The sequence below is a fragment of the Moschus berezovskii genome, chromosome 6 (assembly GCF_049115385.1).
Source record: "Moschus berezovskii isolate FMDL1 chromosome 6, NW_MosBer_1.0, whole genome shotgun sequence".
NCBI classification, from domain to species: domain Eukaryota; kingdom Metazoa; phylum Chordata; class Mammalia; order Artiodactyla; family Moschidae; genus Moschus; species Moschus berezovskii.
Genome location: NC_142465.1, coordinates 64,219,213 through 64,291,301, shown reverse-complemented (window position 1 = coordinate 64,291,301; position 72,089 = coordinate 64,219,213). Strand labels below are relative to the sequence as shown.

General features: G+C 38.7%; 2 protein-coding genes and 1 pseudogene across 2 annotated transcripts; all 3 read left to right on the top strand.

Annotated features, from left to right (window-relative positions):
* Positions 1-12,890: 12,890 nt before the first annotated feature.
* On the top strand, positions 12,891-13,937 carry LOC129536843 (olfactory receptor 9K2-like). The gene has a single exon (XM_055395984.2). It carries the CDS (start codon positions 12,996-12,998, stop codon positions 13,935-13,937), a length of 942 nt encoding a protein of 313 aa, XP_055251959.1. The 5' UTR covers positions 12,891-12,995.
* A 17,735-nt stretch (positions 13,938-31,672) lies between these two features.
* LOC129536079 (olfactory receptor 9K2-like) lies at positions 31,673-32,932 on the top strand (annotated as a pseudogene).
* Positions 32,933-56,891: 23,959 nt separating this feature from the next.
* LOC129536078 (olfactory receptor 9K2) lies at positions 56,892-57,891 on the top strand. The gene has a single exon (XM_055394828.2). The coding sequence runs from the start codon at positions 56,950-56,952 to the stop codon at positions 57,889-57,891; it is 942 nt and encodes a 313-aa protein (XP_055250803.2). The 5' UTR covers positions 56,892-56,949.
* Positions 57,892-72,089: the final 14,198 nt, after the last annotated feature.

Below are 72,089 nucleotides of genomic sequence, written 5' to 3'. Positions count from 1 at the left end.
TACAACTACTAAATGGTAGAGTTTCATTGGTAACTTACTATATTATGATCTTTTGATATTTCTTCCAATAATTCTCAAAATGTTCGTTTTTTTGTTTGCTTGGGGTAAAGTTTCTTAGTCTTGGTGTATCTCAGAATATTTTTATGGAATCATTTCATTTAAATTAAAACATTTTTAAGTCCTAAGTTCTTGACTCAATTCCCTCAGTACAGCCTTTAAAAAGTCAGATGGCAATATCAATCTTTTCCCCTTAAGGTCATCTATTCTTTCTTTCTAAGAGGCTTTAGAAATTCTTAAATATTCAGTTCAGTCAGTTCAGTTCAGTTGCTAAGTCGCGTCCGACTCTTTGTGACCCCATGAATCACAGCACGCCAGGCCTCCCTGTCCATCACCAACTCCTGGAGTTCACTCAAACTCATGTCCATCGAGTCAGCGATGCCATCCAGACATTTCATTCTGTGTCGTACCCTTCTCCTCCTGCCCCCAATCCCTCCCAGCATCAGAGTCTTTTCCAGTGAGTCAACTCTTCGCATCAGGTGGCCAAAGTATTGGCGCTTCAGCTTTAGCATCAGTCCTTCCAATGAACACCCAGGACTGATCTCCTTTAGAATGGACTGGTTGGATCTCCTTGCAGTCCAAGGGACTCTCAAGAGTCTTCTCCAACACCACAGTTCAAAATTACTGTATTCTAAATAGCATGTGTGCATGCTAAGTCACTTCAGTCATGTCGGACTCTTTGTGACCCTATGGACTATAGCCCTCCAGGCTCCTCTGTCCATGGGATTCTCCAGGCAAGAATACTGGAGTGGGTTGCCATGTCCTCCTCCAGGGGATCTTCCTGACCCAGGATCTTCCTGATCAAATCTGCATCTCTTACACCTCCTGCATTAGCAGATGAGTTCTTTACCACTAGCACCACCTGGGAAGCCCTCTAAATAGCATAGATACTCTTGTTTTATCATACTATGTATCTGTGTTTTCCTCCTTAAATGTTATGTTTAGTCTTCTATGAGTATTTTCTATTTGAAATTTTACACACACACACACACACACACACACATACACACATGAAATTCAGATAAATTCTTAATATAACTGTTCTTAAACATTTTCCACCCATGTCTAGCCTGGAGCAAAATAATAATGAGATGGCTGTGGTGTTCTCTAAGTTCAAAAGAAATGTCTATTTATTTAAAGATTGTGATTCTTTTTATCTCCCAATTGTTTAGTGGAAAAGAAACCATGAAAAAGTTATTGTCAGACAGAAAAGTCTTTCTTAAAAAGTGTTTCCTAAATCATGGTCTTTGATTCTTTACTTCTACTTTTACAATGACAATTAAGAAATCATAATTATAAAAACAACAAATATTACCAAAACTTGACTAGGCCTGCAAGGCACCATGCCAAATGAAGCAGAAAAAAATTAATCAGAAATTCATTAAATTTAAATCTATTGCAAACTATTCTCTGTCTGAAAACAACTTGTGTATAATAAATCCCAGTGGGGAGATTCCAGAGTCTGTTTGGTAGGATGGTAATGAAGGAAGTTTTTGCACAATGTAGTTACTTACAAACATTAAAACTTCAAGAAGAGAAGCTGTAAATTTACTGGTGATTGGGAGACATGTTTCTTCTGTATATGTGGTTTCAACTCAAATACCGCAAATGATTTATCATATGTTATCAAGTGATTTTTTCTGTCCTAATTCATCTCTTCTAACTTCTGAAACTGAAAAAACTCCTAGACAATCTCTATTAGTACCAAAATTACTTAATGAATATATTACACAATTGTTTATTTTAGTCACCTATTCTGATATTATTTCTAAAAAATTTATTCAATGTGGATCATAGATCCCAGATTCAAGGAGTAGAATTATTTATTCTTCATAAATAGAAAAAATATCAGTTCCTAAGCTAATCTCTGAATTTTGCTCTTTTTAATTTTAAAAAGGTGGATTAAATGGAGTTGACTCTTAATTTCTTTTTTTAATTTTTAAATTGAAGTATAATTTATTTAATTTTATTTTTAAAATGAAACATGGTTGTATTTAATTTCTGCTATACAGCCAAGCTCTTCTGTTTATTCTTGCCACCTCTTCTTAATAGATTCTGCTTCTGTTAGGTCCATACCATTTCTGTCCTTTATTATGAAGAACTATACAAAAAAGATCTTCATGACCCAGATAACCATGATGGTGTGATCACTGACCTAGAGCCAGACATCCTGGAATGTGAAATCAAGTGGGCTCTTAGGAAGCACTACTATGCAGAAAGCTAGTGGAGGTGATGGCATTACAGTTGAGCTATTTCAAATTCTAAAAGAGGATGCTGTGAAAGTGCTGCACTCAATATGTCAGCAAACTTGGAAAACACAGCAGTGGCCACAGGACTGGAAAAGGTCAGTTTTCATTCCAATCCCAAAGAAGGGCAGTGCCAAAAATGCTCAAACTACTGCATAGTTGCACTCATCTCACACGCTAGCAAAGTAATGCTCAAAATTCTCCAAGCCAGGCTTCAGCAGTACGTGAACCATGAACTTCCAGATGTTCAAGCTGGACTTAGAAAAGGCAGAGGAACCAGAGATCAAATTTCCAACATCCGTTGGATCATTGAAAAAGCAAGCGAGTTCCAGAAAAACATCTACTTCTGTTTTATTGAGTACACCAAAGCATTTGACTGTGTGGATCACAGCAAACTCTGGAAAATTCTTAAAGAGATGGGAGTACCAGACCACCTTACTTGCCTCCTGAGAAATCTGTATGTAGGTCAAGAACCAACAGTTGGAGACAGATATGGAACAACAGACTGGTTCCAAATAGGGAAAGGAGTATATCAAGGCTGTATATCATCACCCTGCTTATTTTACTTGTGTGCAGAGTATATCACGCAAAATGCTGGGCTGGATGAAACACAGGCTTGAATCAAGATTGTTGAGAGAAATATCAATAACCTCAGATATGCAGATGACACCACCCTTATGGCAGAAAGCGAAGAACTAAAGTTCCTCTTGATGAAAGTGAAAGAGGAGAGTGAAAAAGTTGGCTTAAAACTCAATATTCAGAAAACTAAGATCATGGCATCTGGTCCCATCACTTCATGGCAAATAGATCGGGAAAAAATGGAAACAGTATGCTGAGACTATTTTCTTGGGCTCCAAAATCACTGCAGATGTTGACTGCAGCCATGAAATTAAAAGATGCTTGTTTCTTGGAAGAAAAGTTATGACCAGTCTCAGTTCAGTTCAGTTCAGTTGCTCCGTCGTTTCTGACTCTTTGTGACCTCAAGAACCACAGTATGCCACGCCTCCCTGTCCATCACCAACTCCCGGAATTTACCCAAACTCATGTCCATTGAGTCGGTGATGCCATCCAACAATCTCATCCTCTGTCGTCCCCTTCTCCACCTGCCCTCAATCTTTCCCAGCATCAGGATCTTTTCCAATGAGTCAACTCTTCGCATGAGGTGGCCAAAGTATTGGAGTTTCAGCTTCAACATCAGTCCTTCCAATGAACACCCAAGACTGATCTCCTGTAGGATGGACTAGTTGGATCTCCTTGCAGTCCAAGGGACTCTCAAGAGTCTTATCCAACACCACAGTTCGAAAGCATCAATTCTTCAGCGCTCAGCTTTCTTTATAGTCCAACTCTCACATCCATACATGACTACTGGAAAAATGATAGCCTTGACTAGATGGACATTTGTTGACAAAGTAATGTCTCTGCTTTTTAATGTGCTGTCTAGGTTGGTCATAACTTTCTTTCCAAGGAGTAAGCGTCTTTTAATTTCATGGCTGCAGTCACAATCTGCAGTGATTTGGAGCCCAAAATAATAAAGTCAGCCACTGCTTCCCCATCTATTTGCCATGAAATGACGGACTGGATGCCATGATCTTAGTTTTCTGAATGTTGAGTTTTAAGCCAACTTTTTCACTCTCCTGTTTCACTTTCATCAAGAGGCTCTTTATTTCTTCAACTTTCTGCCGTAAGGGTGGTGTCATCTGCATATCTGAGGTTATTGATATTTCTCCCGGCAGTCTTGATTCCAGTTGTGCTTCATCCAGCTCAGCGTTTCTCATGATGTACTCTACATATAAGTTAAATAAGCAGGATGACAATATACAGTCTACACATACTTCTTTTCCTATTTGGAACCAGTCTGTTGTTCCATGTCCAGTTCTAACTGTTGCTTCCTGACCTGCATACTGTTTTTTCAAGAGGAAGGTCAGGTGGCCTGATATTCCCATCTCTTTCAGAATTTTTCACATTTTATTGTGATCCATACAGTCAAAGGCTTTGGCATAGTCAATAAAGCAGAAATAGATATTTTTAAGGAACTCTCTTGCTTTTTCAATGATCCAGTTGGTGTTAGCAATTTGATCTCTCGTTCCTCTGCCTTTTGTAAAACCAGCTTGAACATCTGGAATATCATGGTTCACATGTTACTTAAGCCTGGCTTGGAGAATTTTGAGCATTACTTTACTAACATGTGAGATGAATGCAATTGTGCAGTAGTTTGAGCATTCTTTGACATTGCCATTCTTTGGGATTGGAATGAAAACTGACCTTTTCCAGTCCTGTGGCCACTGCTGGGTGTTCCAAGTTTGCTGACATATTGAGTGCAGCACTTTCACAGCATCATCTTCCAGGATTTGAAATAGCTCAACTGGAATTCCATCACCTCCTCTAGCTTTGTTTGTAGTGATGCTTCCTAAGGCCCACTTGACTTCACATTACAGGATGTCTGGCTGTAGGTGATTGATCACACCATCATGATTATCTGGGTTATGAAGATCTTTTTTGTACAGTTCTGTGTATTCTTGCCACCACTTCTTAATATCTTCTGCTTCCGTTAGGTCCATACCATTTCTGTCCTTTATTGAGCCCATCTTTGCATGAAATGTTTCCTTGGTATCTCTAATTTTCTTGAGGAGATCTCTAGTCTTTCCCATTCTATTGTTTTCTTCTATTTCTTTGTATTGATAGCTTTCTTATCTCTCCTTGCCATTCTTTGGAACTCTGTATTCAAATGGGTATATCTTTTTTTTCCCCCTTTACTTTTAGTTTCTCTTCTTTTCACAGCTAATTGTAAGGCCTCCTCATACAGTCATTTTGCTTTTTTGCATTTTTTTTTTCCTTGGGGATGGTCTGATCCCAGTCTCCTGTACAATGTCAGGAATGTCCATCCATAGTTCATCAGGCACTCTGTCTATCAGATCTAGTCCCTTAATTCTATTTCTCATTTCCACTGTATAATCATAAGGGAGTTGATTTAGGTCATACCTGAATGGTTTCGTTGTTTCCCCCACTTTCTTCAATTTAAGTCTGAATTCGGAAATAAGGAGTTCATGATCTGAGCCACAGTCAGCTCCCGGTCTTTATTTTGCTGACTGTATAGAGCTTCTCCATCTTTGGCTGCAAAGAATATAATCAATCTGATTTTGGTGTTGGCCAAATGGTGATGCCCATGTGTAGAGTCTTCTCTTCTGTTGTTGGAAGAGGGTGTTTGCTATGATCAGTGCGTTCTCTTGGCAAAACACTATTAGCCTTTGTCCTGCTTCATTCTGTACTCCGAGGCCAAATTTGCCTGTTACTCCAGGTGTTTCTTGACTTCCTACTTTTGCATATTTCAGTCCCCTATAATGAAAAGGACACCTTTTTGGGGTGTTAGTTCTAAAAGGTCCTGTAGGTCTTCACAGAACCATTCAACTTCAGCTTCTTCAGCGTTACTGGTTGGGGCATAGACTTGGATTACTGTGATATTGAATGGTTTGAGGGTAGAGTAAGCAACTAGTAAAAATTTAAAGTAATTATCCTTACCAAGGGAAAGTCAAGGAACTGGAAACATTCTTGAAAAACTTATAAAAACTCTTAGTGAAATAGTCACTTTTTCCAAGATTTACTTGGTATGTCCCAGGTGGCTCAAGTCCATGTCCACGTCCCAGTGGGTAAAGAATCTACCTGCAATGCAAGAGACACAGGAGATGTGGGTTTGATCCCTGGGTTTGGAAGATCCCCTGGAGGAGGAAATGAAAATCCACTCCAGTATTCTTGCCTGGAAATTGCATGGAAATAGCCTGGCAGGCTACAGTTAATAGGGTTGCAAAGAGTCAGACACGACTGAGTGACTAGGCAAGCAAGTAACCTGGCATGTGAGCAGTTAGGTAGCTCATAACAGCCCTTACAAGGTTGGTCTAAGTCTACAACTTTCATAAGCTTTTTACACAATTAGTACAATTTTAATTGTAATACTATTAAATGAATAGTATCCATCAAGTAAGAATTTTGTTTTTTCCCCTTCCTGCCCTCTTATTATGAAATGTTATGAAACATACACAAGATGGGAGAGAAGAGTTCTGAGACAAAGAGAAATTAAGGCTTGGTTCTATTCTACTACTGCAGGAGTCTTCTCTTCAGCAAACTCTCTCTATATATGTGCTGTGTTATAAATTATGAGAATGGTATTCACCTACTCTTTTGTGAACTTTACCTCATGGTCTAATATACATTGATTTGTGGTGTTCATCATGTGTGTACTTCCAGCTAAAATACCCATGACACTAGCGTCGTATAACATTCCTTTACTTTCATCCACAGATGTACATTTACCTATAGGTATTGCAAGGAGATCCAACCAGTCCATTCTAAAGGAGATCAATCCTGAGTGTTCATTGGAAGGACTGATGCTAAAGCTGAAACTGCAATACTCTGGCCACCTCATGCGACGAGTTGACTCACTGGAAAAGACTCTGATGCTGGGAAAGGTTGGGGGCAGGAGGAGAAGGGGACGACAGAGAATGAGATGGCTGGATGGCATCACCGACTCTATGGACATGAGTTTGTATGAACTCCTGGAGTTGGTGATGGACAGGGAGGCCTGGTGTGCTGTGATTCATGGGGTCGCAAAGAGTCGGACACGACTGAGCGACTGAACTGAACTGAACTGAACTGAACTGAACTGAATATCATGGGAGGTCTTCCAAGGCAGGTCTAAGTTTATGACTTTTTTGAAATTTTAAAATGATTGCTACTTTTAACTGTAACGCTATTAAATAAATAGCACCTTGGGTCAAAGCCATTCCTATTCAAAACATAAAGCACATATAAAAATAGGCTTATTTCCCAGAGATATCTACTGTAACATTAATATTTCTGTATATATCTACATAAACACTATTCTTTACTATTTAAGGGTAAAACCTACAGCATAGGTTTTTAATTCAACTTTGAATATTTATTAATTTTATTTATTGGTTACATTATTTTTATCATTTGTTTTCTTTTACTTTTTTTTGCATCAGATGTGGTACAAGCTGCATAAGCTCAACATATTTAGGGGGGTCTTTAATTACATAAATATTTGATGAATGTCTATGTGCCAGAAATAGTGTTCATGCCATTTCAAAGTCTCCATTTTGTTATTCTATATTAATTCAGGGTTTTGTTTTGTTCTGTTTTTTGGTCACATCAGATTTCAGTCTTAAATATATAAAACAGAACTATTTTTCTTTTAAATTTAAATTAATTTCATCCTTCCTGTTATCTGGAGATTTTTTTTTTTTTTTGGGTACCTAACATATTCAAGTTGGTGATAGACAGGGAGGCCTGGCATGCTGTGATTCATGGGGTCGCAAAGAGTGGGACACGACTGAGTGACTGAACTGAACTGAACATATTCAAGTAGGCATTTAGGAATGTGTGCTGCTTAGAAAAGTAGACATACTTGAAGAAAAGAATCGTAATGCCCAGTAGTAGGAGAACAGTATGGAGATGCCTTAAAACACTATGAATAAAACTACCATATGACCCTAATTTTTAAAGGGATCTCCATACTGTTCTCTATAGTGGTTGTATTAATTTACATCCCCACCAATAGTGCAGGAGGCTTCCCTTTTCTCTACACCCTCTCCAGCATTTATTATTTGTAGATTTTTTGATGACGTCCATTTTGATTGGTGTGAGGTGATACCTCATTGTAGTTTTAATTTGAATTTCTCTAATAATGAGTGTTGTTGAGCATCTTTTTGTATGTTTCTTAGCCATCTCTATGTATTCTTTGGAGAAATGTCTGTTTAGGTCTTTTGCCCACATTTTGATTTGGTTGCTCTCCTGGTAATGAGCTGCATGATCTGCATGTATATTTTGGAGATTAACCCTTTGTTGGTGGTTTCATTTGCAATTATTTCCTCCCATTCTGAGGGTTGTCTTTTCATCTTGTTTATAGTTTACTTTCCTGTGCAAAAGTTTGTAAGTTTAATTAGGTCTCATTTGTTTATTGTTTTTATTTCCATTACTCTATGATAGCTCTACAATGATAAAAATAGTACACAAGAGGTTGAAGTTAGTAGGTAAAAATGTTTTGAAGTTCAAAATATGCAGTTTATATGAAAGTGCTTAGAAAAATGCTTGACATAATTTGAGTTTTCACTAAATTTAATAAATTATTTGTCACAGCTGTTTCAAGTTACTCCAAAAATAATTTTTAGAATAAAAAATACACGAATTCAATAAATTAAAAACAAAAGCTTTTTTGTCTATAAGATTCAGTTCAGTTCAGTTCAGTTCAGTTGCTCAGTCGTGTCCGACTTCTTGCGATCCCATGAATCACAGCACGCCAGGCCTCCCTGTCCATCACCAACTCCTGGAGTTCACTCAAACTCATGTCCATCAAGTCGGTGATACCATCCAGACATCCCATCCTCTGTCGTCCCTTTCTCCTCCTGCCCCCAATCCCTCCCAGCATCAGGGTCTTTCTCAATGAGTCAACTCTTTGCATCAGGTGGCCAAAGTATTGGAGTTTCAGCTTTAGCATCAGTCCTTCCAATGAACACCCAGGACTGATCTCCTTTAGAATGGACTGACTGGATCTCCTTGCAGTCCAAGGGACTCTCAAGAGTCTTCTCCGACACCACAGTTCAAAAGCATCAATTCTTTGGCGATCAGCTTTCTTCACAGTCCAGCTCTCATATCCATACATGACCACGGGAAAAACCATAGCCTTGACTAGACGGACCTTGGTTGGCAAAGTAATGTCTCTACTTTTTAATATGCTATCTAGGTTGGTCATAACTTTCCTTCCAAGGAGTAAGCGTCTTTTAATTTCATGGCTGCAATCAGCATCTGCAGTGATTTTGGAGCCCCCCCAAAATAAAGTCTGACACTGTTTCCACTGTTTCCCTATCTATTTCCCTTGAAGTGATGGGACCAGATGCCATGATCTTAGTTTTCTGAATGTTGATCTTCAAGCCAACTTTTTCACTCCCCTCTTTCACTTTCATCAAGAGGCTTTTTAGTTCCTCTTTACTTTCTGACTTAAGGATGGTGTCACCTGCATATCTGAGGTTATTGATATTTCTCCCAGCAATCTTGATTCCAGCTTGTGCTTCTTCCAGCCCAGAGTTTCTCATGATGTACTCTGCATTGAAGTTAAATAAGCAGGGTGACAATATACAGCCTTGAAATATGCAATGCAACTTTCAGTTATATGCCTTAAAAGAAGTATAAATCACAAGTAATTAGGCAGTTATATTTCAAGGTGGTAGATTATATCTAGCCTGATATCAAATATTGGCAATAGGATTTTTGCAAGGGAAACTAACAAGGTATTATAAAACCAATTCACTTGCTGCTGAAAGGAGATCCTAATTGAAAATAAGGATATTGCATTCTGAGATGAGAAGAGTATGTGACAATAATGCATTTGTCTTTTTACATTTTAAACGGATGCCATTTAGAAGGTCAAACAATGATACTGAGTATTGATTCAGGAGCAGAATTTTGGATAGAAGCTCTGATAGTCAAGTAGAACTTTGCTACAGAGAAGCAAACTTTAAAGAAAAAACTTTCTAATAAGGAGTCTTGTCCAAAAAGCTTAGTCCCAAGAGTATTCTATAAGTGAAGAAATCACTCTGAGTGTTCCTTGTGTAGTCCTCATGGGATGGTTCTGGAGTTTGCCCTTGTTACAAAATTATAATTGACTTATTTTTCAGTCCCCTCTCAGAGGGACTTCTTTCTCCAAAATTCTGAAAAACTTTCTGCTGCAATTCTCTGAAATAGTTTCATGGGACTGGAAAACACTTTGACTACCATGGATTCTGGCTGCTACTATTTGTGTAGCTCATCAGGGACCAGGGAGTCTAGTTGCTTGTTTTAAATTTCCATTTTGCTCCCATATTCACTCTAAGACCTGTGAAGCATGTCAGCATGGAGACAAGAGATTTTCATGCAGTTTGATTTCACAGATTCATTGTCACCTATTTAAATTTTGGTAGAAAAATATCCATTATTATCTAAGAGAACTAAAGAGATTCCTAGTCCATCATCTTCACTCAGTGTTCATGAAGACAGATACAACAGGTTTTCAAACCAGATTGTATTAAAGAAAGAACAAACTTTAATAATAGGTAATGGAAAATTATGGACTTACAGGCAATACCGCTAATGAAGAACATGGTCATGCCATGCTTAAGAGGGTTGTTATTTTATTGGGGAGTAAACAATATTTGAGATTAACTTTGATATTGTCTTTGAGAGTTTTTATTTTTCAACTACATCTTTTTCCTAGACTGAAATAAAAAGAATTTGGATCTCTGCAGTTTTACATGAAAAAGTTCACAAGATAGAAATATACATTCAGGTAAGAATAATTATAGAAAAAGCATGCCTATTTTAGCCACATAATAAGGCAGCCAAGAACATTTTCCATATGATTAAAATATATTTTTCTTGAATTTCAAAATGTGCCATGAGTGAAAATTATCAAGATGAAAGTGAACCTTGATAATTCATATTCCAATGCTTGAAGGAAGATCATGGTTAAATCAGACTGGTGATATGATAACTAATATTTAAAATATATTACTAATGATGTATATTCTATGATCTTTTTATCTCTTGTTGCATTTCTTAGAATTCAAAATTATAAAAATCCTCTATTTTCTCTAATTTGATTATTTCTTGCCTATTATGAACTCTTTACAATTGTTCTATAAATAGAGGTGAATCTTTTCATAGTCCATATCCTATAATTTTGTACAAAGGCAATATATATAATATTACTCTACTATATTATCCTAGGTTAGGTTATCCTTGAAATATTAATATATTACTTTTATTGATATAGCATCAAAAATGTAACATTTGACTTGGCCTAAGAACAAAATTTCTTCTCCTTCTCCATCTTCTACTCCTTCTTCTTCCTCTTTGCCTCCTTTTTAAACAGGAGCAAAGTGCAAGGTTTATTAATCATGTGACTCTTTGCCGAGAGAAGTTACATGTAAAATAACTTTAGCATGTTTCAAAGGTAATTTCTTTTCTGAGTCTTTTTTTGACTGCAAACCAAACCTATGCTTGAAAATGTTCCATTCAGCTTTATGCCTAAAAAGAGTGATTCTATTAGTTCTAGAATAAAATATAACTGTCTTCATGGATGTTAACCTGTAAACTTTTTAATTTATTCTGTCACATTCTATTAAAACCAAATTACAATTATTTGAATGGGTTTCACACATGTAGTTTAGCAGTAGAGTGAGGCTAGTGACTGAGAATAGTATTATTTTGTTCAGCCATTTACCCATGAATTAATTTCATGGCTTTTTTTTTTTTTTTTTTTGGGTCGTGCACTGTGTGGTTTGTAGGATCTTAGTTCTCCAAACAGGGATCAAATTTGGGCCCTTGGCAGTGAAAGCATGGAGTATTAACCACTCCATGGGAATTCCCTTTTTTTTTTGAGAAAATTATTGGGAAAAGCAACAAACGAAAGAAGCAGAGAACGTCCTGAAGGTTTCAGGATTCAGGGGATTTTTTGTGGACCATAAAAAACACAAAAGCTCTTACAATTGAGGAAATCTTGAGATTCAAAATGAAACAGCATATTTTCTAAGGTTTTGATTGTTAGTATACATTCATTTTAATTTTGGTAAAAATATTTTGTGGATCATTTGCTGGCTTTTATTATTCATACCAGTCTTTGAAAGGGTAAATGACAGTTGGTTTAGGTATCATCAAGAAGAAAAGATGTATGAGGTTATCCTTAATTGCTAGACAATTTAATTGACAATGAGTGCATTATTTCATAGAAAAATAATAGAAATATTTAAAAATAACAAAAATTGTCTTGATTGTTTAACAGGTCGCCCAAATTCAAATAAGTTAATTTGAATGCTTCCAGGATGTCAATACTTTCTTTCTCAAAACTACTGAGCTCTAACCATCATATTATGAGTTCAGTAAAATTTGCTCTTTAATATATTCTTTTACACAATTAATATTTTTGATTGGTTCTTTCTCTCATTTGGAAAAGTTTGAGATGAAGTGAATGTCTTGACAGATCTATATAGAGAAAACCAGTATCAGTAAACTTCACAGGATAAAAAATATAAAGGTATCACTCACATTTTACTTTCCCACTTAAATACAATTAGACTAGTTCCAGAAGTTGAAGATTGATTTTATTTTAAAAGATCTCAAAGTAAGGCAATTTAGTTCTTTAGTAATGTACTTGCAATTGTAAGAGCTCTTTTGTGTAGAAAGTTCATTTTATCTTGGAACGTATTTTTAGCTTCTTTTCCTTCATTTATCTTTTATTACTGAGTTGAAGCAAAGTATTACATATAAAAGTGAATATTTAATGATAAAATTTATGGAAGTGTCTTTTTCTTAGTACAAGCTTATAGATTTTAGTATTTTGAAATCACAGATGACATCTCACAAAATATCTACCTTGATAAACTCTGTTGTGTTGAAATTAACTCTAGACTTGATTTCAAAATATTTCATCTTGAGTCTAAATTCCATTTTTAACCAGCTGTGTTACCTCAGGCAACTCAAACTCTCTCTCATATTTCTTTTGCATATGTATAAGCTTAATAGAATAATGGATATGGAAATATTATGTCAATTATAAAGTATTTTTAGATGCAAAGTGTTATTTGTGATACTAGCTAAAGAGCAGAAATTTTGCTGACTTTCTCTTATGCCTTTAAGCAGAAGTTTGCCATGGGTGACAAGGGAGGAGACAACCATTCAGAAGTGACTGACTTCATTCTTGTAGGCATCAGGGTCCGTCCAGAGCTCCACAGTCTCCTTTTTCTACTTTTCCTGATTGTTTATTGGATGGTCCTTCTGGGGAACCTTAGCATGATTGGCATCATTGTGACTGATCCCCGGCTGAACACACCAATGTATTTCTTCCTAGGCAATCTCTCCATCATTGACCTCTCCTACTCCACTGTTATTGTACCCAAAGCCATGATCAACATCCTGTCTCAGAAAAAGACCATATCCTTTGCAGGTTGTGTGGCTCAGCTGTTTCTTTATGCACTTTTCATGGTAACAGAGGCCTTTGTCTTAGCAGCCATGGCTTATGACCGCTTCATTGCCATCTGCAACCCACTTCTCTATACTGTCCGCATGTCAAGAAGTCTCTGTATCCAGCTGGTGGCTGGTTCTTATCTCTGTGGCTGGGTCAGTTCCATCCTTCAAATCAGTGTAACATTTTCAATGTCTTTCTGTGCCTCTCGAGTCATCGATCACTTCTACTGTGATTCAAACCCAATTGAGAAGATCTCCTGTTCCAATGTCTTTATGAATAAGATGGTGTCACTTAGTTTGGCTATTCTTATTATTTTGCCCACGATAGTTGTTATTGTAGTATCTTACATGTATATTGTGTCCACAGTTTTAAAGATCCGCTCCAGTGAAGGAAGGAAGAAAGCCTTCTCCACTTGCAGCTCTCATCTAGGGGTTGTAAGTTTGCTTTATGGGACTGTCTCCTTTGTGTATCTCACACCACCAAATAACCCAGAACTTCGTAAAGTGGCTTCAGTATGTTACATTTTATTCACACCTATGCTGAACCCTTTAATCTACTCTCTAAGAAATAAGGATGTTAAAGATGCCATGAGAAAAGTTGTTTGGAAGAAAAAAGTTTTACTCTAAATATGCTTCCACTTTTATTTTTTCTTGCATCCTTTGATTTTGTTCTCCAAATCATCTAGACTTCTGCATTTAAAGCTCAAGTTGTTTCTCAAACCAAAGCAAAACCAAAACCTTAACAGTTTTATTCAACAGCATTAATAATATTCTATAAAAATTCTACAAATTCACTTTTCACTATTTACTTTTCACTTTTCCACAAGGCAACATTAAATCTGAAAGTTTTGGACAGCCATGAAAATTTATTGTATTTCTACAAAGAGATATATTTTTCACTCTCCAGGCAATAATATATATGTAAATGGAGAAGGATAAAATATTATTGTTTCTCTTCCAAGTATACCTAAGTAAAATTTAGAAAATATCTAAGTATAAGGATTCATTTGGAAACTGTGTGACCCAACTGGTTTATATGCAAACAGTATAAATGCTAGTGTTGTGTTTTGTTTTAAACATCATGCCAAGATGTGAGGACAAATGTATATGATGAAAGGAAAAAGGAAAGTTTACATAAACAGTGACTTTCGTTGAATTAAAAAGGGGCCAAATAAAAATGAACATGGGAAGACTGCATTCATTTTGTTTAAATTATGACATTTATTTGGTTTTCCTTGAATGGCATGGTCATCCTACTTTCCTCCCATATGATGAGAACTTTTTATGATATTTATGATGTTTTACAGTTCATGTCCTCTATCTTTTGGGTAATACAAATTATTGGTAGTGAATATGCTATTAACTAGGGGCTTCCCAGGTGGTGCTAGTAGTGAAGAATCCACCTGCCAATGCAGGAGATGCAAGAGATGCATGTTTGATCCCTGGGTCAGGAAGACCCCCTGGAGGAGGAAATGACAACCCATTCCAGTATTCTCGCCTGGAAAATCTTATGGACAGAGGAACTTGGCAGATTACAGTCCATGGAGCCGCAAAGAGTCAGACATGACTGAGTGACTGCACACACACAGACACACACACGCACGCACGCGAGAGTAATGAAAACACTCATTTGAAATAAAGTCAGTTTGAAAATCTCAGTTAAAAATATCTTAGGCTTTATAATAAGCTCTACAGATAGTTGGGTTATATGTAAATGTACATACTTGTTTGTGTGCACACATGTGTGTATTTGTCTGTGTATGAATATGTTTGGGTTATTTGAATATGAGGTAATTTTAAAATGTGATTAGTTCTAAATATCAGATGTCAATTGAGAAGGGAAGGCGGGTTAAAGCAGCATCCCATAGGTCTGATAGGTATTAAACTTAGGAAGCCAAGTTCTAGAGAAAGTTGTGCCAGAGTTACCATTTTTACAGTTGATGTAAGTAATGCTTTAGCTAAAAAATTACAATGCTTAAGTCAGGGCAACATTAAATTCTAGGGAAGAACTAATCCTAAGAAATAAAATATAATTATGAGTTTTGTCCTTACACTTGACATTGAGAAAACCTAAAATATGGGTCTTTGATAAAGTCTTCTGTTTTTCTGCTTTTAAGATAGCAAAACCTCCTTTGATGAATGCACAATGGCAAACATCTTCATGGGTTAATGTTGATTAGGGTAAGAGATTTGAGAAATGAATATTCTTATTGAATAGACAAAGTGAGAAGCTAAGTGACTTAATAAATCAAAGTTATATTTATTCTCCCTAAACTGGTGAATCTACCATTTTTCTTGATGCTCAGATGCTGCCATTTTCCTTGATATTCAGAAAAATATCATTTAAGAGGGAAATGTGAATTCAAATCAGTTTGGGAAACTGATCTTTGGCATTGATTATTATAAGTCTGGAAAATACCCTTTTTAGGTTTCAGTTTTACTTATTTCCATTGCATATCTGATACTCTCAGAATGTCACTCTTTGATGTATCTAACAAGTGTGAGTTATTAAAGACTATTTGGAAAAGGCAACAAAATACTGACTAATAATAAGGCCTAGATTCATTTGTTTTAGATTTTAGTCTGGTGGATTATATTTTCTGTTTGGCAGCTATAACATATTACAGTATTCCAATGTATAACCTTCAAAGTGGCATTGCTTAAACCATGCCAGATGTTGGAAGAAACCTGGGAAAGTTGAAAATCAAGGCAGAATGCTTTCAAAGGTGTTAAGTTAAGCTCTCTCACTTTCTTCTAATTGTCATAAACATTATTCTCGGTATATTTTTTTTTCTGGTTTCACAGGCCTTATATGAAAAGTAGTGCCTAATTTATATCTGCCTCGTTATGTGTGCCATCAAGATTCCATCAGAACCACCCGATGTCTTATCAACCTTTTGTTGGCTTTTATTGATGAAGTGTTTCCTTTTTCAATGTTGCATGGATTGCTTATGAAACACCGTCACATTCCAAGGGGGTCTGAAAATTGTATTCTCCATCATGTACATCATAAGTCGTTACTTTGAGGGAACTTTAAATCTGTATTCACATGGAGAAGTCTCTCAATAGTGATATGATCTTGAGAGGCAGAAGATTGCATTAGATGTCTCAAACACTCTCCTTCACAATGCACTGTCTCCTCTTCCCTGGTTACGAGTTCTGGGACATGCACATATATTGATTGTCCTATAATTCTATGTCTTACATTTTGTCTTTAAATTTTTTGGATTGTTAATGTTTACCTAATGTTTAGTGCATTGAACTTTGGTGAGGACATTTAGAATAATATTTTCTATTACCAGAGTGCTAAGATTATCCGACTCAGATAATTTCAAATGATAATTCAAATATTCATAAATATAGGTTAAAATTACTAAATTAAACATCTGTTGGACAAGCACCGAAAGCATGCTCCATTTGTTTTCCTTAGGATAGTTTTAACTCTTTTTACGAGGTTTAAATTGTTGTAGTAATTGGAGTAGTTGAACTGATTAGATATTGCAAAAATATTGAAATTTGAATTGATATTGGACTGTTACTCTTGTGAATTGAGTATATGTCACTTTACCCCATCCCATAATACCAGTATAAGTCATAAAATCAATAAAACTTTTTGAGTGTGTGTACGCTGTTTGGGGCCTTTAATGGACTGCAACCTGGTGGTCTGGAGTCAACAATAAGAAAGGGAAAGAGAGAGAGAGAGAGAAAGAAAGAAGGAAAGAAAGAGAGAGAGACACAGGGACCCGACCTCTGATGGAGCAAAAGTGCTTTAATGATCTTTCTGTGAGTATATATAGGCTGTTGTACAAGAAATTTCTTTCGACAATGATATAGATCAGAAAACCAAATGTATAGCAACAGTTACCAAGAGAACAAGGGATTAATAATGGTCACAAGTCAGGAGACAATCCATAACTCAAGAAAGAGGATTGAGACTAAGCAGTTTTGATGTAAGGAGAATGTTTACCGAAGGAGATTTAAGCCTGTCTCATCCTATGACCTCAGTCCTGGGAGCGGCATGCCATTCCACTGGTTTCTGGCAACAGAAACTGATAAGGAACAGAGGATTTCTGAGAAACAGCACATAAGAATCCTCCTGTTAAACATTCCCTGACAGTACGCTATTATATAATTGAGGACAAAGCTTCTTACTGTTAAGGGCTGGGCAGAGAGGGAAGGGAAGAAGAGGGAAAGGATGGGATAAGAAAGAAACAAGTTATCCTGGAGCTTAAAAAGGAATCCATTTCAATCATTTTTCTTTTTAACTTGAAGTACAGATTTTATTTTCTTTTTAAAAATATTCTTTTTCAAATTATTTTCCCATTTAGGTTGCTACATAATATTGAACACAGTTCCCTGTGCCAAACAAGTAGGTCCTTGTTGGTTATCTGTTTTAAATGTAGCAGTGTGTCCATCCCAAACTCCCAATCTATCCCTCCCACTCTCTTTCCCCAACCTTTCCCCTCTTGTAACAATAAGTTCTTTCTCTAAGTCTGTGAGTCTGTTTCAGTTTTGTAAATAAGTTCATTTGCAACCTATTATTTTTTAAGATTCCGCATATAAATGATAGCTCATGTGGCTTAGTATCATCAAAACAAACAGCCCAATCAAAAAATGGGCAGAAGCATATGTACCCCTATGGCTGATTCATGTTGATCTTTGACAGAAAACAACAAAATTCTATAAAGTAATTATCCTTCAATTAAAAATCAAATAAAATTTTAAACAATGGACAGAAAACCTATACAGACATTTCTCCAAAGACGACATACTGAATGTCAACATCATTTCTTAACTATTATAATACTGTAAAAAATAAAAAGACAACTTCCCCCAAAAAATTTTAATCAAAGACTAAATTTGACTTAAAACTCAACATTCAGAAAACTAGATCATTGCATCTGGCCCCATCACTTCATGGCAAATAGTTGGGGAAACAATGGAAACAGTGACAGACTTGATTTTTTGGGCTCCAAAAATCACTGAAGATCGTGATTGCAGCCATGAAATTAAAAGATGCTTGCTTCTTGGAAGAAAAGTTATGACCAACCTAGACAGCATATTAAAAAGCAGAGACATTACTTTGCCAACAAAGATTCATCTAGTGAAAGCTATGGTTTTTTCAGTAGTCATGTATGGATGGAAGAGTTGTATCATAAAGAAGGCTGAGCACCGAAGAATTGATGCTTTTGAACTGTGGTGTTGGAGAAGACTCTTGAGAGTCCCCTGGACAGCAAGGAGATACAACCAGTTAATCCTAAAGGAAATCAGTTCCGAATATTCACTGGAAGAACCGATGCTGAAGCTGAAACTCCAATACTTTAGCCACCTGATGAGAAGAACTGACTCATTGGAAAAGACCCTGATGCTAGGAAAGATTGAAGGCAAAAGGAGAAGGGGATGACAGAAGAATGAGATGGCTGGATGGCATCACCGACTCAATGGACATGAGTTTGAGTAAGTGCTGGGAGTTGGTGATGGACAGGGAAGCCTGGTGTGCTGCAGTCCGTGGGATCTAAGTGACTGAACTGAACTGAATTTTCATAGTTCTTACTTTTACTGAATATGACTTCTAGATTTTGGAAATAGTTTTTTTTTTCCTTATCAGTGTGTAAACATTTATTCACATTGTTTGGCATTGTGAATAGTTGGGTGTCTTTAGTGGCAACCTACATAAATGAACTTTGGATAATTTGAGCAAAAGATAAATATCTTTTGCTTAAATAATTAGACACATACTTTTTTTTTTTCTCCAGCTGCACATACACAATGAGAGGGATGGAGAGGGTGAGTCCCTTGGCAGCGTTCTAGGAAGTTAGAATGTGAAAAATAGGCAAGAGTCTTCAAGTAGGATTCAAACTTGTCAAATGTCACACTATTAGAAACTTTTACTTCAAGAAATTTCAAGCTCTTTGTCCCTCTGATGGATAGTTCTGAGACAGGATCTAATAAATAGCTCTGTTGTTGCTGCTGTTATTGTTGTTTAGTCATTAAGTCATGTTTGACTCTTTTGTGATCCCATGGACTGTAGTCCTTCTGGCTCCTCTGTCCATAGGATTTTCCAGGCAAAAATACTAGACTGGGTTGCCATTTCCTTCTCCAAGGGATCTTCCTGACTCAGGGATGGAAACCATGTCTCCAGCATTAGCAGGTGGATTCTTTACCACTTAGACACCAAGGAAGCCCAATAAATATCTCTATAATTCCACGAAATGTTTGGAGTGTTCTCCAAACATTTTCTTCAGTGTTCAATCATTTGAAAGTTAGTCACCAAAATATTTGGAAGGGTTTGGAAGGATTTCAGTTCACATCTTATTCAAGAGTGAATTCAGTGATTTCAGTTCACGTCTTATTCACATCTTCATTCCACTGACTCTCTGTGACTCAATTCAGGTCTAAGAATTGGGAGATGGCATTATCTGAATCATGGTAGCTCAAGTCAACTTTTGATCTTATCTAATGCCTCTCTCTTTTTGTCTCTCTGTCTTTTGCTCTCTCTCTAAAGAGGGTCCACTTATTTATTCCTAGATAACTTATGATTAGCTAACCCTAGGTGGAGATTACTATACCACATTCATTTTTGAACTAATAAGTTGCTACTATCATGTTAACCAAATCTTCCTTTACTCTCTCAGTCAGAAGCCATAATCTGAACACTCTCACTCCTCGATTCTCACTGATATTAGAAAGGCCACTTTAACCTTAATGTCCGCCACCAACATCCTTAGAGAGAAGTATCACAACTGCTTTGAAAATTTCTGGCTGTTTGCTTTGTCATTGGTGAAGGAACACCTCAGGGGCACCTAACCAGGATATATGAGAACAGAATATCTATGGCTAATCCTCCTCAGCACCACTGTCTCCTAAAGATATTAAATTTCCTTTTCTATACTTTCCCCAAAGTGTTTCTAGTGTTTTAATTTCATTTAATAACCAGTATTAGTTAATAAATTACACTTGTCATCTCAACCAAACATTAGACTTCAACTTATTTACATTAGCTAACACACTAATTGTGAACTCCAGGAGTTGGTGATGGACAGGGAGGCCTGGCGTGCTGTGATTCATGGGGTCGCGGAGAGTCGGACACGACTGAGCGACTGAACTGAACTGAACTGAACTGAACACACTAATTGTCAAATTTTGGTAATTAAGAATTCTGTCAAATATCTCCCTCCCACTCAAGTAAAAGAGCCCTAAAATTCATTCACATCAAAGCACTTTTGCCAATATGTATCCAAAAAATATTCAAAATTTTAAGCCAGTCTTCTATAAATTCTCCATCTGCCTTGGGACAGTATTCATGTTCTTGCACTAGTGAGCTCATAGAATGAAAATGAGGAGTGGAAAGGGGAACTATAGCTTCTTCCTTCAAGGTAACTTCTTCAGGTAAAGGAGTAGCAGCATCTTAAAATGAGCAGGGAATAACTGTTAGGGAGGTAGGTCTGCTTCCTTCTGCAAAGGTGATTGAGGTAGTTTCCAAAATGTCAGAATTTTCAAATGTTTTAAGTAATGTTACAAACCAGGACTCTTGCCTGGAAAATCCTATGGACAGAGGAGCATGATAGGCTACAGTCCATGGGGTCACAAAGAGTCGGATGTGACTGAGTGACTTCACTTTCGCAAAGCAGGAATCCTCAGTTAATTGTATGAGAAATTGAAGGAATGAATCAACATGTTTTGTCTTCAGCAAGCCAAAAATTCATAATCTGAGTTTCAGTCAGTTCAGTTCAGTTCAGTCGCTCAGTCGTGTCCAACTCTTTGCAACCCCATGAAACACAGCACGCCAGGCCTTAGCTTTCAGCAATTTCATTTCTGCAGCTGTTAACTATAGGAGATTATCTTGTTACTGTGACAAATTCCCTATAGAAACAGAACTTAAAGATCTGAGCTCAATTTTTGCTTTAATTTAGAAGTACTAACAGCATGTTGCAGTCTTTGAATTACCCAAGCCATAATTACAATTCAGATGGTGACTCTGTTGGTCCATCAGATTCTTGCTTTCAGTAGGTATATGATTCAATTTAACTGTATGGTAGGTCAGTTCAGTTGCTCAGTCATCAGTTGCATTGACTCATTGCAACCCCATGGACTTCAGCATGCCAGGCTTCCCTGTCCATCACCAACTCCTGGAGCTTACTAAAACTCATGTCCATCGAGTCAGTGGTGTCATCCAACCATCCCACTCTCCGTCGTCCCCTTTTCCACCTTCAATATTTCCCAGCATCAGGGGCTTTTCAAAAGAGTCAATTCTTCACATCAGGTGGTCAAAGTATTGGAGTTTCAGCTTCAGTATAATTCCTTCCAATGAATATTCAGGACTGATTTACTTTAGGATTGACTGGTTAGATCTCCTTGCTGTCCAAGGGACTCTCAAGAGTCCCTTCTTCAATACCACAGTTCAAAAGCATCAATTCTTCAGCACTCAGCTTTCTTTATAGTCCAACTCTCACATCCATACATGATTACTGGATAAACCATAACTTTGTAGATGGACCTTAATTGGCAAAGTAATGTCTTTGCTTTTTAATATGCTGTCTAGGTTGGTCATAACTTTTCTTCCAAGGAGCAATCATCTTTTAATTTCATGGCTGCAGTCACCATCTGCAGTGATTTTGAAGACCAAAAAGATAAAGTCTGTCACTGTTTCCATTGTTTCCCCAACTATTTGCCATGAAATGATGGGACCAGATGCCATGATCTTCATTTTCTGAATGTCAAGTTTTAAGTCAAAATTTTCACTCTCTTCTTTCACTTTCATCAAGAGGCTCTTTAGTTCTTCTTCACTTTCTGCCATAAGGGTGCTGTTATCTGCATATCTGCAATTATTGATATTTCTCCCTGCAATCTTGATTCAAGTTTGTGTTTCATCCAGCCCAGCATTTCTCATGATGTACTCTGCATATAAGCTAAATAAGCAAGGTGACAATATACAGCCTTGACGTACTCATTTCCTGATTTGGAACCTGCCTGTTGTTCCAAGTCTGGTTCTAACTGTTGGTTCTTGACCTGTTATACTGATTTCTCAGGAGGCAGATAAGGTAGTCTGATATTCCCATCTCTTTAAGAATTTTCCAGTTTGTTGTGATCCACACCTTCAAAGGCTTTGGTGTATTCAATAAAGCAGAAGTAGATGTTTTTTGGGCTTTCTCTCACTTTTTCAATGATCCAGCAGATGTTGGGAATTGGGTCTCTGGGTCCTCTGCCTTTTCTAATTCCAGCTTGAACATTTGGAAGTTCACGGTTCACATACTGTTGAGGCGTGACTTCAAGAATTTTGAGCATTACTTTGCTAGGATGTGAGATGAGTGCATATGTGCAGTAGTTTGAGCATTCTTTGGCATTGCCTTTCTTTGGGATTGGAATAAAAAACTGACTTTTCCAGTGGCTACTGCTGGGTTTTCCAAATTTGCTGGCATATTGAGTGCTTTCATGTATCATCTTTTAGGATTTGAAATAGTTCAACTGGAATTTCATCACCTCCATTAGCTTTGTTTGTAATGATGCTTCCTAAGGCCCACTTAACTTTGCATTCCAGGATGTCTGGCTCTTGGTGAGTGTCACACGATCGTGGTTATCTGGGTTATGAGTATAGTTCTGTGTATTCTTGCCACTTCTTCTTAGTATCTTCTGCTTCTGTTCAGTTTAGTTCAGTTCAGTCGCTCAGCCATGTCCGACTCTCCGCGACCCCACGAATCACAGCACGCCAGGCCTCCCTGTCCATCACCAACTCCCGGAGTTCACTCAAACTCATGTCCACAGAGTCAGTGATGCCATCCAGCCATCTCATTCTCGGTCGTCCCCTTCTCCTCCCGCCCCCAACCTTTCCCAGCATCAGAGTCTTTTCCAGTGAGTCAACTCGTCGCATGAGGTGGCCAAAGTATTGGAGTTTCAGCTTTAGCATCAGTCCTTCCAATGAACACCCAGGATTGATCTCCTTTAGAATGGACTGGTTAGATCTCCTTGCAGCCCAAGGGACTCTCAAGAGTCTTCTCCAGCACCACAGTTCAAAAACATCAATTCTTCCGCGATCAGCTTTCTTCACAGTTCAACTCTAACATCCATACTATTTTTGTCCTTTATTGAGCCCATCTTTGCATGAAATTTTCCCTTGGTATCTCTAATTTTCTTGAAGAGATCTCTAGTCTTTCCCATTCTATTGTTTTCTTCTACTTCTTTGCATTGATCACTGAGGGAGGCTTTCTTAACTCTCTTTGCTATTCTTTGGAACTCTGCATTCAAATGGGTATATCTTTTCTTTTCTACTTTACCTTTCACTTCTCTTCTTCTCAGCTATTTGTAAGACCTTCTCAGACAACCATTTTGCCTTTTTGCATTTCTTATTTTGGGGGATGGTCTTGATCACTGCCTCCTGTACAGCGTCACGAAGCTCCATCCATAGTTCTTCAGGCACTCTATCATATCTAATCCCTTGAATCTATTTGTCACTTCTACTATATAATTGTAAGGGATTTGATTTAGGTCATATCTGAATGGTCTAGTGGTTTTCCCTACTTTCTTCAATTTAAGTCTGAATTTGGCAATAAGGAGTTCATCATCTGAACCATAGTTAGCTCCTGGTCTTGTTTTTACTGACTTTATAGAGCTTCTCCATCTTTGGCTGCAAAGAATATAATCAATCTGATTTTGGTATTGACCATCTGGTGATGTCCATGTGTAGAGTCCTCTCTTGTGTTGTTGGAAGAGGGTGTTTGCTATGACCAGTGTGTTCTCTTGGCAAAACTGTTAGCTTTTTTCCTGCTTCATTTTGTACTCCAAGGCCACATTTCTCTGTTACTCTAGGTATCTCTTGACTTCTTTCTTTTGTATTCCAGTCCCGTATAATGAAAAGGACATCTTTTTTGGGTGTTAGTTCTAAAAGGTCTTGTAGGTCCTTATAGAACTGTTCAACTTCAACGTCTTCAGCATTACTGGTCAGAGAATAGACTTGGATTACTGTGATATTGAATAATTTGCCTTGGAAATGAACAGAGATCATTCTGTTGTTTTGAGATTGCACCCAAGTACTGCATTTCAGATTCTTTTGTTGACTATGATGGCTACTCCATTTCTTCTAAGGAATTCTTGCTCACAGTAGTTGATATAATGGTCATCTGAGTTAAATTCACCCATTCCCGTCCATATTAGGTTGCTGATTTCTAAAATGTCGATGTTCACTCTTGCCGTCTCTTGTTTGACTACTTCTATATTACCTTGATTCATGGACCTGACATTCCAAGTTCCTATGCAATATTGCTCTTTACAGCCTCAGACTTTACTTCCATAACCAGTCACATCCACAACTGTGTGCTGTTTTTACTTTGGCTCCATCTCTTCATTCTTCTGGAATAATTTCTCTACTGATTTCCAGTAGCATATTGGGAATCTGCTGACCTGGGGGGTTCATCTTTCAGTGTCCTATCTTTTTGCCTTTTCATATTGTTCATGGGGTTCTCAAGGCAAGAATACTGAAGTGGTTTGCCATTCCCTCCTCCAGTGGACCACGTTTTGTCGGAACTCTCCACCATGACCCGTCCATCTTGGGTGTCCCTACACACCATGACTCATAGTTTTATTGAATTCGATAAGGCTGTGGTCCATGTGATCAGTTTGGTTAGTTTTCTGTGGTTGTGGTAGACAATTTTGCCACAAATCATGTGAATATCCAGGCTCCATGCCCAGTATAAATTTTTTTTTCTTGTATCATATTTTTGGCCATATAGGCAATTATATGATCCTAGTTTTCCCTGAAACAATTATATTGGAATGGTGTTTGTGTATTTGTTTAAGGTTTTGGGTGCAAATAACAGAAACTCAGTTAAGTAACTGAGGCAGATTTATATATTAGAAGGGTAAAGGCATTGGTAAACACACAGCATTGATAGGAAGGCAGAAGTTTCTGATTTAAAAGAGGGTAAGACCAAATACACTGCAGAGAACGAAGAAGCAAGACATATAGGAATGGTCTGGATGGGACCTATCTAAAAATAATGTCACAAGTGGAAAATATAAACTTGAAGTATTATAGTTCTGTGAGCCACTCTGCTAAAACTTCAAATTCCAGTGAGAATACATTCTATTGGCCTTTCTTGTCATGGGCCTGTTTGTTTGTCAAGGGAAGATAAGACATCTAAATTAAGTCCCGTAGACTGTATCAAAATGAAAATTATTAATGCCTCAAAAATAAGTTAGGCATTATTAAGGAAGGGAAAATGGAAACCAGATAGCAAAAAAGCAATAAACAGCCACTATACAGTTTGTATTTCATGGAATAGTTCATGAAAAAGAGATAAGAATTATATATATATAGTAGTGTGTATATGTCAATCCCAAACTCCTAATTTACCTCTCCCCTATTCTCCTCCACTATCCCTTTTGGTAACCATAAGTTTGTTTTCTATGCCTGTGAATTTATTTCAATTTTGTAAATAAGTTCATCTGTATCTTTTTTTAGATTCCACATATAAGTTGTAAGATATTTATCTCTGTCTGACTTACTTCACTTAGTATGATAATCTCTAAATCCATCCATGTTAGTGCAAATGGCATTATTTCATTTTTTTTATGACTGAGTAATATTGTACTATATATACATATCATATCTTCATTCACCTGTTGACAACATTTAGGTTGTTTCCATGTCTTGACTATTGCTATCGCTGCTATAAGCATGTGTCTTTTCTTTTGATATATATCCAGGAGTGAGGTTGCTGGATCATGCATTAACTCTGTTTTTAGTTTTTAAAGGAGTCTTCATGGTGCTTTTCATAGTGGCTGCAACAAATTTCATTTCCACCAACAGTATAGGAGAGTTCTCTTTTCCTCACACCCTCTCCAGGATTTATCACTTGTGGACTTTTAAATGATGGCCATTTTGACTGGTGTGAGGTAAAAGTAAGCCCGTTGGCCTTCAAAGCCAAAGTTTCTGGAAACTCATCTTATCTTCCCTGAACAGGAACCTCATCCTGGGGATCCTGATATGAGCCTCAGACCACTCACTCGTTGGGGAGAACCTCTGAAACTGCAGTTATTTTCCTGTTTGTGGGTCACCCAGCTATGATCATGGGTCTTGGCTATACTGCGACTCTGTGTCCCTACCTTTATCACTGTGTCTTCTTCCTTATACTTTTAGTTTTAGAAGATATTTTTTTGTAAGTTCTGATTTTATTTATAATGTGCCCACGAGAGGAGGGGAGCTCAGGATCTTCTTACTCCACCATCTTGGGAATTCTCTGGTCAAATTGCTTCTGCTAATACCATCCTACTAGAACTCAGCAAATGCTTTGCTCATTATTATACCATATGTTACTGGTGCTTTGGCAGAAGGCTTACAGGGCTTCCCTGGTGGCTAGCAGTAAAGAGTCCACCTGCAATGCAGCAGCCACAGAAGATGCAGGTTTGATCTCTGGGTTGGGAAGATCCCCTGGAGGAGGGCATAGCAACCCACTCCAGTATTCTTCCCTGGAGAATCCCATGGACATAGGAGCCTGGTGGACTGCAGTCCATAGGGTAGCAAAAAATCAGGCATGACTGGAGCAACTTAGTACACACACATGCCCTCGTTTCTCAAGAAGAGAATTAAGTTAATGCCCTCATATCCACAAAAGTCAAAAGAATTATCATATATCTGGTCAAACAATCAGATGAACTTATGGAATGGTGGAATCACTTATTGAAGTGTGACTTATTAATTTGCTGAACCAATTAGCTGGCAATACTTTACAACAGTGGGTTACTGTCATCTAGAATATGGTCTGTGCTCTGCATTCACAACCAATGTATGAAGATATTTCTTTCATAATCAGACTATGGTCCAAGTACAGTGGGTCAAAGTGGGAATGCCAACCATCACTATAAAATCTACTAACATATTTTCTTCACTGCCTGAGACATTTGACATTGCTCAATTAGAATATTTACTACCAACAGAGGGATGACTTTACTAGGGCACGCAGCAATTGCCCCTGCCTCCTGGGCATACATTTCACTGAACCACAGGTGAACAAAACACTCTGCATTCTTTTGAGTAACTGATACTGATAAGCAAAAGACATTAATAAAATGGAGACAAAAAGGAGTATGATAGTGATCCAGGGAATTTTCCAGGATGCCTCCTAATACTATTAATGAATAACTATAGCATTTCAGCGTGACAAGACCACAAGTGATCAGATCCTTCATTAATGAATATTTACATTCCCCACTCCCTCCCCACCTCCCCGGGAATACAACTTCTGGATACTGTGATCATTGGTGAGACTAAGGGGAATATGGAAAGGAAAATGCCAACTATCGCCTGTAAACAGTTGCATATATGAAGATTTTTCTGAACCATCATTATTTTCTTCCTTTTTTACCTATTCTCCTTCCCTTACTATGTTATAAGAAGTATTTATGGCAGTTAATGATTTTGTTTATATCAAAAACAAATTGGGATTTTCCTGACTGATATGGAACAGTTTAAAAATTATTTTGAAGTGTAGAGCTATTAAGAAATTATTATTTTTTAAGAAAAAAAGAAAAACAGAAATTATTAATGTAATACATGACATCTGGGTAAACATCTTTGAATCAATTAAAGTTATGAAGTGAACCAATCTCTAGATCTCATCAATCATTATTTATTCTTTACTTAACTAATTCAGTTCAGTTCAGTTCAGTTCAGTCGCTCAGTCGTGTCCGACTCTCTGCGACCCCATGAATCACAGCACGCCAGGCCTCCCTGTCCATCACCAACTCCCGGAGTTCACTCAAACTCATGTCCATCGAGTCAGTGACGCCGTCCAGCCATCTCATTCTCTGTCGTCCCCTTCTCCTCCCGCCCCCAACCTTTCCCAGCATCAGAGTCTTTTCCAGTGAGTCAACTCGTCGCATGAGGTGGCCAAAGTATTGCAGTTTCAGCTTTAGCATCAGTCCTTCCAATGAACACCCAGGATTGATCTCCTTTAGAATGGACTGGTTGGATCTCCTTGCGGTACAAGGGACTCTCAAGAGTCTTCTCCAACACCACAGTTCAAAAGCATCAATTCTTCAGCGATCAGCTTTCTTCACAGTCGAACTCTCACATCCATACATGACCACAGGAAAAACCATAGCCTTGACTAGACGGACCTTTGTTGCAAAGTAATGTCTCTGCTTTTTAATATACTATCTAGGTTGGTCATAACTTTCCTTCCAAGGAGTAAGCGTCTTTTAATTTCATGGTTTAAATCAGCATCTGCAGTGATTTTGGAAACCCCCAAAATAAAGTCTGACACTGTTTCCACTGTTTCCTCATCTATTTCCCATGAAGTGATGGGACCAGATGCCATGATCTTTGTTTTCTGAATGTTGAGCTTCAAGCCAACCTTTTCACTCTCCTCTTTCACTTTCATCAAGAGGCTTTTGAGTTCCTCTTCACTTTCTGCCACAAAGGTAGTGTCATCTGCATATCTTAGGTTATTGATATTTCTCCTGGCAATCTTGATTCCAGCTTGTGCTTCTTCCAGCCCAGCGTTCCTCATGATGTACTCTGCATATAAGTTAAATAAACAAGGTGACAATATACAGCCTTGACGTACTCCTTTTCCTATTTGACTATGCCAAAGCCTTTGACTGTGTGGATCATGATAAACTGTGGAAAATTCTGAAAGAGATGGGAATACCAGACCACCTGACCTGCCTCTTGAGAAACCTGTATGCAGGTCAGGAAGCAACAGTCAGAACTGTACATGGAACAACAGACTTAACTAATTAGGGGACACTTATTGTCTTTCATCTTGTTCATAGTGCTATATTTTTATTATCAATTATTTGATACAATATACTTAAAGAATAAATATGGGAAATTTTGAGTGAAAATGAAATGAATTTTATGGCTAGGAGAAAAAATTTTCTATAATTTATACCTCATCATATAGTATTTCTTTTCATATTTATTTATATTTTCCTGCCAAAACTTTGCTGCCATGGTAAATTGAAATGATCCTTTTCGGTGGAGAAACTAAGACTGAAAGATCTTCGTCCCTCCCAAAGGATTCTCACAAGTAAACAGCTCTTGTATGTATGCTGACTCCTAGTAGACTCAGTCTGCTTTTTCCCTCCATTTTCTTTTTTTTTTTCTTCTTTCTTTTTTAAATTTGGAGTCCCTGTCTCCAGGTCTCATGGACCTTGGCTCTGGAGCCTAGACATCTTAATAACTAATTTACACTTCTTTTTTCCGCCAGAAGGACTATTTCTCAGAAGGTAAAGGAAACTTCAATGCTTCAATTATTACAAAAATTGATACTGTTATGCCAAAACCATAGCTATTATAAGTAATTGCTGCTGTTATTTTGGAAGATTATCAGAGATTCCAGGTGACTCAGGGCCTCCGCTTGGATATAAGATAATCTATTTTTCTTCTTAAAAGCATTCAAGCACTGGAGAATACAGGAGAGAGACTATCCTGATGATGGATTCCTCAGATTCACCTTGAATAACTACAAAATATAATTTCTGGAAGTATTTCAGAGTTAGCCAAGCATCATTGAAAAATTCATTTGTTTCTCTTCTACAAAGGACAACAACATTTTCCAATGTCAACTACTAAAGGAAAGGCCAGTAGTTTACATAGAACAATAAGGAAAATATTCTTATTTTCTCTATGGGAAGAATGTGAAACTGGGAAAATGAACATGTATTTGGAAATTCTGAGAGGAAGGGAGTTCTTTTTATTTTGAAATAAAGATTTTTTCAGTATTTGTAGTTGTAACATAGTCATTAACTTTGTTTACTCTTTCTAGAATTAAAAACAAGACAAAAACATTGGAATTCTGCTGCTTTTTACAGAATATGACAAATTACCAAATAATAGAAGGTAAGAGTAAATTTTAAAGCATAATTATGTACGTTTTTGACAAATAAAAGAAAGTGGAAAGTGGAGTCGCTCAGTTGTGTCCAACTCTTTGCGACCCCATGGACTGTAGCCTATCAGGCTCCTCCGTCCATGGGATTTTCCAGGCAATAGTACTGGAGTGCGCTGTCATTTCCTTCTCCAGGGGATCTTCCCAACCCAGGGTTCGAACCCGGGTCTCCCTCATTGTAGACAGACGCTTTACCGTCCAAGCCACCAACAATAAATCACTATCTGACTACTTGTCTATTGACTACTTTGGGAAAAATACTATCCCTTTTCAGATATAAATGTCTTCAGCCATAAGTGAAGTGAAAGGCACTCAATCATGTCCGACTCTTTGCGACCCCAAGACGCTTACTCCTTGGAAAGAAAGTTATGACCAACCTTGATAGTACATTAAAAAGCAGAGACATTACTTTGCCAACAAAGGTCCGTCTAGTCAAGGCTATGGTTTTTCCCGTGGTCATGTATGGATGTGAGAGTTCGACTGTGAAGAAAGCTGAGCGCCGAAGAATTGATGCTTTTGAACTGTGGTGTTGGAGAAGACTCTTGAGAGTCCCTTGTACCGCAAGGAGATCCAACCAGTCCATTCTAAAGGAGATCAATCCTGGGTGTTCATTGGAAGGACTGATGCTAAAGCTGAAACTGCAATACTTTGGCCACCTCATGCGACGAGTTGACTCACTGGAAAAGACTCTGATGCTGGGAAAGGTTGGGGGCGGGAGGAGAAGGGGACGACAGAGAATGAGATGGCTGGACTGCATCACCGACTCTGTGGATATGAGTTTGAGTGAACTCCGGGAGTTGGTGATGGACAGGGAGGCCTGGCGTGCTGTGATTCATGGGGTCGTGGAGAGTCGGACACGACTGAGCGACTGAACTGACTGACTGACTGAGACTATACAGTCCACGGAATTCTCCAGGTCAGAATACTGGAGTGGGTAGCCATTCTCTTCTCCAGGGGCTCTTCCAACCTAGGGATCGAACCCAGGTCTCCCACATTGAAGGCGGATTCTTTGCCAGCTGAGCCAACAGGGAAGACCACTGACTACTTGTCTATTGACTACTCTGGGAAAAATACTATCCCTTTTCCAAATATAAATGTCTTCAGCCATAAACTTATTAACTATAGAATAAGTTTGACAGGAATAAATCTCAAAAATTAAAATGTTTTGATCCCTGCTCCTGTTTAGGATTAAAGATATATAAATAAGATATATTATTTTTCAAAAAACATTTCACAACACAAATTACAGTGTTTCCTTTCACTGCCCAAATAGTTTATACTTCCTCAGAACCTAAGTATGAAGTGATACTTGAAAATGTGAAAGGTATTTGGTGGAAAGACATTGGAGTAGATTCAGAAGGAAAAGATTTAATTCCATGACTTACATGAATTAATTATTTTTAAGGTTAAAATAAATAATGATTATAGAAGAGCTTTATGACTCCTAATATTGTAAGAGATTATTTGTAATTAGGATGAATGTCAAGAGTTCATTTGTTTATTTTGCCTTGTACCTCTCAGCAGGTTAAACATGCAACCACTCAGAAGTGACTGACTTCATTCTTGTAGGCGTCAGTGTCCGCCCAGAGCTCCACGTTCTCCTTTTCCTCCTATTTCTGGTTATCTACACTATGATCTTCTAGAAAATGTTGGCATGATGGTCATTATTATGTTTGATCCCCGGCTGAGCACACCAATGTATTTCTTCCTAGGCAATCTCTCCTCCACTGATCTCTTTTATTCATCTGTTATTGCACCCAAGGCTACGATCAACTTCTGGTCTGAGAGCAAGTCCATCTCCTATTCAGGCTGTGTGACCCAGCTCTTTCTCTTTGCCCTCTTCATTGTGACCGAGGGGTTTCTTCTGGCAGTCATGGCTTATGACCGCTTCATTGCCATCTGCAATCCACTCCTCTGCACTGTCCAGATGTCAACACGTCTCTGTGTTCAGTTGGTGGCTGGTTCCTATTTTTGTGGCTGTATCAGCTCAGTTCTTCAGACCAGCATGACATTTACTTTATCCTTTTGTGCTTCTCGGGCCATTGACCATTTATACTGTGACACTCGCCCACTTCAGAGACTGTTCTGACCTCTTCATCCTGAGAACGGTTTCTTTCACCTTGCTACTGCTGCTAAGTCACTTCAATCGTGTCCAACTCTGTGTGACCCCATAGACGGAAGCCCACCAGGCTCCCCCGTCCCTGGGATTCTCCAGGCAAGAACACTGGAGTGGGTTGCCATTTCCTTCTCCAATGTGTGAAAGTGAAAAGTGAAAGTGAAGTCGCTCTGTCGTGTCCGACCCTTAGCGACCCCACGGACTGCAGCCTACCAGGCTCCTCCATCCATAGGATTTTCTAGGCAAGAGTACTGGAGTGGCTTGCCATTGCCTTCTCCGTCTTTCACCTTATCTGTCCTCATTATCTTGCCTACCATCATAGATATTGTTATTTCATATTTGTACATTGTGTCCACAGTTCTAAAGATACCCTCCACCGAAGGATGTAAGAAAGCCTTCTCCACTTGCAGCTCCCAACTGGGAGTCGAGAGTGTACTGTATGGTGCTGTCTTTTTTATGTATCTCACTCCTGACACATATCCTGAGCTCAGTAAAGTGGCCTCCTTGTGTTATACCATAGTCACTCCCATGTTGAATCCTTTGATTTACTCTTTGAGAAACAAAGATGTCAAGTCAAAGAAGCACTAAATAAACTTTTGGAGAAGAAAAGTACTATTCTGTGATTATTATTTTCTTCCACTAATGAGTGGTGTTTGTTTACTTTGTACTCCTTTGGTCATCGATGAAATTATTCTCCTGAGTATCATAGAAATATTGTCAAAAGCTTTTTAAAGGTAGTGTATTATTTCCATGTAGTGCTTTTTTTTCCATCTTCAGTTCAGTTCAGTCGCTCAGTCATGTCCGACTTTTTGCGACCCTATGAATCACAGCTCGCCAGGCCTCCCTTTCCATCACCAACTCCCGGAGTTCACTCAAACTCATGTCCATCTAGTCAGTGATGCCATCCAGCCATCTCATTCTCTGTCGTCCCCTTCTCCTCCCGCCCCCAATCCTTCCCAGCATCAGAGTCTTTTCCAGTGAGTCAACTCGACGCATGAGGTGGCCAAAGTATTCGAGTTTCAGCTTTAGCATCAGTCCTCCCAATGAACACCAGTATCGATCTCCTTTAGAACGGACTGGTTGGATCTCCTTGCAGTCCAAGGGACTCTCAAGAGTCTTCTACAGCACCACAGTTCAAAAGCATCAATTCTTCGGCCATCAGCTTTCTTCACAGTCGAACTCTCACATCCATACATGACCACAGGAAAAACCATAGCCTTGACTAGACGGACCTTTGTTGCAAAGTAATGTCTCTGCTTTTTAATATACTATCTAGGTTGGTCATAACTTTCCTTCCAAGGAGTAAGTGTCTTTTAATTTCATGGCTGCAATCAGCATCTGCAGTGATTTTGGAGCCCCCCAAAATAAAGTCTGACACTATTTCCACTGTTTCCTCATCTATTTCCCATGAAGTGATGGGACCAGATGCCATGATCTTTGTTTTCTGAATGTTGAGCTTCAAGCCAACCTTTTCACTCTCCTCTTTCACTTTCATCAAGAGGTTTTTGAGTTCCTCTTCACTTTCTGCCATAATTGTCAAACATAAATATCTTGGATTTTGGAGATGCTATGGACATTGCAGATACATTTTTCAAGATGAATTTTCATACTAATCTCAAATATCATTTTATTTCAAAAGACTAATTTCTATTAATTTTTATGGCAAACTGCAGAACACTGTTTTTATATATTATTATAGTGCTTAAGCAATTATTTTGTCTAGTTTAGTCTTTGGAATGGCTCCTTCCTTTACACGCAACTCCTAGTGGCTCAGATGGTAAAGAATCCACCTGCAATGCAAGAGAACCTGGTTTAATTCCTGGGTCATGGAGATCCCTAGAGTAGGGAATGGCTACCCACTCCAACATTCTTGCCTGGAGAATTTCACAGGCAGAGGAACCTGGCATGCTACATTCCACGGGGTCACGAAGAGTCAGACTTGACTGAGCAGACTTTGGATCCAGACTTTGAGATCAGCAGATGCCAAAGAATCAGACTTGACTGAGCAGACTTTGGGACTTTGGGGTCATCAGTTCAGTTCAGTTCAGTCACTCAGTCGTGTCCGACTCTCCACGACCCCATGAATCACAGCACACCAGGCCTCCCTGTCCATCACCAACTCCCAGAGTTTACGCAAACTCATGTCCACCGAGTCAGTGATGCCATCCAGCCATCTCATTCTCTGTCGTCCCCTTCTCCTCCCGCCCCCAACTTTCCCAGCATCAGAGTCTTTTCCAGTGAGTCAACTCGTCGCATGAGGTGGCCAAAGTATTGTAGTTTCAGCTTTAGCATCAGTCCTTCCAATGAACACCCAGGATTGATCTTTAGAATGGACTGGTTGGATCTCCTTGCAGTCCAAGGGACTCTCAAGAGTCTTCTCCAACACCACAGTTCAAAAGCATCTATTCTTCAGCGATCAGCTTTCTTCATAGTCCAACTCTCACATCCATACATGACCACGGGAAATTGGAGTCATCAGAGAATTGCAATTTGTTGTCTGTATTCATGGTGAGCCACATGCAAGTCTCTGCATGCCAAAGGAAGGAGAATAGTTCTATAAGAAGGAAGAGGAACTTGGGAAAGCTCTTATGCACAAGACCATGGCTTTTCACTGGCTGAGACTTTGCTAGGTAAGAAGAGTAATCTTCTTTAGCCCTTCAAAGGCTGAAAAGCCCAACATTGTTTCACAGGAAAAAAACTCTGTTCCTGAATGAATGGGTTGAAGGTGAGAGAGTCATTTCCTAGGCAGGTTATTAAGAAGTCTAGGGGTCCCCAAGGAGAGAGGTTGCTGGAATTCTCAAGGATGAAGAAAGGACAAACTTTTTTCCTCTACATTTTTTAGGATTATGTATCCTGCCTGAGGACAGTCTCTGGATTAAACCCTCTGGCTAATCCTGTTATCTTAAAATGTAAATTATGGGAGTAGGTCTGGTCTTAAAAGATGCTTACTCCTTGGAAGGAAAGTTATGACCAACCTAGATAGCATACTAAAAAGCCGAGAAATTACTTTGCCAACAAAGGTCCAACTAGTCAAGGCTATGGTTTTTCCTGTGGTCATGTATGGATGTGAGAGTTGGACTCTGAAGAAAGCTGATTGCTGAAGAATTGATGCTTTTGAACTGTGGTGCTGGAGAAGACTCTTGAGAGTCCCTTGGACTGCAAGGAGATCCAACCAGTCCATTCTAAAGGAGATCAATCCTGGGTGTTCATTGGAAGGACTGATGTTAAAGCTGAAACTCCAATACTTTGGCCACCTCATGCAACGAGTTGACTCACTGGAAAAGACTCTGATGCTGGGAGGGATTGGGGGCGGGAGGAAAAGGGGACGACAGAGAATGAGATGGCTGGATGGCATCACCGACTAGATGGACATGAGTTTGAGTGAACTCCGGGAGTTGGTGATGGACAGGAAGGCCTGGCGTGCTGTGATTCATGGGGTCGCAAGGAGTTGGACATGACTGAGCGACTGAACTGAACTGAACTGATATAACTCCATTGCTAACACTAGCAAGTGGATACTCTTTCCACCCTGTCCGACTCTCTGCGACCCCATGAATCACAGCACGCCAGGCCTCCCTGTCCATCACCAACTCCCGGAGTTCACTCAAACTCATGTCCACAGAGTTGGTGATGCCATCCAGCCATCTCATTCTCTGTCGTCCCCTTCTCCTCCCGCCCCCAACCTTTCCCAGCATCAGAGTCTTTTCCAGTGAGTATCTCCTTTATACTTTAATAAAACTTTGTTACACAAAAGCTCTGAGTGATCAAGCCTTGTCTCTGGCCCCGGATTGAATTCTTCTCCCCCGGAGGCCAAGAATCCCAGCGACTTTGTGTGGTTCAACAACAACCTTTCAAAGGCTATCCACTTTAGCAGGAGCAGTCACTTTTCTGCAGAGTACAGGCTGAAGGCTAATCAGTTTCATGAAATAATCTGATCTCAAATCACATCAAAGTGCCAAACAACAACTAGACTAAAAGCAACACCTTAACTAGACAAGGAAAGTCTTAGGGATACATGGAAAATATATTTGAAGGACATACGATTGTCGTCAGGGAAACTGCTTTATCACTTTATGTTATTGATGGGCATTGAAGTATGCCAGTGTAATTTTAAAAAGCTTTACTTAAAAATTACAAGTAGGGGTTCCATTTCAAGATGATGGAGTAGAAGGGTAGAAGGATGTGCACTCATACCCTTCTGCAGTTCAGTTCAGTTCAGTAGCTCAGTCGTGTCCGACTCTCCACGACCCCATGAATCACAGCACGCCAGGCCTCCCTGTCCATCACCAACTCCCGGAGTTCACTCAAACTCATGTCCACAGAGTCGGTGATGCCATCCAGCCATCTCATTCTTGGTCGTCCCCTTCTCCTCCCACCCCCAACCTTTCCCAGCATCAGAGTCTTTTCCAGTGAGTCAACTCGTCGCATGAGGTGGCCAAAGTATTGGAGTTTCAGCTTTAGCATCAGTCCCTCCAATGAACACCCAGGATCAATCTCCCTTAGAATGGACTGGTTGGATCTCCTTGCGGTACAAGGGACTCTCAAGAGTCTTCTCCAACACCACAGTTCAAAAGCATCAATTCTTTAGCGATCAGCTTTCTTCAGTCCAACTCTCACATCCATACATGACCATGGCAAAAACCATAGCCTTGACTAGACGGACCTTTGTTGGCAAAGTAATGTCTCTGCTTTTTAATATGCTATCTAGGCTGGTCATAACTTTCCTTCCAAGGAGTAAGCGTCTTTTAATTTCATGGCTTCAATCAGCATCTGCAGTGATTTTGGAGCCCCCAAAAATAAAAAGTCTGACACTGTTTCCACTGTTTTTCCATCTATTTCCCATGAAGTGATGGGACCATATGCCATGATCTTTGTTTTCTGAAGGTTGAGCTTCAAGTCAACCTTTCCACCTCCTCTTTCACTTTTATCAAGAGACTTTTGAGTTCCTCTTCACTTTCTGCCATAAGGGTAGTATCATCTGCATATCTGAGATTATTGATATTTCTCCCAGCAATCTTGATTCCAGCTTGTACTTCTTCCAGCCCAGCGTTCCTCATGATGTACTCTGCATATAAGTTAAATAAGCAGGGTGACAATATACAGCCTTGACGTACTCCTTTTCCTATTTGGAACCAGTCTGTTGTTTCATGTACAGTTCTGACTGTTGCTTCCTGACCCGCATACAGATTTCTCAAGAGGCAGGTCAGGTGGTCTGGTATTCCCATCTCTTTCAGAATGTTCCACAGTTTATTGTGATCGACACAGTCAAAGGCTTTGGCATAGTCAATGAAGCAGAAATAGATGCTCTTCTGGAACTCTCTTGCTTTCTCCATGATCCAGCGGATGTTGGCAATTTGATCTCTGGTGCCTCTGCCTTTCCTAAAACCTGCTTGAACATCTGGGATTTCACATATTGCTGAAGCCTGGCTTGGAGAATTTTGAGCATGACTTTACTAGTGTGTGAGATGAGTGCAATTGTGCGGTAGTTTGAGCATTCTTTGGCATTGCCTTTCTTTGGGATTGGAATGAAGACTGACCTTTTCCAGTCCTGTGGCCACTGCTGAGTTTTCCAAATTTGCTGGCATATTGAGTGAAGCACTTTCACAGCATCATCTTTCAAGATTTGAAATAGCTCAACTGGAATACCCTTCTGCAAGAGCACTAAAATCACAGCTAGCTGTTGAACAACCATCAACAGGAGTATGCTGGAACCTACCAAAAAAAGATACCCCATGTCCAAAGACAAAGAAGCAGCAGCAGTGAGATGGTAGGAGGGGCACAATCATGATAAAATCAAATTCCATTCCCATCGTGGGGGTGACCCACAAACTGGAGAAAATAATACCAAAGTTCTCCCACTGTTGTGAAGGTTCAGACCCATACTTCAGTCTTCCCAGCCTGGGGACTTGACAAAAGGACTGGGAATCCCAGGGACTCGGACCTTGAAACCCAACAGGATTTGATTAGAAGACTTTCACAGGAATGGGAGAAACAGAGACTCCAGACTTGGAGGGCATAAACAAAACCATGCCTGCACCAAGGCTCAGAGGAAAGGAGTGACTCCACAGGAAACTGAACCAAAACTACCAGCTAGTCTTGGAGGGTCTCCTGTGGAGGCATGGGTCAGCAGGGGCTCACTGCAGGGGCCGGGGGACTGGCAGCAGCTGTCAGGGAAGGTTCCTTTTGGCATAAACACTCTTGAAAGTCACCATTAACTTGACCACAGACCCCAGAGCTGGGTTGCTGCTGCTACTGCTAAGTCGCTTCAGTCGTATCCGATTCTGTGCGACCCCATAGATGGCAGCCCACCAGGCTCCTCGGAACATGGGATTCTCCAGGCAAGAGTACTGGAGTGGCTTGCCATTGCCTTCTCCAAAAGAACTGATAAGCTTTTACTTAAAACCAACACACTGTATGGTACATTTTTTGAAAAAAAAAGTTCAATGATGAAAAGATCCATTAAATCATATTTTCCTTCTCTGCTTATTATTCATGCCATTCTGCCAATGTACTTATGTCCTACTTAAAAAAAAAATCCCTCTGACTTCCTCCATCCATCACACCTCTCTGACCTTTTCACAACAAAGGTTACACATACATACATTTACACTATATTTATAACAAAATATAGCATTCCTCCCTCCCACTTCTCTACGCCCAACTATCTTCAATATTTCTAGCAGTTTTCTATGTCTCATTTCCAAATAACATGCTTGTATTGCTATTTATCAATGAACATATTTAGATACTAATGAATGGTAAATGAGGATCTCAAATGTTATTTTAACACTCCGAGTTTATCTTGTTTCCATCATGTCTACATCGCCAGAGCTAGTCCTCTAATTTTAACAGCCATTATACTTAGAGTAGGCTTCTAAGTGGACAGCTAGAGTGTGGAGAGTCACTCTTGCTACTTCTACTATCCATTTTCTACACAGCAACTATAACAATCTTATTGAAAGAAAATCAGATTATGCTGTTCTCTGGTGTAAAAAACTTTCAATGGCATTCTGTCATGTTTGGAATTAAAACTCAAATGTTTTCCCTGCCTACAAGGCTCTAGATCAATGGAGGTTCCTTGACTGTCTCTTCAATCTTAGGGTCAACCCAGCTTCAACTATGCTTCAGCTATATTCACCTCCTTCAGTTCTTCATATGTAACAAACTCTTCCTTACCTTAGGGTCTTTGCATTTGTTCTCCTTCCTACTCTTCTCATAGTTCTTGCCACAATACACCCCACCTTACTCTTTCAGTTATAGCTTGAAGAGCTTTAGCTGACCACCCATTGTTCTTTCCATATAATCATGTCTTTCTTTACTCTGATATTACACTATTTCTCCTTTATAAAATACATCCCATCTCCCCCTTTCCCAAACTAGAATGTCAGGGCTGGGTTCAGTTCAGTTCAGTTCAGTCGCTCAGTCGTGTCCGACTCTCCACGACCCCATGAATCACAGCACGCCAGGCCTCCCTGTCCATCACCAACTCCCGGAGTACACTCAAACTCATGTCCACAGAGTCGGTGATGCCATCCAGCCATCTCATTCTCCGTCGTCCCCTTCTCCTCCCACCCCCAACCTTTCCCAGCATCAGAGTCTTTTCCAGTGAGTCAACTCGTCGCATGAGGTGGCCAAAGTATTGCAGTTTCAGCTTTAGCATCAGTCCCTCCAATGAACATCCAGGATTGATCTTCTTTAGAATGGACTGGTTGGATCTCCTTGCAGTATAAGGGACTCTCAAGAGTCTTCTCCAACACCACAGTTCAAAAGCATCGATTCTTCGGCGATCAGCCTTCTTCACAGTCCAACTCTCACATCCATACATGACCACGGGAAAAACCATTGCCTTGACTAGACGGACCTTTGTTGGCAAAGTAATGTCTCTGCTTTTTAATATGCTATCTAGGCTGGTCATAACTTTCCTTCCAAGGAGCAAGCGTCTTTTAATTTCATGGCTGCAATCAGCATCTGCAGTGATTTTGGAGCCCAAAAAAACAAAGTCTGACACTGTTTCCACTGTTTTTCCATCTATTTCCCATGAAGTGACGGGACCAGATGCCATGATCTTTGTCTTCTGAATATTGAGCTTCAAGCCAACCTTTTCACTCTCCTCTTTCACTTTCATCAAGAGGCTTTTGAGTTCCTCTTCACTTTCTGCCATAAGGGTAGTGTCATCTGCTTATCTGAGGTTATTGATATTTCTACCAGCAATCTTGATTCCAGCTTGTGCTTCTTCCAGCCCAGCGTTCCTCATGATGTACTCTGCATAGAAGTTAAATAAGTAAGGTGACAATATACAACCTTGACGTACACCCTTTCCTATTTGGAACCAGTCTATTGTTCCATGTCCAGTTCTAACTGTTGCTTCCTGACCTGCATACAGGTTTCTTAAGAGGCAGGTCAGGTGGTCTGGTATTCCCATCTCTTTCAGAATGTTCCACAGTTTATTGTGATCGACACAGTCAAAGGCTTTGGCATAGTCAATGAAGCAGAAATAGATGTTTTTCTGGAACTCTGTTGCTTTCTCCATGATCCAGCGGATGTTGGCAATTTGATCTCTGGTGCCTCTGCCTTTCCTAAAACCTGCTTGAACATCTGGGATTTCACATATTGCTGAAGCCTGGCTTGGAGAATTTTGAGCATGATTTTAGTAGCGTGTGAGATGAGTGCAATTGTGCGGTAGTTTGAGCATTCTTTGGCATTGCCTTTCTTTGGGATTGGAATGAAGACTGACCTTTTCCAGTCCTGTGGCCACTGCTGAGTTTTCCAAATTTGCTGGCATATTGAGTGCAGCACTTTCACAGCATCATCTTTCAATATTTGAAATTTCTCAACTGGAATTCCATCACCTTCACTAGCTTTGTTCGTAGTGATGTTTTCTAAGGCCCACTTGACTTCACATTCCAAGATGATGGCTCCAGGTGAGTGATCATGCCATCGTGATTATCTTGGTCATGAAGATCTTTTTTGTACAGTTCTTCTGTGTATTCTTGCCACCTCTTCTTAATATCTTCTGCTTCTGTTAGGTCCATACCATTTCTGTCCTTTATCGAGCCCATCTTTGCATGAAATGTTCCCTTGGAATCTCTAATTTTCTTGAAGAGATCTCTTGTTTTTCCTATTCTGTTGTTTTCCTCTATTTCTTTGCATTGATCACTGAGGAAGGCTTTCTTATCTCTCCTTGCTATTCTTTGGAACTCTTCGTTCAGATACTTAAATCTTTTCTTTTCTCCTTTGCTTTTCGCCTCTCTTCTTTTCTCAGCTATTTGTAAGGCCTCCTCAGACAGCCATTTTTCTTTTTTGCATTTCTTTTCCTTGGGGGTGGTCTTGGTCCCTGTCTCCTGTACAATGTCACGAACCTCCGTCCAGAGTTCATCAGGCACTCTATCTATCAGATCTAGTCCCTTAAATCTATTTCTCACTTCCACTGTATAATCATAAGGGATTTGATTTAGGTCATATCTGAATGGTCTAGTGGTTTTCCCTACTTTCTTCAATTTCAGTCTGAATTTGGCAATAAGGAGTTCATGATCTGAGCCACAGTGCTCCTAGTCTTGTTTTTGCTAACTGTATAGAGCTTCTCCATCTTTGGCTGCAGAGAATATAATCAATCTGGTTTTTGTTTGACCATTTGGTGATTTCCATGTGTAGAGTCTGCTCTTGTGTTGTTGGAAAAGGGTGTTTGCTATGACCAGTGCGTTCTCTTGGCAAAACTCTATTCGCCTTTGCCCTGCTTCATTCCGTGCTCCAAGGCCAAATTTTCCTGTTACTCCAGGTGTTTCTGCAGACGCGAGAGATGCCGGCTCCGGCGGTGCAGACGCGAGAGACGCTGGCTCCGGCTCAACCAACCACGCACAGAAGCGCGGCTGAGAGGAGCTACCCCACGTCCAATAGGCAGTGGCTGTGTGGGCACAGGAGGGCCGAGAGGAGCTACTCCACGTTCAAGGTCAGGAGGGGCGGCCTTGAGGAGATACCCCTCGTCCAAGGTAAGGTGCAGTGGCTGCGCTTTGTTGGAGCAGGCATGAAGAGATATCCCATGACCAAGGTAAGAGAAACCCAAATAAGACGGTAGGTACTGCGAGGGGGCATCAGAGGGCAGACACACTGAAATAATAATCACAGAAAACTAGTTTTCTGATCACATGGACCACAGCCGAATGTGGTCCACTGGAGAAGGGAATGGCAAACCACTTCAGTATACTTGCCTTGAGAACCCCATGAACAGTATGAAAAGGCAAAATGATAGGATACTGAATGAGGAATTCCCCCGGTTGGTAGGTGCCCAGCATGCTACTGGAGATCAGTGGAGAAATAACTCCAGAAGGCATGAAGGGATGGAGCCAAAGCAAAACCAATACCCAGTTGTGGATGTGACTGGTGATAGAAGCAAGGTCCGATGCTGTAAAGAGCAATATTGTATAGGAACCTGGAATGTTAGGTCCATGAACCAAGGCAAATTGGAAGTCGTCAAACAGGAGATGGCAAGAATGAACATCAACATTCTAGGAATCACAGACTGGAATGGGTGAATTTAACACAGATGACCATTATATCTACTACTGTGGGCAGGAATCCCTTAGAAGAAATGGAATAGCAATCATGGTCAACAAAAGAGTCCGAAATGCAGTACTTGGATGCAATCTTAAAAACGACAGAATGATTTCTCTTCATTTCCAAGGCAAACCATTCAATATCACAATAATCCAAGCCTATGCCCCAGCTAGTAACGCTGAAGAAGCCGAAGTTGAGTGGTTCTATGAAGACCTACAAGACCTTTTAGAACTAACACCCCCCCAAAAAAAAAGATGCCCACCAGAGTAAGACCCAGTTTTTCCCACCACTAGTCCCTCCCATTAGGAAGTTCTTACACAAGCCTCTTAACCTTCTCCATCAGAGGGCAGATAGAAGAAGTAAGAAGAACCACAATCCCACAGCGACTAAAACAAAACCACATTCAGTTCAGTTCAGTTGCTCAATTGTGGCCGACTCTTTGAGACTCCATGGACTGCAGCATGCCAGGCTTCCCTGTCCATCACCAACTCCTGGAGCTTATTCAAACTCATGTCCATTGAGTGAGTGAAGCCATCCAACCATCTCATCCTCTGTCGTTCCTGTCTCGTCCCGCCTTCAATCTTTCCCAGCATCAGGGTCTTTTCCAATGAGTAAGTTCTTTGCATCAGGTCGCCAAAGTATTGGAGTTTCAGCTTCAGCATCAGTCCTTCCAATGAATATTCCGGACGTACTTCCTTTAGGATGGACTGGTTGGATCTCCTTGCAGTCCAAGAGACTCTAAAGAGTCTTCTCCAATACCACAATTCAAAGCATCAGTTCTTCAGCACTCTGCTTTCTTTATAGTCCAACTCTCACATCCATCCATGACTACTGGAAAAACCATAGCTTTGACTAGACAGACCTTGGTTGGCAAAGTAATGTCTCTGCTTTTTAATATGCTGTCTAGGTTGGTCATAGCCTTTCTTCCAAGGAGCAAGCATCTTTTAATTTCATGGCTGCAGTCACCATCTGCAGTGATTTTGAAGCCCCCCAAAATAAAATCTGCCACTGTTTCCATTGTTTCCCCATATATTTGCCATGAAGTGATGGAACCAGATGCCATGATCTTAGTTTTCGGAATGTTGAATTTTAAGCCAAATTTTTCACTCTCCTCTTTCACTTTCATCAAGAAGCTCTTTAGTTCTTCTTTGCTTTCTGCCATAAGGGTGGTTTCATCTGCGTATCTGAGGTTATTGATATTTCTCCTAGCAATCTTGATTCAAGCTTATGCTTCATTCAGCCAAGCATTTCACATGATGCACTCTCTATAATATAAGTTAAATAATCAAGGTGACAAAATGCATCATTGACGTACTCCTTTCCTGATTTGGAACCAATCTGTTGTTCCATGTCCAGTTCTAACTGTTGTTTCTTTACCTGCATACAGATTTTCAGGAGGCAGGTCAGATGGTCTGGTATTCCCATCTCTTTAAGAATTTTCCTCAGTTTTTTGTATCCACACACTCAAAGGCTTTGTTATAGTCAATAAAGCAGTAGATGTTTTTCTGGAACTCCCTTGTTTTTTCGATGATCCAACGGATGTTGGCAATTTGATCTTTGGTTCTTCTGCCTTTTATAAATTCAGCTTGAACATCTGGAAGTTCACGGTTCACATATTTCTGAAGCCTGGCTTGGAGAATTTTGAGCATTACTTTGCTAGCATGTGAGATGAGTGGAATTGTGTGGTAGTTTGAACATTCTGTGGCATTGCCTTTCTTTGGGATTGGAATGAAAACTGACCATTTCCAGTCCTGTGGCCACTGTTTGTGTTTTCCAAATTTGCTGGCATATTGAGTTCAGCACTTTCACAGCATCATCTTTTAGGATTTGAAATAGCTCAACTGGAATTCCATCACCTTGAGTAGCTTTGTTCATAGTGATACTTCCTAATGCCCACTTGACCTCACATTCCAGGATGTCTGGCTCTAGGTGAGTGATCACACCATCATGATTATCTGGGTCATGAAGATCTTTTTTGTATAATTCTTTTATGTATTCTTGCTACCTCTTCTTAATATCACATTAAAACCACATTGCAGAAAGTTAATTAGCATGAAAAAGCAGAAAGCTGCCTTCCAGATGAAGGTACAAGATAAAACCCCAGAAAAACAACTAAATGAAGTAGAGATAGGCAACCTTCCCGAAAAAGAATTCAGAATAATGATAGTGAGTATGATTCAGGTTCTCAGAAAAGGAATGGAGGCAAAGATTGAGAAGACACAAAAAATGTTTACCAAAGATCTACAAGAACTAAAGAACAAGCAAACAGAAATGAATAATACACTAGAAGGAATCCAGAACAGAATAACTGAGGCGTAAACACAGAGAAATGACCCGAAGGACAGTTTGGTGGAAATCACTGCTGCAGAACAGAATATAGAATAAAGAATGAAAAGATATGAAGATAGCCTAAGAGACCTGCAACAACATTAAAAGCATGAACATTTGCATTATAGAGGCCCCAGAAGGAGAAGAGAGAGAGAGAGAGAGAAGACCTGAGAAAATATTTGAAGAAATAATAGCTGAAAACTTCCCTAACATGGGAAGGGAAATAATCAAGTCTAGGAAGTAGAGAGAATCCCAGGCGGGATAAACCAAAGGAAAAACATACCAAGACACACAGTAATCAAACTCACAAAAAGTAAAGACAAAGATAAAATATTAAAAGCAACAAGTGAAAAATGATAACATACAAGGGAACTCCCATCAGGCTGATTTCTTTTTTTCAAACTTTATTTATTTTAATTGGAGGCTAATTACTTAACAATAATGTAGCAGGTTTTGCCATACATTGAAATGAATCACAGGCTGATTTCTTACCAGTAACTCGACAACCAGATGGGAATGGCATGACATATTTAAAGTGATGAAAGGAAAGAAACTACAACCAGGAGTACTCTATCCTGCAAGACTCTTCTTCAGATTTGATAGAGAAATCAAAAGCATTCCAGATAAGCAAAAGCTAAAATAATTCAGCACCACCAAATCATCTTTACAACAAATGCTAAAGGAAGTTCTTTAGGCAGAAAGCAAGAAAATGGAAAACCCTATCCACAGAAAATAAACCACAAACAAGAAAGTCATAATAGGTAATCTCCAGTACTCTTGCCTGGAGAATCCCATGGAGGGAGGAGCCTGGTAGACTACAGTCCATGGGGTCACAAAGAGTTGGACACAACTGAACGATAGGATAATTACATTAAAATGTAAGTGGATTAAATGCACCAATCAAAAGACACAGACTGGTTGAGCAAATGAAAACATGTGCCTGTATGCACTTCTGCTTACCACATCCTTCTGCTTGGCCCACCAAATTGCATGCAATTATTTTATATTGTTAGGTTGATTATGTTTCCCTCATGGCTTGCAATTGTAATTATCTTTTATTTTTGTCTGGTTATTGATTGTGAAAACTGATCAACATTTTTACTACTGTCCTGACCCAGGGATCGAACCTGGGTCTCCCGCATTGTAGACAGACACTTTACTATCTGAGCCACCAGGGAAGTCCAATTATGTAGCTATTACCCACTTAATACCACTGTATCATGATTGGTCAACAGAAAAATTATAAAATTCTATATCACCAAAACTACCATTGAATAAAAAATCTGTAATCCCTTTTTAAAATCCAGACGCATATCTGACTTATCTTGGAATTTTTTGAAAAATACAATTGCCCAGGTATTGGTTTTTTTTTGGCCAGAGCTCCAGATATGTTTCTAATGAGCAACCATGTTAAAAACAACTGGACTATGTGAGGATCTTTTAGTTTTATCTAGTTGGTTTCACTTTTTCTATTTCATATTCAGTGCTCCTATTTCATTTAGGTTATGTTTTCCAAATTCCCCATCTCCTTTTTTATTGATGTTCTTTCTCAAGCCTTTATCAAGTGTAGTAGAAAAGGTTTTGTATACAGATATATAAATAATATGTATAACATACATATTTTAGAAAATGTATGGATTTTTGCCTAACTAAAAACTTATGACATTTTGATTCCTCTTGTCTGACTTAGTATAAGTAGAACGCTAGATTTCTAATTAAAAAAAATAGATATGAAACAAGCAGGAAAGGTTTACTGTATAGCACAGGGAACTATAATCAACACCTTGCAATAACCTATAATGGAGAAAAATATCACTTTGTATATGTATAACTGAACCACACATACAAAAAATAATTTACTTTTTGAAACATAGTAATGTTTATCTTTTTGCCAGTTTTTCCTAAATGTCCTATGGACTTCTAATAACACATGAGATACAAAATTCTAAATATATTTATATAGGATATGATTCAGAGAAGGTGATGGCAACCCACTCCAGTACTCTTGCCTGGAAAATCCCATGGACGGAGGAGCCTGGTAGGCTGCAGTCCATGGGGTCGCGAAGAGTCGGACACGACTGAGCAACTTCACTTTCACTTTTCACTTTCATGCATTGGAGAAGGAAATGGTAACCCACTCCAGTGTTCTTGCCTGGAGAATCCCAGGGACGGCAGAGTCTATGGAGTCGCACAGGGTTGGACACAACTGAAGAGACTTAGCAGCAGCAGCAGCAGGATATGATTAATATAAATTAATTCGATAATATATATTATATTAAATTATTAATGACATTCTTCAGAATGCTCCTATTCTTGTTTATTCTACAGTTGATAAAATATTCTTAGAGAAATGTTAATATGTCTCACTATGATTATATATTTTTGTTCATTTTTCTTATGTTTCTTCTGTATTTGCTTTATGAATCTTTGTTTCTTTGTTGTCAAGGGGTCTAATGGTTTATGATGTCTATCTTCTTTGTGAATTGTACCTTTTAGCATTAAAAGCATTTATCTTTGTTTCATTTAAAATAAATAATGTTAATAAAAAATTATAAGTAATATACGCAGAACATAATAACTAATTAGTATGAGACAGATACAGAAAATAAGGTGTGTCTCATTATTTTAAATCTGAATGATATGTGTGGTGATGGTACAAACACATAAAAAGTAAAGGAGCTCTTAGCAAGCCAGGAATAGAGGATTTCCTTAACTTGAAAAGTAACGTCTACCAAAAATCTAGAGCTAAGATCATATTTAAGGTGAGAAGCAGAAGATTTCCTGATAAAATTAGGAACAAAGCAAGGAAGTCCCCACTGCAAAACCTTTTCGACCTTCAACTGTAAGTCTTAGCTAAGGCAATAGACAAGAAAAGAAAGTGTTATGGGCTGAATTATGTTTTTCAGAATTCATATGTTGAAGACCTAACCCTGGTACTATAGTGTATGACTATAGAGTTGACCCTTGAACAACACTAGTTTTAAATGTGCAGATTCACTTGTACACAAATTGTTTTTAATAAATGTATTAGAAGTTGTTTTTGAATATTTGCAATAATTTGAAAAAACTTGCAGATGAACTATGTAGCCCAGAAATATTGAAAATAATAAAGAAAAATTAGGTATGTCATGAATGCATAAAATATATATAGATTCTACTCTAGACCATACCTGGTACCATTTTCAGTTGAGAGAAATTTTAAAAATGTAACATTGGAGTATTAAATAATAATTACAGGAAATTGATTGTAGTACATATCATACTACTATAATATATTTGTAGTTACCTCTTGTTGCTATTGTGGTGAACTCAAGTGATGTGAGTATCCACTTAAAACACCACAGGACACTAATCATCTCTATGTGAGCTGTTAATCTTTCCAATAAACTGGGTACCACAATAAAAAGTGATCCCTCCCAGTTCTTGTAAATTTTTCATTATGTTTAGTGAAATACCTTAAATAACAAAATCTCAGGACTCCTGTGAAATGCCACTAATGATGCGGGAAGTGCTCCTAAGAAGCAGAGAATAGTCATGCCCACTGAAGACTGAGGTCTACAGCTATAGTTGCTTGCCACTTTAAGATGAATGAATCCAGTGTAAGGACTCTTTTTTTTTTTTTTTTTTAAAAGAATTTGTGAAGCTGTAGCTTGCTGTGGCTATACCAGTAGGCATAAAAATTTTGTACTTTTAGGAATACTTTATCTCATAGTAAAATGCATATTTTACTGGGTGCAGGGTTGCCAGGAGAAAGACATATCTATGTATTCTAATACGATTTGAGAAAAAGTAAAGTTATATGCCAACGTAAAACAAAAGCAAGGTGAAGGACTAAAACTGGAGAATTTGATGAAAGAAAAGGATGGTTTGATAATTTTAGAAAAAGGTTTGGCTTAAGAAGTGTCAAGAAAATTGGGGAAGCAGCTTCTGCTGATCAAGAGGCAGCAGATGAGCTCCCAGATGCCAGTAAGAAAATCACTGAGGAGAGAGGATATCTGGATGAACCAGTTTTTAACGCAGAAAAAAAGTGCCCTATTCTGTGAAGAAACTGTCACAGAGGATACTTATTAGAAGGGGAAGGAAGTGAGCCCCAGGATTCAAGGCAGGAATGGATAGGCTTATCCTACTGCTTTGTGCAAATGTGTTTGGGTTTATGATCAAGAATGTTGATCATAAATCCCCAAGTTTTAAAGGGAAAAGATAAATTGCAGATGCCAGTCTCTTTTTGTAAAGCAAGAAAGACTAGGCAAGTAACCTCTTTCTCCTGAATTAGTTCCACTGATACTTTTGGAAGCACCTTGCAGGAGAGATCTGTCTTAATTTTTTTTTTTTTTAATATTAGACCATGTCCCTGGCCACCCAGAACCCCATGAGTTAAACACCAAGGGTGTCTACTTGTCCCCTGAACACAACATCTCTAATTCAGCCCCTAGATCAGGGGGCGCAAGGATCTTTAAAGCTCATTACACATGATAATTTAGGGAAAGATTGTCAGTGATACGAAATCTGCTAGAGAGATCATGAAAGTCCGAAAGGATTATACCATTGAAGATGCCATTGTTGTTATAGAAAAGCTGTGAAAGCCATCAATCCTGAAATAATAAAGTCCTGCTGGAGAACTGGTTAAAGATGTTGTGCATGACTTCACATGATTTACAACAGAGCCAATCAAGAAAATTATGAAGATATTGAAGATATGACAAAATAAGGTGGTGAAGTGGGTAAAGTGTTTCAAGATATGGATGCTGGAGAAATTCAAGAACTGATAAATAACATAACAAAGGAATTAACAGAAGATTTGATGGAGATGAGTGGCTCTCAATCAGTGCCAGATGACTAGGAAGAAGATACAGAAGAAGCAGCGCCAGAAACAAGTGACATTAGGCAGTTTGGCAGAAGGACTCCAATTATTAAAGACTGCTTTTGACTTCTTTTATGACATGAACCCTTCTACTACTGGGTTGACCAAAAAATTCATTTGGGTTTTTCTGTACTCTGTTATGAAAACCTGAATAAACTTTTTGGGCAATGCAATACATTATGAATTACAATATGGTACAGTATTGGTGGGCTTCCCAGGTGTCTCAGTGGTAAAGAATCTGCCTGCCAATGCAGGAGATGCAAGAGACGCGGGTTTGATCCCTCAGTTGGGAAGATTCCCTGTAGTAGAAAATGGCAACTCACTCCAGTATTCTTTCCTGGAGAAACCCATGGATGGAGGAGCCTGGCGGGTGACAATCCAGGGGTCGCAAGTAATTGGACATGACTCAGTGAATGAGCATGAATGCATGGTATGTGTACGTCACTCTCTAATAATTAGAGAAACTACATGAGAGCGGTAGGTGGCTTTTAAAAAAAAAAACCAATGTTTCTAATGCTGTATTGTGAGTATGACTATAATACTCTATGTAATAAAAGTTTATAATGATTCATTCATTAATTGTGTAGGTTGCATTACCATGAAGCAACTAAATTGAGTACACAGTTCTCATAAAGCACTCATATTGCTACTTCTTAATTATCAATACAAGAATCCTTATACCTGTAAATAAATATGGATTTTTTTTTCTCATCATCTTTTCATTTTTTATATCTTTTTATATTTTCATTTTTGATGTCTAGTGTTAGCAATATGTATAATATATACAATCTTTTGTATTATGTAAGATGTATTGATATAAGCACTGACAGATGATTTGACAGATGGTCTTGCTCCTTGGAAGAAAATCTATGACAAACCTAGACAGTGTATTAAAAACAAGAGACATCATTTGCTGACAAAAGGCCATATAGTTAAAGCTATGGTTTTCACATGTATGGATGTGAGAGTTGGACCATAAAGAAGACTGAGTGCCGAAAAATTGATGCTTTTGAATTGCAGTGTTGGTGAAGACTCTTGAGAGTCCCTTGGACTACAAGGAGATCAAACCAACCAATCCTAAAGGAAATCAACTCTGAATATTCATTGGAAGGACTGATACTGAAGCTGAGGCTCCAATACTTTGGACACCTACTACGAAGAGCTGACTTATGGAAAAAGACCCTGATGCTGGGAAAGATTGAAGGCAGGAAGAGAAGCAGGTGACAGAGGATGATATGATTGGATGACATCATCAACTCAATGGACATGAGTTTAAGCAGAACCCAGGAGATAGTGAATGACAGGGAAGCCTGGTGTGCTGCAGTCCTTGGGGTTCACAAAGAATTGGAAAAGACTGAGCAACTGAACAACAACATTTGTTGACTATAAGATTCACTACTCAGCAAACTGCCTCCAGTAATTCTTATTGTATCATTTTCTAAAAATTTTGGGACATATATTGGTCTACATCCTAATCCAATTAAATTTGTCCTTTTGGTGGACAATATCCACATATACGAATGATGCATATAACTCAACAATAAAAAAACACAAACAACCTGAATAAAAAATGGGCAAAGAGACATACAGAAGGACTTATGGACAGAGGATGAAAGAGAGGGAGACAAACTGAGAGAGTAGAGTTGACATATATACTCTATCATGTATAGAATAGCTAGCTAGCAGAAAGTGGCTGTTTAGCACAGGGAACCCAGCTCCATGCTGAAAGGGCTGGGATGACAGGGGTGGGAGAGAGGTCTTAGAAGGAGGGGATATATGTGTACTTATAGTTGGTTCATCTTGTTGTACAGCAGAAACCAACACAACATTGTAAAGCCATTATTCTCCAATTAAAAATAATTCTTTTAAAAATGTAAGCTCTTTAAGGGCTTACTTTTTCTCTTCTTCCATCACTGATTTTTTAAAAATTTATTTATTTTAATTTGAGGCTAATTAATTTACATTATTGTATTGGTTTTGCCATACACTGACATGAATCTGCTCCAGGTGTACATGTTTACAACAGTGTGTGTTTCAAAAATAAATGAGTGAAATAAAAAAAGTGATCAAAGGATTTCAATATACATTTTTCCAAAGGAGACAGACATGACCAACAGGCTCATGAAAGATGTTCAACATCACAAATTAATGCAAATCAAAGTCACAATGAGATACCACCTCCTACCTGTTAGAATGGCTATTATCAAAAAGGCAAGAAATGACAAGTATTGGTGAAGATATGGAGAAAAGGAAACAGAGAGTTTTGGTGAGAATATAAATTGGCTTAGCCACTATAAAAACTTATGGATATTTCTCAAAATATTAAGAACAGAGCCAGCATATGATTCAGTCATTCCACATCTCGGTATTTACCAAAGAATACGAAAGTATTAATTGAAAAGATATATGCACCCTTATGTTCATCACAGTACTATTTACAATAACCAAGATAGAAAAACAACTTAAAGGCCCACTGATGGATGGATAAAGAAGATGCGGTGTATATATAGAATACAATTATATTCAACCATAAAAAAGATGAAACCTTTCCAATTGTGATAATGCAGATGGACTTTAAGGATATTATAGTAAGTGAAATAAGTTAGAGAAAGACAAATACCATATGACTTCACTCATACGTGGAATACAAAAAACAAACAAGCAAAAATAAAAATAAGTAAGCAAACCAAGCAAAAACAAACATGTAGATACAGAAAAGAGAATAGTGATTATCAGAGAGAAAAAGGTGGGGGAGTGCAGAGTGAAATGGGTAAAGGAGATAAACTATATGGTGATGGAAACTAAATTTTCAGTGGTGAGTATTGTGCAGTGTATACAGAAGTAGAAATATAATGTACTCATGAAACTTGTATAATATAAACCAGTGTTACCTCAATAATCAATAAATTAAAAAATAAAATATCTTGAAATGCAGCAGATATAAAAAAAAAATTTTTTTTTGGTCTCCTTTACGTGGTCACGTATGGATGTGAGGGTTGGACTGTGAAGAAAGCTGAGCGCCGAAGAATTGATGCTTTTGAACTGTGGTGTTGGAGAAGACTCTTGAGAGTCCCTTGGACTGCAAGGAGATCCAACCAGTCCATTCTAAAGGAGATCAATCCTGGGTGTTCATTGGAAGGACTGATGCTAAAGCTGAAACTGCAATACTTTGGCCACCTCATGCGACGAGTTGACTCACTGGAAAAGACTCTGATGCTGGGAAAGGTTGGGGGCGGGAGGAGAAGGGGACGACAGAGAATGAGATGGCTGGATGGCATCACCGACTCTATGGACATGAGTTTGAGTGAACTCCGGGAGTTGGTGATGGACAGGGAGGGCTGGCGTGCTGTGATTCATGGGGTCGCGGAGAGTCGGACACGACTGAGCGACTGAACTGAACTACCCACTCCAGTATCCTAGCCTGGAGAATTCCACGGACTGTATAGTCCCTGGGGTCACAAAGAGACGGACACGACTGAGTGACTTTCACTTTCACTTTCACTCTCAAAGTGATGGGCTTCCCAGGTGGTGCTAGCGGTAAAGAACTCATCTGCCAATGCAGGTGACAAAAGAGTGGTTCAATTCCTGGCTTGGGAAGATCCCCTGGGGGAGGGCACAACAACCCATTCTAGTAGTCTTGCCTGGAGACTACCATGGACAGGGGAGGTTTGTGGACTACGGTCCACTGGGTTGCAAACAGATGGACATGAATAAAGCAACTTAACTCTCAAGGTGATATGGTAGCCTTTGTCTGGTACCTAGGGGAAGAGAAATCTGTGTATTTTTTCCTGTACTTAGTTGAGTGTAGGAAAGTTATGCTGTGCTGAGAGAGGAGAGGCAGGAAGTGGGTCCTTGATCAAATAAGTGTGTGTGAATATTTATATTGACTTTATTCACAATATCTGAAATCAGAAAACACCTCAATTGCCCAAGATTTAAGAGTACCAAAATTTGGTACATATGTAAATGAAATACTCATCAAAAAAAGAATGAGTTACTTATAGATATTACAAAATGACTAAATCTCAAAATCATTTTACTCAGTGAAAGAAACCTGAGAGGAAAAGGTGCATACTATATGCAAACATATTTATATGCAAAAAAAAATCATATCACTAGTTAGCTGAAAATGGAGTTGGAAACAGGCATGGTTAAAAAAGGGCATGATAAGTCTCTTGGACGTGATGGAAATGCTCTGTATCTTGATATGGTGATGGTTTCACTGATGTATAAAACTGGCAAAACTCACAGAAATGTACACTCAGTGAATACAGCTTGTTTCACACTAATTATTTCTCAGTAAAGTGTTTGAGAAAAAAATAACGAGCAGAGTTGCATTTTTAGATGCAAGGAGTTGTGTTTTAGGACTCTGACTCAGATATGTCTTTTTTTGGATTGATGATTTTAAAAAAGATCTTTTTGGTCCTTCCCAAAGGATTCATGGGGTTGCAAAGAGTCGGACACGACTGAGCAACTGAACTGAACTGAACTGAACTGATAGGATTCTCACAAGAAAACAGCTCTTGTATGTATATGGATTCCTATTAAACTCAGGCTGCTTCCACACAGCCCCGCCCCCATTTTCCTTCTTTTCTTCTTTTTCTTTTTCAAGTCTGGAATCCCTATGTTCCTCTTGGATCTTGACTCTGGAGTCTAGACTTCTTAATAATAAATTTATACTTCTTTCTTTCCCAGGAGGACTATATCCCAGAAGGTAAAGGAAACCTCAATGCTGCAATTATAAAAATTTATACTGTTATGCCAAAGCCATTATGAAAACTGCTGCTGTTATTTGAGCAGATTATCAGAGATTCCAGATGACTCAGGGCCTCTACTTGGATGTCTAGGACAATCTATTTTTGCTTCTTAAAAGCATTCAAGCACTAGAGAATGTAGAAGAGGGACTATCCTATTGATTGATTCCTCAGATTCACTTTGCATAACTACAGAATATAATTCCTGGAAGCATTTCAGAGTTAAGCAAGCATCACTGGAAAATACACTTGTTTGTCTTCTACAAAGAACAATGACTTTTTCCAATGTCAACTATTAAAGGCAAGTCCAGTAGTTTAAATAGAGCAGTAAGAAAAATAAGGCTATTTTCTCTAAGGGAAGAATATGAAACTGGGGAAATGAACATGTATTTGGAAATTTTGAGAGGAAAGGGGTTCATTTTATTTTGACATAGTGATTTTTTAAAATTATTTTTGTAACAGTCATTAAATTTGTTTACTCTTTCTAAAATTAAAACAATAACAAGACAAAAACATCAGAATTCTGCTGCCTATTTTTACAGAACATGACAAATTACCAAACAATATAAGGTAAGAGTGAATTTGAAAGCATGTGAGTTTTTTACAAATAATAAATCACCAACTGACTACTCGTCTATTGATTACTCTGGGAAAAACACTCTCCTTTTTCCAGATATAAGTTTCTTTAGCTTGTTAACTTATTAACATTAGAATGATTTTGATAGGAATAAATCTCAAAAAGAAAATAATCTGATCCCTTGGCTCTAGACAGGATTTTAAAGAAATATAAATAAGATACATTATTTTTCAAAAAACATTTTACAACTACTACAGTGTTTCCTTTTAGTGTCTAAATAATTTATACTCCTAAGACCCTAACCCTGATCTATTTAAAATCTTGCCCCTTTATAATATAATTATCTTCATATTTAATTTTTGATGGATCTGGTGAATAACAAAAATATTTCAAGACAACATCATACCATTTCACTGAAAGTCATCTTTTCCTCACCAAAATATTAAATTTCTCTCAGATTTCTTTATCAAAGGAAAAGGTGATAGATATCACACAGTGATTAAAAGCATGGATTCTGGAACCAGATTTCTTGGCTTCAGATTTCAACTCTGACCCTAGTAGGTGTCTTTCAACATATTTTATCTCTTGGTACTTCATTTTCCTTACTGTAAACTGGGGACTACAATAACACTCACTTCATATTATTGTTGTATGTATTAAATGAGCTATTATGAAAGCATTTAGAGAAGTGGCCTATAAAAGATACCACATAATGTTTGCTATTATTATTGTTGTCTACACAGAGGTATGCATATAAAGCCCTGGGGGAAAAAGTGATCTTATGTGAAGTGTCTAGTAAGTGAACTAATGATGAGTGTGAAAGTTATATTCAGGGTAAATAAGAATGCAGTCAGCAATTTCTTCTTCATGTATCTTTTGTTCAGTATCCATTTCTAAATAATTCTATCTAGACAGAATAAGTCTCTTTCTTTACTATGAGATGTCAGTTGAGGAAATGAAGGAAAATTGTTTTTATGAAAGAAATTTTGAGGCTCATCTGGAGAAATTCTAGCATACAAGTGCTGATAATTTTTGTGTTTGGTTGTGCACAATTTTTCTTTGTGAGTATACAAATTATATCAGAATCCATGGTTTCCATTACCCACAAAAAATAATTACAACTTTTAGGTATCTTAAAATTCAGTCATTTACTTTGTATCTGCTGGTACTCTATGTCTGCCAACCTAAGTTTTCCTAAACTAGACTACTGAAGCCCTTAACTCCAAACCCAGACTCCAAAATTGCTTCCAAAATGTCATTTATTGAAATATTTGTGCTCTCTTGCAATAACTATTCCCTAACATTTCATTTATTGCATAAATCATGAGTTGGAAATATATACAGAAGTTATATGTGCACTGTGAAAGGTATTTAGTGGAAAGACACTGTATTAGATTCAGAATGAAAAGATCTAATTCCACCACTTGAATATATTAGTAATTTTTAAGGTTAAGATAAATAATGATTTTAGAACAGACTCCTAATACAATAAGAGATTATTTATAACTAGGATGAAAGCCAAGAGTTCATTTGCTTATTTTGCTTTGTACTTCTCAGCAGGTTTCTGACATGAATGACAGGGAAACATGCAACCACTCGGAAGTGACTGACTTCATTCTTGTCGGCTTCAGGGTCCACCCAGAGCTCCACATTCTCCTCTTCCTGCTTTTTCTGCTTGTCTATGCCATGATCCTACTTGGGAATGTTGGCATGATGGTCATTATTATAACTGATCCCCGGCTGAACACACCAATGTATTTCTTCCTAGGCAATCTCTCCTTCGTTGATCTCTTCTATTCATCTGTTATTGCACCCAAGGCTATGATCAACTTCTGGTCTGAGAGCAAGTCCATCTCCTATGCAGGCTGTGTGACCCAGCTCTTTCTCTTTGCCCTCTTCATTGTGACTGAGGGATTTCTCCTGGCAGTCATGGCTTATGACCGCTTCATTGCCATCTGCAATCCACTCCTCTACACTGTCCAGATGTCAACACGTCTCTGTGTTCAGTTGGTGGCTGGTTCCTATTTTTGTGGCTGTATCAGCTCAGTTCTTCAGACCAGCATGACATTTACTTTATCCTTTTGTGCTTCTCGGGCCATTGACCATTTTTACTGTGACACTCGCCCACTTCAGAGACTATCTTGTTCTGACCTATTCATCCGGAGAATGGTTTCTTTCACCTTATCTGGCCTCATTATCTTGCCTACCATCATAGTTATTATTGTTTCTTATTTGTACATTGTGTCCACAGTTCTAAAGATACCCTCCACCGAAGGACGTAAGAAAGTCTTCTCCACTTGCAGCTCCCACCTGGGAGTTGTGAGTGTACTGTATGGTGCTGTCTTTTTTATGTATCTCACTCCTGACACATATCCTGAGCTCAGTAAAGTGGCCTCCTTGTGTTACACCCTAGTCACTCCCATGTTGAATCCTTTGATTTACTCTTTGAGAAACAAAGATGTCAAAGAAGCTCTAAACAAACTTTTGGAGAAGAAAAGTACTATTCTGTGATTATAATTTCTCTTCCACTAATGAGTGGTGTCTGTTTATTTTGTACTCCTCTGGCCATAAATGAAATTATTCTCCTGCGTATCATAGAAATATTATCAAAAGCTTTTTAAAGGTAGTGTATTATTTCCATATAGTACTTTATTTCCATGTGAACACCGTCAAATGTAAATGTCTTGGATATTGGAGATGCTCTGGACATTACAGAAGCATTGTCCAAGATGAATCTTCACATTAATCTCAAATAACAGTTTATTTCACAAAATTGATTTCTATTTGTTTTTATGACATTCTGCTGAATAATATTTTTATACATTATTATAGTGTTTAAACAATTATTTTGCCCAGTGTTAGTTTTGGAATGGCTCCTTCCCTTACACAATCCCGGATGGCTTAGACTGTAAAGAATCTATCTGCCTGCAATGTAGGAGGCCCAGGTTTAATCCCTCGGAGGTGAAGATCTCATGAAAAAGTAAATGGCCACCCACTCTAGCATTCTTTCCTGGAGAATTTCATGGACAGAGGAATCTGGAGGGCTACAGTCTATGGGCTACAAAAACGAGTGAATGAATAATACATTTTACACACAAGCATTGGATATTGACAAAAATGTCCAACTTACTTTTTAAAGTAAATGATTCCTGAATTATTACTAATTTCTCTAACATGCTAAAGGGTTTTGACCTGAAACAAACAGACTGCCAGATCTTTCTCTAGAAAATATGGTCTTGTTTGTGTTCAGCAGAGAATTACAATTTGTGGTCTGTAATCATGGCGAGCCATAGGCAAGTCTTTTCATGACAAGGGAAGGAGAACCATTTTATAGAAGAAAGAGGAAGTTGGCAACTCTGTAATAAACACAATCTTTGGTTTATCACTGGCTGAGTCTTTGCCAGGGAAAAAAAGTAATCTTCTTGTAGCCCTTCTAAAGGAATAGATCAAAGCCTGAAAAATCCAGCATTGTTTCAGAGAAAAAAACCCTGTTCACATTGATGTATGGCAAAAACCACCACAATACTGTAAAGTAACTAGCCTCCAATTAAAATAAATTAATTAATTTTAAAAATGGGTTGAAGGCTAGCCACCATAGGAGAAACAACCTCTCTTCTGCAGGGAACAGGCTGGTCAGTTTCCATGGAAGAGTCTGATCTCAAATCATACCAAAGTGTCAAATGACTACTCGCCTAAAGAACCACATATTAAACAGAAAGTCAAAACCTTTAAATAGATCCCAAATAAAGCCAGAATGCCTCAAATGCAAAGAAGGTGAAAGCTCAGTTCCAGGATAAACACATCTTCACTCTCCAGAGTTGGTGAGTAAAACGGTAATCAACAATGGGCTCAAAAGAGGGTACTGCACCTGTTTGCACACCAACCCTAGAGTTGTTGGGAGTCTTCTCTGGTCCCTGTGGGGGCCACTGAAATCTTGACCTGAAACAAATAGACTGCCAGATATTTCTTCAACAAACATGCAAGAGAAGCACAGAGTTGCAATTCAAGGTCTGCCACCATGGCAAGACACATTCAAGTTCCCAAATGACAATGGAAAAAGAAATCTTTTAAAGAAGAAAGAAAGATTGAGCATGTCAACTACAAATTGGCATTTGCCATATACCTCTATAAGGATTAGATCAAGTACTGACACAGCTGCTGATTTTCCACACTCTCTGAATGGAGTTCAGGGTAGAGAACAGAAATGACGCATTCTGTGTTCCGGGAAAAACTGGGAGAATAGGTCTTCAGATAGATATTTTCAGGAGATGATTTTATGAACCCAATTTTTGTCTCCTCATATCTAGAAAAACACTAAAATCCATGGTGACAACTGTTCCTTGTAAGCAGCAGAAACCAAAAAATGTGTGCTTGATTTTTGAACAAAAAAATATGTGCAAAAAATATGTACACCCCTTCAACAAAATCACATATATACTGACCATTTTTAGAGTAATTTCTCAGAGCTATCTGAGGTGCTGTCTCCCAGACTATAGACTTCATTTTGCCCCCAATAAAATTTGACTCATGACTCTCATGTGTGTATTTTTTTTTTAACAGGTGCTGTTAGTGAACAAAAAGTCCCTGAATTTTCATTGGCTGAGTCTTTCATAGGAAAGAAGAGGAGTTTTTGTCCTTCGCATTGGGCTCTGCTTTGTTGTAGGTGTGAAAACTCCCAACTTTGAGCCTTCAATTCTATCTAATTGAGGTTTCTATTTACTAATTTTTCATAACCATTGTTGAATTTTCACTTGAATCAACTATTTTATTTATGTTGTATCAGTTCAGTCAGTTCAGTTCAGTCGCTCAGTGTCCGACTCTGTGATCCCATGAATCACAGCACGCCAGGCCTCCCTGTCCATCACCAACTCCCAGAGTTCACTCAAACTCATGTCCATCGAGTCGGTGATGCCATCCAGCCATCTCATTCTCTGTCGTTCCCCTTCTCCTCCTGCCCCCAATCCTTCCCAGCATCAGAGTCTTTTCCAGTGAGTCAACTCTTCGCATGAGGTATTGGAGTTTCAGCTTCAGCATCAGTCCTTCCAATGAACACCCAGGATCGATCTCCCTTAGAATGGACTGGTTGGATCTCCTTGCGGTACAAGGGACTCTCAAGAGTCTTCTCCAACACCACAGTTCAAAAGCATCAATTCTTCGGCCATCAGCTTTCTTCACAGTCCATCTCTCACATCCATACATGACCACTGGAAAAATCATAGCCTTGACTAGACGGACCTTTGTTGGCAAAGTAATGTCTCGGCTTTTTAATATGCTATCTAGGTTGATCATAACTTGCCTTCCAAGGAGTAAGCGTCTTTTAATTTCATGGCTGTAATCAGCATCCGCAGTGATTTTGGAGCCCCAAAAATAAAGTTTGACACTGTTTCCACTGTTTCCCCATCTATTTCCCATGAAATGATGGGACCAGATGCCATGATCTTAGTTTTCTGAATGTTGAGCTTTAAGCCAACTTTTTCACTCTCCTCTTTCCCTTTCATCAAGAGGCTTTTGAGTTCCTCTTCACTTTCTGCCATAAGGGTGGTGTCATCTGCATATCTGAGGTTCTTGATATTTCTCCTGGCAATCTTGATTCCAGCTTGTGCTTCTTCCAGCCCAGTGTTCCTCATGATGTACTCTGCATATGTTGTATCAAAAGGTAATAATAAGAAGAAACAAACAATAAATAATCTTCAATTTATACATAAGCTTGGGAAACTGTGTATGGAGTATGTCAGGCATAGGGGAGTGCTCTGAGGACCTGCTTGCTCCTGGGTCCTAATATAAAAAACCAAAGTGGGAGATAAAAATATATAAAATTTTTCAGACGCGAGAGACGCCTGGCTCCGGCGCAACCGACCACGTGCAGAATCGTGGCTGAGAGGAGCTATACAGCGCCCAGGGTTAGGGTGGTGGCCGAGAGGAGCTGTACCACGTCCAGGAGGCGGTGGCTGCTTGGGCACCGGAGGGCTGAGAGGAGCTGATCCACATTCAAAGCAAGAGGGGCGGCCTTGAGGAGATACCCCTCGTCCAAGGTAAGGTACAGCGGTTGCACCTTGCTGGAGCAGCTGGGAAGAGATACTCCACGACCAAGTGGAATATAAGAATCCAGTGTTCTGGGGAGGAAGGAACAAGATGGCGGAGGGATAAGACGGCGAGACCACTTTCTCCCCCATAAATTCATCAAAAGAACATTTGAACGCGGAGTAAAGTCCACAAAACAACTTCTGAATACTGGCAGAGGACATCAGGCTCCCAGAAAAGCAGCCCATTGTCTTCGAAAGGAGAGAGAAGAAATCCAGCTCCACCCACCAGAACACCGACACATGCTTCCCTAACCAGGGAACCCGGACAAGTCACCCGTCCAACCCCACACACAGCGAAGAAACTACATAATAAAGAGAACTCCACAAACTGCAAGAAGAGGGAAAGGCCACCCCAAGCAAAGCAATATAAGCAAGATGAAGAGGCAGAGAAATACCCAGCAAGTAAAGGAACAAGATAATTGCCCACCAACACAAACAAAAGAAGAAGATATAGGGAATTTACCTGATAAAGAATTTCAAATTTTGATGGTGAAAATGATTCAAAATCTTGAAAGCAAAATGGAGTTACAGATAAATAACCTGGAGAAAAGGATTGAGAAGATGGAAGAAAGATTTAATAAGGACTTAGAAGAAATAAAAAAGAGTCAATATACAATGAATAATGCAATAGATGAGATCAGAAACACTCTGGAGGGAACAAACTGTAGAATAACAGAGGCAGTAGACAGGATAAGCGAACTAGAAGATAGAATTGTAGAAATAAATGAAATAGAGAGGAAAAAAGAAAAACGAATTAAAAGAAATGAGGACAATATTAGAGACCTCTGGGACAATGTTAAATGCTCCAACATTCGAATCATAGGAGTCCCAGAAGAAGAAGATAAAAAGAAAGACCGTGAAAGAATACTTGAGGAGATAATAGTTGAAAACTTCCCTAAAATAGGGAAAGAAATAATCACCCAAGTCCAAGAAACCCAGAGAGTCCCCAACAGGATAAACCCAAGGCGAAATACTCCAAGACACATATTAATCAAATTAACAAAGATCAAACACAAAGAACAAATATTAAAAGCAGCAAGGGAAAAGCAGCAAATAACACATAAGGGGATTCCCATAAGGATAACAGCCGATCTTTCAACAGAAACTCTTCAGGCCAGAAGGGAGTGGCAAGACATACTTAAAGTGATGAAAGAAAATACCCTACAGCCCAGATTACTATACCCAGCAAGGATCTCATTCAAATATGAAGGAGAAATCAAAAGCTTTACAGACAAGCAAAAGCTGAGGGAATACAGCATCACCAAACCAGCTCTCCAACAAATGCTAAAGGATCTTCTATAGACAGGAAACACAGAAAGAGTGTATAAACTTGAACCCAAAGCAATAAAGAAAATGGCTACGGGATCGTACTTATCAATAATTACCTTAAACGTAGATGGGTTGAAATTTTCAAAAAGGCTAGGAAACAATTCTCATAGCCATCAATAGTTCAGTGTTGAGTTCATGAATAGTTTTTAAAGTTTGGGACAAACTGTAGTATTTGCTATTTGAAGTACTATTTGTAATTGGCATATTACGATGTAACATTGGCCTTCATTTCCAACTTAAAACGCCTAAAAATGCCTAACAGGTTTTTAGATTTGTGAATTTTAGTTGAAATGTATTTTACGATGTTACTAAACCTGCAGAAATATTGAAATATTTCAGAGAACTTATTCACTGTACATTTAATTTATTTTATTTATAAAAGTTATGAACTGTAGAAAGTTTTACTTGTTGGGTCAAATGCTTGTTGCTTCAAATGCTTGTTGCATTTGAAGTGCTAGTTACAAGAAAATCAAATACCTTCAATGTATAAATGCTATTAAGTTTTTAAAGGACTCTGGAGTATAAGTAAGTTTATTTAAAGAAATTTAGTCTGTTCAACTTGAATCAGCTCTGTCAAACATTAATTAAAAGCCTCATTAAAATAAATAAATAAATAAAGATTCAGATGCTCAGGCTTAAAAAAAAAAACTGTAAATGGTATTTAATTTGCATTTGTATGACTCGCGAGGTTGAGCATTGTTTCCTATCTAAGATAGATACGTATATATATATATATATATATATATGTATATATATATGTAATTTTCCTATTACCTATTCATGACCTTTGGCTTTTTTCTATTGAATAATTGCTTTGTTGTTGATATATAAACATTCTTTGTATGTAAGGGCTAATGATACTTTGCCAGTCATTTAAGCTGTAAATGCATTATCTTGATCTGCTATTAAAAATTAGTTATATTAAATAAGATAAATTTTTTTCCCATTTAAAAAAAATAAAATAAAATATTTGAAATGATAAAAAAATAAAAATAAAAATATATATATATAAAATTTTTGAGCAATCATTTCCTTAAATGAAACTTCATAATTTTTCCTATATTAATATTTAAGGAATATTTAATAAAAGGATAAAGCCAGGCAGTCATCAAAATAGAATATGATTCAAAATTTTCTTACTATGCCTCTGTATCTTCATTTGTTCTATTATTTTTATTTAATCTCTAACATCATCTGATCTTGTAGTAGGCTAAAGTATAAATAACCTTATTCTTTAGAGAACTTACAATTTAATCTTGGAATCAAATCATTGGACATGTAATTGAAATCCAGAAATTTTATTTTAAGAGTTGGACATGACTGAGCGACTGAACTGAACTGAATGCACACAAAGAATAAATATGGGGATTGTAAGGTGGGGTGCCTGAGAGTAGGTGTTGTTAATCAAGGAAAGTCTTCTTAGGGCTATATGGAAAATATATTTGAAGGATGTAAGGTTGGAGTCAGGGATACTGCTTTATCAGTTTATGTTATTGATGGGGCTTGCCAATGTAATTTTAAAAAGGCTTATTTAAAAATATAATACCAAGAACACAGTAACTGATTAGTATGAGAAGGATGCAGCAAAGAAGGTGTGTCTCATCATTTTGAACCTGAATAATACGTGTGGTGATGGTACAACACATAAAAATAAAGGAGCTCTTAGCAGGCTAGGAACAGAGGAGAATTTCCTTAACTTGAAAAGTAACATCTATCAAAAATCTAGAGCTAAGATCATACCTATGGTGAGAAAGCAATAACTTTCTTGCTAGAATTAGGAACAAGGCTAGGAAGTCCCCACTACAAAACCTTTTCAACATCCAACAGTAAGTCTTAGCTAATACAATAGATAAGAAAAGGAATGAAAAGTGGTATGAACCGAATTATGTTTTTCAAAACTCAAATGCTTAAGCCCTAAATCCAGTACTATAGCATATGACTATAGTGTTGATTCTTGAACAACAATGATCTGCACTGTGCAGGTCCACTTATACACAAACTGCTTTCAATAAATGTATTATAATTTTTTAAAATATTTGCAACAATTTGAAAAAAATCGCAGATGAACTATGTAGCTTAGAAATACTGAAAAAATTAAGAAAATGTAAGGTATGTCATGGATGTATAAAATGTATGTTATACTGCTCTATTTTGTCACTTATTAACATCAGTTCAGTTCAGTCCCTCAGTCATGTCCAACTCTTTGCAACCCCATGGACTGCTGTGTGCGAGGCTTCCCTGTCCATCACCAACTCCCAGAGCTTGCTCAAACTCATGTCCATTGAGTCGGGGATACCATCCAATTATCTCATCCTCTGTCATCCTCTTCTCCTCCTGCCTTTAATCTTTCCCAGCATCAGGGTCTTTTCCAATGAGTCAGTTCTTCAGCTTCAGCATCAGTCCTTCCAATGAATATTCAGAACTGATTTCCTTTAGGATGGACTGGTTGGATATCCTTCCTGTCCAAAGGACTCTCACGAGTCTTCTCCAACACCGCAGTTCAAAAGCATCAATTCTTTAGCCCTCAGTTTTCTTTATAGTCCAACTCTCACATCCATACATGACTACTGGAAAAACCGTAGCTTTGACTAGATGGACCTCTGTTGGCAAAGTAATTTCTCTGCTTTCTTATATGCTGTCTAGGTTGGACATAGCTTTTCTTCCAAGGAGCAAGCATCTTTTAATTTCATGGCTGCAATCACCATCTGCAGTGATTTTGGAGCCCCCCAAAATAAAGTCTGTCACTGTTTCCATTGTTTCCCCATCTATTTGCCGTGAAGTGATGTGACCAGGTGCCATGATCTTCGTTTTTTGAATCTTGAGTTTTAAGCCAACTTCTTCACTCTCTTTCACTTTCATCAAGAGGTGCTTTAGTTCTTTGCTTTCTGCCATAAGGGTGGTGTCATCTACATATATGAGGTTATTGATATTTTCCCCAGCAATCTTGATTCCAGCTTGTGCTTCACCCAGCCCGGCATTTCCCATGATGTACTCTGCATATAAGTTAAATAAGCAGGGTGACAATATACAGCCTTCTGAAAGGTTGTTGCGGAATGAGACAGACACTGGGATCTTGGTCTCTGGAGGAGAAGAATTCAATCCGGGGCCAGAGATGAGGCTTGATCGCTCAGAACTTTTGTGTAATAAAGTTTTATTAATGTATAAAGGAGATAGAAAAAGCTTCTGACATAGACATCAGAAGAGGGCAGAAAGAGTACCCCCCTGCTAGTCTTCAGCTGATGTTATATAGTCACTAGCAGTCTGTTAATGAAAGAAAGGAACGTCTTAAGGCTCAGAATGGCACCAGGCCCCTCACCCATAAGGTGAATTTTGGGATAATTTTGACACCAGACGATTCATCCTGGGCCATAAAATGATTAACTTGAATCTTGTAGAAGGGCAGATTACCATACAAATAGTTTTGTTTTACATAGATTAGGGGAACAATATCTGAGTATAACATACTGGTTTGTCAAGTAGGTTCTGAGCCATTTGGCAGAACCGACTTGAAGATGGAGTCTGAGGCAAATGCGTGGTACATTAACAGAGCTTAAGACAAACATTTCCATAAGAAAAATGCATTGGTAACTCAAGATTTGAGAATAGTTAACTTTTTCCGGTCAGGAAGCAACAGTTAGAACTGGACATAGAACAACAGACTGGTTCCAAATAGGAAAAGGAGTACGTCAATGTTGTATATTGTCACCCTGCTTATTTAACTTATATGCAGAGTACATCAGGAGGAACGCTGGGCTGGAAGAAGAACAGCTGGAATCAAGATTGCCGGGAGAAATATCAATAACCTCAGATATGCAGATGACACCACCCTTATGGCAGAAAGTGAAGAGGAACTCAAAAGCCTCTTGATGAAAGTGAAAGAGGAGAGTGAAAAGGTTGGCTTGAAGCTCAACATTCAGAAAACTAAGATCATGGCATCTGGTCCCATCACTTCATGGGAAATAGATGGGGAAACAGTGGAAACAGTGTCAGACTCTATTTTTTGGGGGGCTCCAAAATCACTGCAGATGCTGATTGCAGCCATGAAATTAAAAGACGCTTACTCCTTGGAAGGAAAGTTATGACCAACCTAGATAGCATATTAAAAAGCAGAAAGGTCAACAACGGTCCGTCTAATCAAGGCTATGGTTTTTCCCGTGGTCATGTATGGATGTGAGAGTTGGACTGTGAAGAAAGCTGATCACCAAAGAATTGATGCTTTTGAACTATGGTGTTGGAGAAGACTCTTGAGAGTCCCTTGGACTGCAAGAAGATCCAATCAGTCCATTTTAAAGGAGATCAATCCTGGTTGTTCATTGGAAGGACTGATGCTAAAGCTGAAACTCCAATACTTTGGCCACCTCATGCGTCGAGTTGACTCACTGGAAAAGACTCTGATGCTGGGAGTGATTGGGGGCAGGAGGAGACAGGGACGACCGAGAATGAGATGGCTGGATGGCATCACCGACTCTGTGGACATGAGTTTGAGTGAAACCCGGGAGTTGGTGATGGACAGGGAGGCCTGGCGTGCTGTGATTCATGGGGTCGCAAAGAGTCGGACACGACTGAGTGACTGAACTGAACTGAGCTGAACTTCAGGTGAAACCAAGTGTCATTATGGCAACACAGTATTTTAAGAGAAACTTCCTTTTAAATTTGTATAGATAAGAAAAAAATATGGCTAGTTTGTTTCCTCCTGCCACTTAAGAGATATAAAAATGTCTGGCACTTGCAGGCTATTTGCTCAGCTTGGAGACCCCTGGCCTTCCTACCTATTACCCTCTCACTTCCTTGATGTACTCCTTTCCTGATTTGGAACCAGTCTATACCAGTCTATAGTTCCATGTCCATTTCTAAATGTTGCTTCTTGACCTGCATAGATTTCTCAGGAAGTTTTCCATCTCTTGAAGAATTTTCCACAGTTTGTTGTGATCCACACAGTGAAACAGTCAAAGGTTTTGGCATAATCAAAAAAGGAGAAGTAGATATTTTTCTGGAACTCTATTGTTTTTTCCATGATCCAGTGGATGCTGGCAATTTGTTCTCTGGTTCCTCTGCCTTTTATACATTCAGCTTGAACATCTGGAAGTTCTCAGTTCATGTACTGCTGAAGCCTGGCTTGGAGAATTTTGAGCATTACTTTGCTGGTGTGTGAGATGGGTGCAATTGTGTGGTGGTTTGAATATTCTTTAGCATTGCCTTTCAGTGAGATTGGAATGAAAACTGACTTTTTCCAGTCCTGTGGCCACTGCTGAGTTTTCCAAATTTGCTGGCATATTGAGTGTAGCACTTTCACAGCATCATCGTTTAGGATTTGAAACAGCTCAACTGGAATTCCATCACCTCCACCAGCTTTGTTCATAGTGATGCTTCCTGAGGGCCACTTGACTACACACTCCAGGATGTCTGGCTCAAGGTGAATGATCACACCAGGTTATCTTGGTCATCAAGATCTTTTTTGTATAGTTCTGTGTATTCTTGCTACCTCCTCTTAATATTTTCTGCTTCTGTTAGGTCCATATAATTTCTGTCCTTTATTATGCCCATCTTTGCATGAAATGTTGCCTTGTTATCTCTAATTTTCTTGAAGAGATCTCTAGTCTTTCCCATTCTATTGTCCTACTGTACTTTACATTGATCACTGAGGAAAGCTTTCTTATTATGTCTCCTTGCTATTCTCTGGAACTCTGCATTCAGACGCTTATCTTTCTTTTTCTCCTTTGCATTTTGCTTCTCTTCTCTTCTCAGCTATTTGTAAGGCCTCCTCAGACAACCATTTTGCTTTCTTATTTGGGGGGATGGTCTTTATTACTGCCTCCTGGATAATGTCACGAACCTCCAACCATAGTTCTTCAGGCACTCTATTAGATCTAATCCCTTGAATCTATTTGTCACTTTAACTGTATAATCATAAGGGATTTGATTTAGGTCATACATGAATGGTCTAGTGGTTTTCCCTACTTTCTTCAATTTAAGTTTGAATTTTGAAATAAGGAGTTCATGATTTGAGCCACCGTCATCTTTGGTGATTTTTTTTTGCGACTGTATGGAGCTTCTCCATCTTCGGCTGCAAAGAATATAATCAATCCAATTTTGGTATTGACCATCTGGTGATGTCCATGTGTAGAATCTTCTCTTGTGTTGTTGGAAGAGGGTGTTTGCTATGACCAGTGCGTTCTCTTGGCAAAACTCTGTTAGCTTTTGTCCTGCTTCATTTTGTACTCCAAGGCCAAACTTGCCTTTACTCCAGGTATCTCTTGACTTCCTACTTTTGCATTCCAGCCTCCTATGATGAAAAGGACTTCTTTTTTTTTTTTTTGGTTTTAGTTCTAGAAGATCTTGTCTTCATAGAACCGTTCAACTCAGCTTCTTTGGCATTAGTGGTTGGGGCACAGACTTGGATTACTGTGACATTGAATGGTTTCCCTTGGAAACAAACAGTGATCATTCTTTTGTTTTTGAGACTGCACCCAAGTACTGCGTTTCAGAATTTTTGGTTGACTATGAGGGCTACTCCATTTCTTATAAGGGATTTTTGCCAACAATAATAGATATAATGGTCATCTGAACTAAATTCACCCATTCCAGTCCATTTTAGTTCACTGATTCCTAAAATTTCAATATTCAATCTTGCCATCTCCTGTTTGACCATTTCCAATTTACTTTGATTCATGGACCTAACATTCCAGGTTCCTATGCAATATTGTTCTTTATATCATTGGACTTTACTTCCATCACCAGTCACAACTGGGCATTTTTTTCACTTTGGCTCCGTCTCTTCATTCTTTCTGGAGTTATTTCTCCACTCTTCTCTAGTAGCATATTGGGCATCTGCCCACCTGGGCAGTTAATCTTTCAGTGTCCTATCTTTTTGCCTTTTCATGTTGTTCATGGTGTTCTCAAGGCAAGAATACCGAAGTGGTTTGTCATTCCCTTTTCCACTGGACCACGTTTTGTCAGTACTCTCCACTATGACCTGTCTGTCTTGGGTGGGCTTACAGGGCATTGGTCATAGTTTCACTGAATTAGACAAGGCTGTGGTCCATGTGATCAGTTTGATTAGTGTTTTGTGATTGTCGTTTTCATTCTGTCTTTCCTCTGATGGATAAGGATAGGAGGCTTATGGAAAGCTTCCTCGTGGGAGAGACTGACTGTGGGGGCAACTGGATCTTGTTCTGACGGGCGGTGCCATGCTCAATAAATCTTTAATCCAAGTTTCTGTTGATTGGCAGGGCTGTGTTCCCTCCCTGTTGTTTGGTCTGCGACCAAACAATGACAGAGGTAGTGAAGATAATCGGAGAAGGCAATGGCAAGCCACTCCAGTACTCTTGCCTAGAAAATCCCATGGATGGAGGAGCCTGGTAGGCTGCAGTCCGTGGGGTCGCTAAGGGTCGGACACGACTGAGCGACTTCACTTTCACTTTTCACTTTCACACATTGGAGAAGGAAATGGCAACCCACTCCAGTGTTCTTGCCTGGAGAATCCCAGGGATGGGGGAGCCTGGTGGGCTTCCGTCTATGGGGTCACACAGAGTCGGACACGACTGAAGTGACTTAGCAGCAGCAGCAGTAGCAGTGAAGATAATGGTGACCTCCTTCAAAAGGTCTTTTGCATACACTGTTGTATTCAGTGCATGCAGAAGGCCACTGTCGAACCACGTCTCCGCTGGAGATTCCTGGACATTCACAGACAAGTCTTTATTAACACAAAACAGACACAAACTTATCACAAGATGTTAAAATTTACCAAAGCTAATGAACAAAAATCCTTATAGATCATACCTGCCTGGTACAATTCCAAGTTGAGAGAAATGTAAAAAACCTAATAATATAGTATTAAACATTAAGTACAGGAAATTGACTGTAGTGCATACTGCACTACTGTCATAATTTTGTGCTACCTCCTGTTGCTGTTGTGGTGAGCTCGAGTACTGTGAGTATCCACTTAAAACACTACATGATACTAATCATCTCCATGTGAGTTGCTAATCTCTCCAATAAACTGGGTACCACAATAAAAAGTGATATGTCCCACATCTTGTATGATTTTCATCATGTTTAGTGCAATACCTTGAAAATTAACACCATTAGACTCCTATGAAATGCTACTAGTAATGCTGGAAGTGCTCCTAAGAAGCAGAGAATAGTCATGACCTTACAAGCAAAAGCTGAATTGCTAGGTACCTACTGAAGACTGAGGTCTGTAGCTATAGCTGCTTGCCATTTTAAGATGAATGAATCCAGTGTAAGGATTATTATTTTATAAAAAAGAAATTCGTGAAGCTGTAGCTTGCTGTAGCTATACCAGTAGGCATTAAACTTTGCATTTTTGTGAAATATCTTATCTCATATTAAAAATGTATTTTTTTACTGGGTGCAGGATTGCCAGGAGAAAGACATATCTATACATTCTAATACGATTTGAGAAAAAGTAAAGTCATTATATTACAACTTTAAGCAAAAGGAAGGTGAAGGATTGAAAACTGATGAATCTGATGATAGCAAAGGATGGTTTCATAATTTTAGAAAGAGGTTTGGCTTAAAAAGTGTCAAGATAATAGGAGAAGCAGCTTCTGTTGATTAAGAAGCAGCAGAGGATTTCCAAATGCCAAGGAAATCATTGAAGAGAGAGGATACCTGCCTGAACCAGTTTTTAATGCAGATAAAAGTACCCTATTCTGGGGGAAAAATCACAAAGGATATTTATTAGTGAGGAACAGAAGTGAGAAACAAAATTTAAGGCAGGAACAGATAGGCTCACCTTACTGTTCTGTGCTAATGCATTCAGATTTATTACCTATAAAACTACTAATCCCCAAGATTTAAAGGGAAAATGTAAACTTCAGCTGTAAGCCTTCAGGTTGTACAGCAAGAAGAACTAGAGAAGTACCCTTTTCTTTTCTGCATTGGTTCCATGGATGCTTTGGTACTAAAGCAAGAAGTACTGTTCAGGTATGCCTTAACCTTTTTTTTAATTGGACAGTGTCCCTGGCCTCCCAGAACTCCATGAATTAAGTACCAAAAGTGTCTACTTGTGCCCTTAACACAATATCTCAATTTCAGCCCCTAGATCACGAGGCATATTGATCTTTAAGGCTCATTACACGTGATACTCTACAGAAAATATTGTCAATGATATGGAAGAGAAATCTGACAGAGAGAACATCCTGAAAGTCTGAAAGGATTATACCACTGAAGATGGCCTCATTGTTATAGAAAAAGCTGTGAAAGCCATCAGACCTGAAATAGTAAATTCCTGCTGGAGAAACTGTTTCCAGATGCTGTACATTACTTCATATG

Bases quoted from the DNA above. Each gene is read 5' to 3' on its own strand.
- LOC129536843 (XM_055395984.2), top strand. From the start codon at position 12,996: ATGGGTGACAAGGGAGGAGACAACCATTCAGAAGTGACTGACTTCATT.
- LOC129536078 (XM_055394828.2), top strand. From the start codon at position 56,950: ATGAATGACAGGGAAACATGCAACCACTCGGAAGTGACTGACTTCATT.